The 54694-nt window shown below is 29.4% G+C and overlaps 2 protein-coding genes across 2 annotated transcripts; one reads left to right on the forward strand and one right to left on the reverse strand.

Annotated features, from left to right (window-relative positions):
• Positions 1 to 4557: 4557 nt before the first annotated feature.
• Positions 4558 to 32535, reverse strand: LOC111686679 (alanine--tRNA ligase, cytoplasmic). The gene is made up of 3 exons (XM_023449042.2): positions 32391 to 32535; positions 31208 to 32210; positions 4558 to 6603 (listed from the first exon to the last, which is right to left on the reverse strand). Exons 2-3 carry the CDS (start codon positions 32200 to 32202, stop codon positions 4701 to 4703), a joined length of 2898 nt encoding a protein of 965 aa, XP_023304810.2. The 5' UTR covers positions 32203 to 32210; positions 32391 to 32535; the 3' UTR covers positions 4558 to 4700.
• On the forward strand, positions 17252 to 20187 carry LOC111678636 (30S ribosomal protein S11). Its single transcript, XM_023440041.2, has 5 exons — positions 17252 to 17737; positions 17810 to 17940; positions 19153 to 19253; positions 19324 to 19388; positions 20045 to 20187. The coding sequence occupies exons 1-5, from the start codon at positions 17538 to 17540 to the stop codon at positions 20052 to 20054; spliced, it is 507 nt and encodes a 168-aa protein (XP_023295809.2). The 5' UTR covers positions 17252 to 17537; the 3' UTR covers positions 20055 to 20187.
• Positions 32536 to 54694: the final 22159 nt, after the last annotated feature.

The raw sequence follows: 54694 nt of genomic DNA on the forward strand, positions 1-54694 counted from the left end.
TAAATAATTATAAATATGTATGTATGTGTACATAATTTTTATTGTTTTTATAATTCAATAACAACTGTTATTCTTTAAATATTATAAAATTTGCTTATTGTTGTATAAACAGATTGTAAATAAAGAAATTGACAAAAAAATGTAAAATAAAATAATTTTTCTTTTTTATGTATATATGCAATATAAATGACTAGACTGTGAAAAAAAATCTTAAATTATTTAAAAAAGTGAAAAATTGTTTAAAAAAAATCCTCCCAAAACAACAACAATTAACTAATATCAAATAAAAACAAGTATGAATATAAATATATAAATAAAGGCATTTTTGTCAAAAGACGCTATATAAAAAACTTTTTGTAGAATTGTACCTTTAAGGGTTAATAAATAGGATCATAAATTTTTATTTTTCATAAAGAAACTTTTATGTTGAATTTTGGAGCTGCGAATTATGGCCCCAGGTAAAATGGTCCCAAAACATAAAACGAAATATGACCCCAACAAAGATATAGGAAACAAAAACACGAAATTTTTGTTTTTATATGTTTTTTGGGCGTATTTCAACATTTTTACATTTGGAGTAATACGGCATTTTGCAAAAAAATAAAAAAGACCCCAATGTTGTGAAATGAAGAAATACCCCCCAAAAAAAAACTTTTTATTCTTTGGGGCTAATTTTCATTATTAAATTTTGTAAAATAAGTGAAAAACATATAATAATTAGGGTTGATCTTTCATTATGACTATTTTTTATTATTTTTATAAAACATCAGAACATTATCGCGTGATATTTTAAACATAAAATACAACAAATATTATTACATAAAATATTTTTTTATTAAATCGGGCGATTTTATAAAAAAAATTATTTTATATAATAATATTTGTTGTATTATCATAAAATGTTAAAAATTACCAAACATTTTTTGAAAATACAACAAAAATTATTAAACATTAAATTTTATAAATATATTAGGATATATTTGAGGTGGGGTGTCATAATGTCCATTGACGTTATGACAAAACAAAAAGTTTCAGAGTGTCCATGGAAGTTATGGCAATTTTTAAAAGTGTTATAATGTCAATTGACATTGTATCACTTTTAAAACAGAACTGTAACTAAAAATTTGTAAAGAATTTAAGAAAGGTAAACTCTTACCCCCAAAGGAATTTATCCTAAATTTGGTGTATGTTGCATTTTAGTTTCCATTCAAAAAGTGTTCTGGATAGCCGGACTTCGGCCGGGCTCAGGGGTTTTAAACTATGGGGTATTTCAAATACCGGCTTCGCTAAATTAAGCCTTTTTTGATAAATAGACTCTTTGCAATCCATGGACTTTATGTTACATTGCTCATAAGCATTGTGACACTTTTGAAATTGTTATAACGTGCATGAACACTAGACTCAATTTAGTGAGTCATAACGCCTATGGAGATTATGACACTGGACTTCATTACACGCTACCTATATTTGAATTAAAATTAAATGGGGTGAAATTTCATTTACGTTTTTGGGGTGATTGTTCATTACGAAAAATTTACCCAATATTTGGGCCCACTTTTCATTTCAACCTTGGGGAGATTTCTCATTAATTTTGGGGTGATTTTTCTTAAAAATGTTAGGGTTATACTTCATAATGAATTTTGACCCCAACATTGAGGCAATTTTTCGTTTTATATTTTGGGCCATAATTTGCAGCACCTTGAATTTTACCTTAATTCCAAAGTATTTAAGCAATTTATTGATAAAAAACAAAATTTTCTAAATGAGGAGTATAGATCAAACATGGGCCGATTCTTGTTAAATTTGGGAAAATTATATATTTTTAAATAACTGTTAGTTTTGTTGAGTTTCATTGCGATACAAATAGTTACAAGTCAATTTCAGACGTTTAAGACATTTTTGAAAGGGGTTTTGTATGGGGGCTAGGGTCAAATAAGGGTCGATCATTACGAAAATCTGCAGTGTCATTTATACTTATATAAAACTTATTTGTGCCAATTTTTAGAGAGATAATAGTATATTTGACGTAATTATGGCATAGGCTTTTTATACCATAATTATCGGGAGGTACGGTTGTACGGGGGTAGGTGAAATAATGGACCGATATCAACCACTTTCAATAGGCTTCGTCCCTGTGCCGAAAACATGCTTGGTCTAAAAACGTGCGGCCTGCACGTTGCGCACAAGGTTTACATAAACAGCCAGCCGGACAGACGGACGGACATGTTTTAATCGACTTAAAAAATGATTCTGAATCGATCGGTATTGAACCAATATTTTTGTGTGTTACAAACATCAACACAGACGTATAATACCCTTGCCTACTCTATAGTACGAATAAAGTCACAATTTTTCTGTTCGATAGTACGAATAACGCATTTTTATGGGAATTTTGGTTTTATTTGCGTATGAATGAATTTTTTAATATGTTTTTATTTTATGATTTCGGTATCATTCACCTTTAGCTCAGTAATTTTGAAGTTTTTTGTATTTATTACAAATGTTTTGTGCAAAGAATAAAAAGTGGGACTATGACATTGTTTAACAACAATAACATTTCCTTCTCTTCACAGACGAGTTCTGCGTAAATTCAACACACTTGTGAGAACTCAATTTACTCACAATACTTCAAAACTTTTTCGCGAAAATACCGGGATAATAGGACTTGAACGACGTTTTTTCACAAACACATAACTATTTTTTAATTATACCCTACACCACTATAGTGGGGAGGGTATTATACGTTTGTGCTGATGTTTGTAACATACAAAAATATTGGTCCAATACCCACCTTAAAGTATACCGATCGATTCAGAATCATTTTTTGAGTCGATTAAGACATGTTCGTTCGTCCGTCTGGCTGGCTGTCCATGTAAACCTTGTGCGCAAGGTACAGGCCGCAATTATCAAGATAATTTGATGAAATTTGGACCAAGCATGTTTTTTGTCACAGGGACGAAGCCTATTGAAAATGGTTGAAATCGGTCCATTATTTCACTAGCCCCTATACAACCGTACCTCCCGATTTGAACTTTTTATGCCATAATTACGTCAAATATTCTATTATCTCTCTAAAAACTGGCACAAATAAGTTTTATATGAGTATAAATGACACTGCAGATTTTCTTAAGAATCGGCCCTTATTTCACCCTAGCCCCTATACAAACACCCCTTCAAAAAATGTCTTAAACGTCTAAAATTGACTTGTAACCATTTGTATCGCAATGAAACTCAACAAAATTAACTGTTATTTAAAAAGATATCCTTTTCCCAAATTTACCGAGGATCGGCCCATATTTGACCTATATAAAGACTCATTTAGAAATTTTTGCTTAATATTTGCTTAAATATTTTGGAATTATGGTAATATTCAACATAAAAGATTCTTTATAAAAAATAAAATTTTTTAAAATATACTCATGGTGTAGGGTATTATATGGTCGGTCATGCCCGACTATACTTTCCTTCTTGTTTTTTTACACAATTTTATCGCATTTAACAATCCGAAATATTTTTATTTTTCACAAACTAAAAAAATATTTTTTTAATTTTTTTGACAATTAATTTTTGTGTGTTTAAATTAAAATTGACAAAACAAAGTTGTATATTTTGGTATTGAAAATGAAAAAATTATTTAAAATAAACTTAGTTTTTTGCAAAAAAAGAGATTTTAAGTCCGAAAAATATATTTATTAAATGTTTACTGATTAGATGTGGGCAAAATAAATAAAAAAATCTGCAAATGTAGAAATTTTTATGTTATTTATTTTTCCTAAAACTTTTATGTACGATTTTATGCAAGTATGTATGTATGTTTGGAAAGTGTGGTGAAAGAGCTCCAATACTAATACAAAAATTCTACCAATGCATACTTAGAGTTAGGTACCGAATGACAACTCCTTTACGTACCAACTGACAAGCCCCAATTTCTTTATATTCTTTGGTTTTGTGTTTTTAAAAGTCCTATACACGCAATTTACTGCATGTATATTTACAAATCAACAATTATTTAGAGTAATTAATTTATTTTCATGTAATTTCGATGACCAAAGAGAAGAAATTAAATTTAATGATATCGCCAATGAGAACAATATTGAAAGCTCTGTTATTGAAATACTAACTTTACAAATATGGATAATCTTGCTTTATAAAACCGGCTGAGGCGAGTACAGTGGGAACGAATGAGTTAAAAAAACATAGCAACCATATTTTAAAATCAATTTGCGACAAGACACATAGCAGGAATCCACAAGAAAAAAAATGCCCAAATGTTAATTTCATAATTGTGGCTACATTCAATAAATTGCCCTTTATTTATTTCGTCGTTTATTTATGGCCATTTGATGACACTCTAGTTGTTAAATATTTTGCAGTTTATTGAAAATATGTAATGTAGATTATAACACATTATTTGTTGTTTTCCAACTAGTTTGTTATATTAATTTGTTTGGGAAAAGCTACAGCGAACGTGTAGCCAATCCGCATATTTTCTACCCAATATTAAATTTAAGGACTCTTAATACTAAATCTCAAATAAATACACATTTATTTATTTTATACATAGTATGTATATAAAAAGATGTTTAATAGCAAAATAATTATTAATAATAAATACAAGGAAAAACCAAATGCAAAATGAGTTTTTAATGATAATTATGTGGTTTAATTTTTTAGAAAAAAAAATTGAGTCTTAAGATTTTTTAATTATTTAGCTTTAAGCTAGCAAATTCGTTAGCCATTTTGAGAACTTCAGTAACATTTTCGTAGTTTGAGCCGGATGCTTGGGCTGATTCTGGTTTACCACCACCTTTGCCATTAATGGCAACCGAGATGTGTTGCACCCATTCGTTAGCTTTCAGACCTTTTTCGATAGCACTTTTAGGGACGGAAGTCAAACAGAAAATTTTTTTGGAATCTGCGTCTACTGAAACAAACATTGCAGACGTGTCAGGGTTTAAAGAACGAACTTGTTTAAGAGCGGCGTCTAGCGCCTTAGTATTATTATAAGCTTCAAGCAGCTCTACTATAATAGGTATGTTTGGATTGCTTATGCATAGTTCTTTAGCTTTTTCTACTACTGTTACTGCTACGGCATTTTTTAAAGCACGTTCTTTATCATCTAATTTCTTTTTAAGATTTTTAAGGCAATTTCTCATCTCATCTTTTTTAACATGAGAAATATTGGCATGAGCAATCTCTTCACTTAAGTCAACAATTTGTTTGACATAGAATTTAGAGTTTTTAGAATCATTTGTTATTTTTTCGCTAAGTTTCATTATTTCTTTTGCAAATAATTCTTCTTTTTTAATGGCTTTTAAAGCTTCGGGACCAGTTAGAGCAACGATGCGACGTATACCTTTAGCTATAGCTTCTTCACTACTTATGACAACATCCACAATATGACCCGAACGTCTGAGATGAGTACCACCGCAAAATTCAACCGATGTTTTTTCCCCCACATCAGAGTCAGGATTTTGTTCTAATTCTTCGACAGGTACACCAAATGATATTACTCGTACAGGATCTGGATAAACTTCATCGAAAACTGAACGGAGCCCTCTAATGCTTTTTGCCACAGACAGTTTAGATTCTTTTGCATATATAGGAACGTTTTTGTAAACTATATCTTTGAGAAGTTGTTCCGTTTTAGCGACTTGCTCTATAGTCATTCCCGATTTATAGTTAAAATCGAAGCGTAATTTTTCTGGAACTACAAGAGAGCCCTTTTGTTCAGTGTCCTTTCCTAAAACTTGTAATAAACAATGATTGAGTGCATGAGTTGCTGAATGATTCTTCATTGTTAATGAACGACGAACTGTATCAATGTGTAAATTTACTTCATCGCCAACGGAAAGATTACCCTCTACAACACCTATATGGAGAATATATCCTCCTCTATTGTAAACTCGATCTATAAGAAACTCATTTGCCTCATCATCGATTTTCACGAGTACGCCCTGATCAAATATTTGACCACCACTTTCCGCATAAAAATTGGTTTTATCTAAAACCAGACCAGCTTTTTGACCAGAAGCAATATTCTCAACAAATGTATTTTCATATCGTATCGCAACAATTTTTGCGCTACACGGAGCAAATATATATTCCGATTCTCTATGATCAGAAACGCTCTCGTACTTGTATTTAAATGAATCGTCTGTGACTGGAATTTGTTTTTCCTTGAGTTCCGAAATTGCATGTACGTCAAGGTTAATTTCATCAATTTTATTTGCGCTCTTTCCTTGTGAAAGAATATATGAATTGTGTTTAGATTTTTCGTATCCATCCATGTCGATTTTTAAACCTCTTTCTTCCGCCATTAGCTGAGTTAAATCAACAGGGAAACCATAGGTGTCGTACAAACGCCATGTCACATCTCCAGGAATTATATTGTTATCTCCTAATTTTGCAATAGTACGATTCAGCAAGTTGCGACCTCTAGTTAACGTCTTTAAAAATTGTTGTTCTTCTTCATTTATAACATCGATTATATGTTGAGGATCTTTTGCCACTTCAGGAAAAGCATCTCCCAATAACTTTACTACTGTATGTACGAGAGTTGCAAAAAATCCAGGTTTGGCATTGAGTTTTTCTGTGGCATATCTACAACAAAAATAAAAAAATACATGAGATCTGTTATTATTTGACAATTACCGATTAAAAAAAAAATACTTTTTAGTGTTTTTATTTTATTTTATTATTCCATCCATGTAATCATATAATAGTATACTGGCGAAACTAACATTTTCCGATCCTATAATCAAAATAATTTATGCCCCTATTATGATTTACAACTCAACTCTTCTTTAGATTAAATTTTGCTATTTGGTATTATCGATAGCTTAAAATTTAAAGTTGAAATTTATTACAACTTTTTTGGAAAAAAATACACCTTATCAAAAGCAGTTGTAACAAATTTTAAAATAAAACAAACTAACGTTTTTCTTATTTTCTTAAATTTCATTAATCACTTATTTTAAGCGAATTTAAAATATAAAGATGTTCAATACTTTTGTCATTTATGAAAAATACAAATTCATAAACATTTTACTTAATTTTATGACAAACACTTGAGTTGTAAACCATAATAGGGGCATTATTTATAATATAATTTAAAAACTCAATAGCTAACACTGTTGTTCAAAAGGTACCTACTAAATTAAAAATCTATTTTTTGGGGCGTTAGTTTTTGTGTGTTATTTATTAATGGGATTTTATATATGTACTAGTGAATAAAAATATAAACTATTTTTTTTTAAAGATATTTTATCTTAAAACATATTCTAAACACGTCTTTTTGTTAGTTTTTCTGCACTAATGGAAAATTAAAAAAAAGTTTGTAACATATTTTTTTAGATTAAAAGTTTCGCAAAAAATAATAAATATTAAAGTTAAGTGATAAGAAAAATTATTAAGTGCTAATATTCTCGCAATTTCGCTATGAAAATTTGAAGTTTTGTGAGTGCGTTTAGTTCTCACAAGTGTGTTTTATTTTCTCAGAGCTCGTTTGTCTAGATAAAAATGTTTGTTTGACAACCTCTTCAGGTTTCTTTGGAGATTCATAAAAGTACCCAATTTTCCTGAACAAAATTATTGACACACATATCAACTATCCTAAAAGTATATGGTCCTATTTTCTTTTGTGAAATCGCCATTTTTTCTACTTCCTAAAAAGAAAAGTTATCAAGTGTCAAAGTGAAATGATCAGTGTTCCCAAAATTTTCATAGAATTAACTTAATTTTTTAAAAATTTCCGAACACAAAGAGAATCCACAGAATCCCATAGTAAAATAATTCGTTTTATTGCATAAACAGGACATAGATTTTTAAGAAAAGCTAGATTATATTAGATATGATAAATATATTTCTTTCAAGAGTTTCAATGAAGCATTTTTATTTGAAAATGCAAAACATTTAACTGGACATTGATATTTAAACAGCTAAGTGTTTAGTAAGAGTGATACCGGAAATGCCCATCATACAGATGCATTTGAGGATAGGGTTTAGAATCAATGTTTCTGTAATAACAGTTCTGAGGGCAGTGCAATAGGCTAAGTACGATTGTAAAGTTGCTATTGGTATTTATATTATATTTGCATATTATTCTATATTCTAAAATGAGGTAACTGAACCAGTAGAAGAGTTTAGAAGATGCCGAATAATTTTTGGGAATAAGTGCAGTTCTCGGATGAACAATAGTTTAATACTTCTATCCGCACAAAGTCGCGGATATTTTTATTTACAAGCCTCGTTCTTCTTACATGACGATAACAACTGAAATCATGCGTCTCATATTGTACGTATAAGGCTTCCATCAAATGTTTCTCATGTTGTAAAGCATCCGACACAATCCTCAGATAGAAGATTTGTGGGAATAGTATGATAACCATGCAAAAAGCGGCCAAAAATTAAAAAAAAATTACTGAAGTAGACACATGTAGAAAAAGGGCAAAATATTTGAACAGTGCTAACAATTTTTTTTAATTTTCACCAATTTACACTTAATTTTTTTTAGATAGTTTCTATGTTTAGTCAGTTTTGTTCGTTAGTCTGTCTGTTTGTTCATTATTTAATTTTAAGATCAAATAATATAAAATACAGATTTATTTAGTTATACGTTTTATTATTAATAAAATTATTTCTTTATTAAACAAATGAATAAACAAAAATGATATTACCTTAATGATTTTTATTTCTGCACAAAAAAATAAAAATTAGAAAATAATTATTATTTTTTGCCAAAAAATAAAAATCAACAATTTAAAAAACATAGTGTATAAAAATATAGCTCAAAACAATAAAAATGATATCTTAAAAGTTGTTCTCCTACATTTTCTTATATCTCATTTTTTCTTTAAAAATTCAAAGATAATAATTACCAGGGAAACCAAAATATGCAAATGCATGTTTTTTGTGGTGCGTCGTATGGACTCATGATAAGATATTTACACGTTTCAGACCAATTTGAGAATTTTGGCATCGATTTGTTAGAGCATATTTTTGCATATTTTACCCATAAGAGCATAATTTTGCATGATTTGACTTTTTAGGATATTTAAGGCATATTTTCGAGTTTTTAGAGCATATTTTACTCTTTTAGTGCATATTTTGATGTTTTCGCTTTTTTTCGTTTTTATACATTTTTAATTTTCTTTTCAAAACTTTATTTAAAAAAAATCTATTTTTTATTTTTTTTTATTTCTATTTTTTATTTTTAACATAACGAAAAAATTCGTTATGTTATAGTTTTTTATTCAATAAAGCATTATATTTTAAATCGGACATAAAACCGATTACTTTTGATTTCATGAGACCAATCCATTTTTATAGTTTAAAAAACTAATTATTGGAATTTATGACAACACCGATTAAAATGTCAGTTTAAAAGCTATGAATACAATTGGAAGAAATGTTTCAAACATTGTCGTTTGAAATATGTTTTTTGGGAACCAAATGGATTTATGTTATTTATTGGTTATCTGAACGTAAAACAGAATTCTATTATACTAGTTATTCAAACTATGAGATGAAACATTTATAAAAATTGTTGTAGGATATAGAATATGACATTAAACATTTATTATTTCATTACAATTTCAGGCTTTTTGAGCTTTTCAATGTTAAAAAATAATAAAAAATTTTATTTTTGGAGCATATATTTTAAATTTTAAGAGCATATTTTGAGTTTTTTTACGGCATATTTAAAGCGCTTAAAACACTTTTTAGAGCATGTTTTCGGTTTCCCTGATAATTACGAACCCTGGTTTAAAGTGCCTTCTGTGCCAATAATTTAGTTTGTCAGTGTAATTCTAATTCTAAAACATTCAATTTATAATGAAACTTAATTTTTGTCCTATAACTGACGTATAATTTTTATACATACCCGTGTATATGGGTATTGATATACGAGATAAAAATAGAAAATCGGTCATAAATCGGAAAATGTATAGAAAGAAATCATATTACCTGGAGCTTGAAGTAATAAAATCAAAAGATCACCAATTTAAAATACGCCAAAGGCAGTATATTGAGAATATGCTAGTAAAGTTTAGTTTACAAGATGCAAAATCATCGAAATACCCACTTGAACCATCTTATGGGAAAACTGATTCCGAACTTCTTTTACGTAATGATGAATATCAAAGCTTACTGGGGTCGTTATTATATATTGCAGTCAATACTCGTCCTGATATTTGTGCAAGAAAGACGTGTAATCCAAACCAAGAAGATTGGAATGAACTCAAACGCGTTGCCAAATATTTGAAAGGTACAAAAAACTTATATTTAAACCTTAGTGAAAATGGTTCCGGTTCAAATTTACTTGTTGGCTATGCGGATGCCAACTGGGCAGAATGTAGAATCGACAGAAAATCCAATTCGGGATATATTTTCTTGCTAAATAATAGTGCAGTTAGTTGGGCTTGCAAGAAACAAACAACAGTATCATTATCAACAACGGAAGCAGAGTTTATTGCATTGTCTGAAGCAGCCAAGGAAGCTGTCTGGATTAGAAATATTTTAAATGATTTAAATTGCAAACAATCAAATCCTACTGTTATTTTTGAAGACAACAGAAGCTGCTTAAATCTTATTAAGGAAGAAAAACTGAGCAACAGATCAAAACATATCGACATAAAATTCCACTTCGTTAAAGATTATGTCGATAAGAAAATCATTGAATGCAAGTACTGTCCTTCAGAAGAAATGATTGCTGATATGTTAACAAAACCTCTATCAAATTTAAAACTGGAAAACTTAAGATGCAAAGCCAATATAAAGACATTCGCAATTGAGGAGGAGTGTTAAAAATATACTTATTGTTTTTTCTTTCACTTGCTCATTTTTAAATAATACTTGTTTATTTTTGTAGTATGTTTTGAATTTGTTTTTCTACAAAGAAAATTTTTATGTCTTTGTATAATTATTAATAGTTTTTTCATTCGATAATAAAATGTGTTTTTTGTGTTATAAAACAAAACAATTTGAATTCACAATTCTTAATAGATACATAGATCTCGAATAGATGACGAATTAAAAATTGTTCAATTTTTGAAAAATAATTATATTTAAAACATTTTAAGGTATTTTCAGACTACAATACTGAGTATTAATACTTGTCAAAAATGTTAGTACCATAATACAATTTTCTAGTCTAAAATTAAATTGTAATTTGATTTTCAAAAATATTACTGATTTTTATGGCATACGGTCGGTATTCATACATTTTTTAAAACAATTCAAAAACTTTTTATTTTCACACGTATTCGGTGTATATTTTATGAATACAATAAAAAACAAACAAAAAGTGTAAAATACATTAAAAATAAGAACGAAAAATGCATAAACAATTAAAAATTGGATAAAAAATATATTACAAATATTATAGTGTAAAACTAAAATGTATTTTTAGAATTGATTTTTTGAAAATCCGAATTATTTTCATAATATTTTTAATTTGAAGTGTGTTAATACTCAGTATGGTAGTCTGAAAATACCTTTATAAATACCTAAAAAAGATTAAAAAAAGAAATATACCTGGTATTTACCCAGTTTTTATATTATTATAATATGTGGTAAATACCGGGTAGAATCCCATCAATAAACAAACATAACACCATATTATGTTATAAATGTTTCTGACGAATGTCGACATATGTATGGAATACCATTTTGAAATATCGACTGAAAAACGACATGCCTTCGAAATACAAGTTATTTATTGCCTTGAGGTTATATCTGGGTCATCTGTTACTACACTTGCTAGGTCGAAACATATAGTAACCATGATTGTAAGATTTTTGTATAATGCGCCGAAATCATATGTATATCGGCTTATTTTATGATAGGTGCTGATTTTCATGTTTTTAAATTTATTTCTACTTCAAAGTTACTTATGTAGAATTTAATCGGGCTATTTGTGTTTACAAGTGAATTTTGATCTTCAAGTCATTTTCTGAAAGAGAGTTTGTATGTGGACTAGGGTCAAATGAGGCCCAATCATACAAAATTGGTAGTGGCGTTCTATAAAACTAAGTTTTGTCTATTTTTGTTGTCATAATTGAACATTAAACGTAATTATGAACCCAAAAGCACTTTTCGGGGTAACGGTTGCATGGGCGCTAGGTGAAACAGAGGACCGATTTAAACCATTTCAATAGCATTCGTCCTTGGACCAAAAAAAGAGTATGAACCAAATTTATCTTAAATATTGCTACTTGTAGCGTGCGCACAATGTTTAAATGGATATACAGACAGACGGACGAAAGAGGGAATCTCAAATAAATAAACTTTTAGTAAAATAATTCACAACATTTCCATACAAATTTTAAACATTTCAAGTTTTTGCTCATGAAAAGTTTAATTTTTGTTTCCAACTTTTAAATTTATTTTTGTGTTCTTGTTGATGAACACAAAAGTAAAAATAAAACTATAAATTTTAAAAATTTTTATGGAAATATTGTGCATTTCTACTAAAAGTTGGTTTAGTTGAGATTGTCCCATTCTGAATTAAAAACAAAACTAAAAATATTTTAAATAAAATATTGTCAAACTACAAGACATAGGCGTTAATTAGGGACTAAAACAATAAAAATCGGATAAGAAGTTTAGAAAATATAGGATGTCAAATTTAAAGCTTGTTGAAAAAATCATAAAAGTATGAATTTTGAACCTCGATAAAATCTGAACCGTAATGAATTTATACAAATTCCATATTAACATACAGGAAGAATGTGTGTAACGAATTTCAACGAAATCGGAAAGGGTCATGTTCAAAATCCTACTTTTTTGTTCGAAATTGTTTGAAATAACCCTATATTCGTTCAATTTCTATAGTTTAAAAAATAAAAAAATACAGTTAAAAAAAAAATTTTAAAAAAATGTATGTTGGTGCATGTAATTTTGGATTTTTTAATAGTTTTAATTTTGCTTTCTATAATTAGGATATTTTCTGAGAATCTCCTTCTGATCAATAATAAGTTGTCTGCCTTTCAAAAATTAGAAAGAAGGTAATTAAATGTCAATGTCAATTAAAATCATCTGTGAATATTCCCAACAAATTATTTAAAAATCAAACTATACACTCTGGCCCAGAAAAACAATTATTGGACCAAAAGTCCAATTCAGATGGAGAGGAAAAATCCATTCTTTATCTGGAGGCATTAAAGTTGTTTTATCATTGTGATCCGTCATTATGATTTTGAATTAATTATGACCTGATAAACATACTTTACCCAAATATTGTTTACTTTGTTGATGCTGAATACTTTTTTGGGTTTTAATTAGGATGCACCGCCTTATTGCCAGGTTATCACACGTTTGTCTAGAGAAAACCCCACCAAACGACCTTCATATAGAAAGTTGGGAACATCCGGACTTGATTTCATCAAAAGTATCAATGGTCTCCACCAGAAAAAAGTTCGAGAGTTTTAATTGTCTCCACCAGGTTATATCGTGAATATTTTATGGTCTCCACCAGTTAAAAACGTTGGAGTATTCTATGGTCTCCACCAATAAAACATAATCTCACTTTTGGTGATACGAAAGCACTGTCGAAAGCCAGGCAACAAACACAAGCCTGAACGCGTTTAAGAAATAATCGCGATGACGCGGATAAACGTGTCATTGAGTCTACCGTGCAACCGTCTGTTGCCGATTTCATTACGAAAATCGTATGGAAGATTGTATGTAAGCCATTTTATATTTTACTTTATGTCTAAAGAATAATATAATAATAAAAAAACAAATTGTTCTCCACCAATGTACAGTTTAGTCTCATAATTGATGTAACAATGTAAAATTTTAAAAGAAATTTAGAAATCCGTTAAACACTCTGATGAAGTATAAGAATTATTTCAGAAAATTTCTGAAAAAAACCCGGGGTTACAAGTAACACCTTATTAGCACATTTAGCGATTCAAAATTTAAAAATTGTATCTAAATAGTGAGAGTCACCTGTTATGCATTTGTATGGGAAATTTTATGTCTATTGACCCAACTAAAAAATCGATTTTGACGAAATTTGAACTAAGGTTAGTACTATTGTAGGTCAGACACAAATGTTCAGTTCTATCGGTCAAGAACTGCCGGACTTACATAAACAATTATACAATTTCCTTAAGGGCCTTCTTAGCCCCAGAATTGCCATTGTTATATCTATTAAAAAATGTTATTTTTTAATTCAAGAATTAAATATTTCCAATATTTGCTCCAAATAAATTTTTTTAGCGTTTAATAGATGTTCAAGTTCGATTTACACTTGTTTTGGTAACATATGCAAACATTTTATTAGCAACTTTGTTGGAAGATTCTAATGAGTAAACCGTTAACGTTTAACGTTACTTTGTCGCCAATTTACTTTTTGTAAATTAACATTTCTTTTCTGATCGTCGACATAAGCACTACGTGCACTTTGTTTTTATAAAGTATTCTACGAGGTAAAATATAAATATGTACATAGAGACCTACGTCTCATTAAACTTCCAAACATTTTGTTTTATTTTCATAAAATCTTGGGAAATTGTGATGGAGCTGAACAATATCCTTAAATTAGATTAATATTATGGTATTTTTCATGGTTTTCATTTTATGATTTTGAAGTTTTTTCCCTTTTTTGTTTGACTTAACAAGGCAGAGAATTGACAACTCTCCCTAATGATTCTACCATTCTATGGTTGTATGATTGTCTAAGCATTGTTTTAAGCAAAAAAAGGAAGAAAATTAAATAGCAAATATTGAAAAAAAATTCTTTACGGGGCAGTAACACCTACAAGTTTTGCTTTGAAGTTTTTCACACAAACTGATTGTCAAAAACCGTGCGACCGTCTGATTGTCAAAAACAATTTGAAATTGGTTCTGTGACATAGGCTTTATGTTAAAAGATGCCATTTTCATTATATTTATTAATTTTGTTCACAATATTGTTAATTTGAATAAATTTTTTTAATAATATTCAAATAAATACAACAAATTATTTTTTTTTTAAAGAACAAAAAATAAATTATCAAAAATTTATTTATTGATTGTAAAATTGAAACAGTAGATGGAAAAAAAATTGAAAAGCAAGTTTGTTTTAATTTTAAAAAGTGTTAGTGTATTGGTAAAAAAATTAAACTTGAAAGGCAAAACTTGATCGTGTAACGTCCAAGTTAGTTAAAAAGCATTTTTTCTTTACTTAACGGGGCAGTTACACCTACAAGTTTTGCTTTCAAGTTTTTCACACAAACTGATTGTCAAAAACAATTTGAAATTGCTTCTGTGACGTAAGCTGCAGGCAATTTTGGTTATATTTATTAATTTTATTCACAATATTGTTAATTTTGATTTTTTTTAATAAAATTCAAATAAATACAACAAATAATTTTTTTTAAGAACAAAAAATAAAACTTGATCGTGTAACGTCCAAGTAAAAAATATTTTCTTTTTCTTTACAATAAAAAATATTTTTTTTCTTTACTTGCCTTTCAAGTTTAATTTTTTACCAATACACTAACACTTTTTAAAATTGAAACAAACTTGCTTTTCATATTTTATAATTTTTTTTAAAAATTAAAAATTATTACAAGGTCATAAACCCTTGTATGACCAAAATGTCCTTTGACCCTCTCTAAGTACGGCAGTTCTGGACCGATAGAGCTAGAAATTTGTGTCTGGCCTATTATCCAATAGTACTAACCTTGGAGCAAATTTCATTAAATTCGTTGTTTAAGTACAAATCGTTTATTTGCGTTATTCTTCTCTTAGTGTAAATCCTAATGATTTGCTGCCATTAATTTGCATTTTTGTTGAAAAACAATAATAAAACTAACGAGTAAAACACTTACTGTATTTAATCATTGTTTGACTCCATATACTTAAAAATAAGTATGTACTTGTTTTGACACTTGTCATTCTTCTTGTTATTCATTTTTGTGTATTTTCACTGAACCACGAACCGGAAAATTTACATTCGAAACGAGGATTACACAAATTTGTTGGAAATTTGTTTAAGCCTTTACTTAAATATATATAAAGTCGTACATACAGTTAATCACAAAAATAGGTATACAGAAACACTGATAATTGGTTGTATTTAAAAATCATATTAGTTAAAAAAATAACAAAAAAGTAATAAGGAGTGAGATCGAAAAATTCTTAACATACATATATGTTTATAAAAAAGAAACCACTAAACTTACAGCTTTATTTTTTTTTATTTGATTCAAATTATTATTACACACAGCTGAATAAACCAAATACATTCACACACACACATGTACATCCTTTCCAATTCACAGTGTTGTTGAAAATAGTCAAAAAGTCGGAAAAAGTCAAAAATAGTCGAAAAAATCGGAAAAAATCGAAAATAGTCGACGAGTCTAAATAAGTGGAAAAGTCGACTATTTACAAAATACTAAAAGTCTTAAAGTCGACTTTTAACTAATTGAAAAAAGTCGAAAAATCGACTTTGCATAAAATGCAAAAAGTCGACTTTTAAATAAGTGCAAAAAGTCGACTTTTATCTGAATGCTAAAAGTCGAAAAGTCGACTTTTCGTTTCAACTATAGACCCTAACGCACATATTAACTTTACCATCTTTTAAAATATATGTTTTATGAAACATCAGTGTACACTTAATAAGGTAGCCTCGTCCGCACAGCTGATCATCAGCTTTTACAATCTTATCTGTCAAAATTCCTGTTTGTTTACATAGAAAAAAAATCGCAAAAGGTGTAAAAATTTTAAAAAGTGAAGAAAATTATGGTTTTAAAGGAGTTTTCTAGGTCAATCGTGATTAAATGTCTTTGTTATCCTTCTCTCTTGATAAAAAAAGAAAATCTTTAGCTCCGGCATACGTTCCAAATCAGTTTCAACTATTTTTAACACGACCAATCACTTTTCACAAAAAACACGTTTAATTCGGAAAATTGGTCTTCCCAATAGATATAGTTATGATTTTCAGACATTCCACGTTTAATTAATATAATATATTAATATTAATAGTTAAAAATTTAAATAATTGCTAAAAACTCATATTTTTATTGTGTTTATTTGTTGCTTTTTCATTCTACACACACAGCTTTTTTTGACAGATGGGATTATTCTACAATAACAAATCGCCTGTTGTTTTTGTATTGTTGTATTTGTTGTAGCGACGAGGCTACCTTATTAAGTGTACACTGATGAAACATCCTATAATCAGCTGTATTGTATATTTTTGTGACAGTGAAGGCAAATATTTTGTCATTAACAGAATTTTCGTCCCAAATCTGTGTGGTATAATTCATTATACGACACTCATTATGTTTGTATATTTTCTCATTTAACTGCAAGTCTTCTACATTTAAGTTGCTCTGCTGTTAAAAAAATATCTATTTGTAAATCCCAAAACTTATTGCTGGCATTGAAAACATCGAGAAGTTTTCTAACAAAAAATTTAATTTTCCCTTTAAAAATCCCTAATATGCCATCACTGGTGATGTAATTGAATTGTGTCGATATCGTGGGTATCTGTGGACATATATAAATTAGTTACCGTTTAAAATAACTTCTGAATAAATATGTCTCTGAAGACCATTTTATCCACGATAGTATTTAAAACAACCCGTAATGTTGTTCAAAATCAACGTTTTGCAGCTCTTCATACTAGTGTTATTCTGAAAAAGGCTGAAGATCGAAAGGAGATGTTAGCTTCAATGCCAGCTAAAGACGAAGGCACAGCCGGTGAAAAATCCATTGATATTGACACTTTATTGGGAAAGTAAGGAACTTTTTTAAAATATATGTATATAGTATATACGGTTTATATAACTATGATGATCATTCATTTTAGAAAGGAAAGGTTTTTCCCAGATGCCTGTACTTCTACACAGCTCTTCAATAGTTTGCCATTTAATGAGCTTCCTATAGCTCATGTACGTGTATCCCCCAACAATACCATCATATCATTCACTGATAGTAAAGGTAAGTATCCATTGGTTTTTAAATTACAAATTGAGCATAACTTATGGGTCATGGTCTGGGGGTGAAAAATTCCACTGATAACTTAAAGTACTAAGTTAGAGTATTAAAGCCCCCAACCGTTCGGCGTTGGTAGGTCAAACTTTTATAGAAAGTTGCGCTTTTTAACACTAACTTTATTAAAATTTTACAAATATTTTCAGAATTCACTTCAAAAACATATGTTTTGTTTAGCTATCTGCAGAACAACTTTGCAAGGAATATACCTATATTGCAGATTTCGAACCACAAATATTGATTTTTAATGGGTCATTCGACTCCATTTTGTAAACACTTGTTATGCAAAGATATAAATGTTTATTGGAGTAGGGCGACAGTGGTATCATTTAAAAGGTCTTTCGAAAGCGCATTAGTAAATGTAAAAATATCCAATATTTAATTGGAGATTTGATTATTGATTATTTTGACAAATTAGTCAAATTTTATTTAACTTCTATGTGATAAAATGAATTATTTTTTATATTCGCGTTTTTGTCCATTCTTTTACAGTCTCAAAATTTATATCAAACATATTTAATATAGGTATCAAACTTTTACATTTGTCATTGACATTTCTAAAACGTGCAATTATTTCAAATTAAAATATTTTCCCCCACTTTTTTATACCAAATGTGCAAAAAATCAAAAATTTTTTCTTTTTTATAAATCATATAGTTTAAAATTTAAAAAAAAACATGTTTTAAGTATATTCAAACTTTTTAAACATTACATTTCTCAATTAATTAGAAATTATTGGTAACTTTATAACCTGGTATTAACCAAGTAAACTGTCCATCATTTGAAACAAGTGATTACAAATAGTTGTTTTACATAATATTCTTCAAAGACTGAAATCGAAAATCATTAATTTAGTGGAAACAATGCCTAATACTCGTCATTGATATACTGATATTAACTATCTGTAATGTTATAAAATTTTATATGATTTCATTGTATGTTCTAGTCCTCATTTTAATTTTTTTTATATATTAAAGCCAAGACGGAAAAATATCTTGCATTTTAATATAACTGCACTAAATAACATTGTCGTTGAGGAAGAACATTGTTCTGAATCTTCAGATTCCAACAGTCACTAGGAATATATAATGTTTTACAAAAATAAGTCTAATTTTAAGTTGTTTTATAACAAAAACATAATTTTTATTTTAATATTAGGTGTTCCACGTCTAATTCGATCCTGTGGTATTGAAGGTTTTAAAAATACTCGAAAAGGCACTAATATTGCTGCTCAGGCTACAGCTATCAGTATAGGAAGTGTAAGTTGTTAAAACAAAGTACCATACTATGATGTTATTCACATATATTGTTTTATAATGTTGTTTATAGAAAGCTGTTGATTTGGGATGGAAAACTATTCGTGTTAAAGTTCGTGGTTTAGGACGGGAAGAATGGTAAGTTAAAAAAATTTAATGGAAACTCTAAAATGTGGTGTTCTGGAGTTTGCCCTTATACAAGTAGCCATGGAATATATTTACAACAAACATTAATGCGTTGATTATACATAAATCATGTTAGTTTAGAAATATATCTCATATACGGGAAGAATAATTTTAAACATTTTAATTAATTTAAATGTACATATAAATTTAATTTTAGGATCAGAAATACTCTAACAAAAATATTAATTATTTTATTTTTTATTGATGAATACTTTTTTAATATTTATCGTTTGACAGGTACGTATTAAAAAAATGATTTCTTTTGAGGTATCAATCACTCTTTAAATTTTTGTAGATAAAAAACATCTATCAAAAATAGACTTCAAATGTCGCCCTTAAAGTTTTTACTATCAAAGCATTTTTAGGATTTAAGAGAGGAATTTTATAAATTTTAATTTTATCCTCCGTTCAAGTATTTAAAAATTTCACATCTTTTCGATTACTATGGTTTATAATTTCAATACATATGTATGTATACACCACATATTAACGAAATAATTAAAATAATAATTTCCAACCTCGAAAAAATTTAATGAACTAGAAAAACATTTTTCTTAATTTACAAATAAAACATTAAACTGTAATTGTCAATATGTTTATTTTTTCAGTCTGCCATAAAAGGATTACAAATGAGCGGTTTAAATATTGTTTCAATAACTGATAACACACCTGTATCATGGAATCCCCCACGAGCACGTAAACAAAGAAGTTTGTAAATAAATAAATAGTCTACTATTATTATATACATAAATAAATGTTAAATAAAAAGTAAAATAATATGTACAAAACAAAAAAAAAAATATTATTCATGTAATTTCCATTTAGTATATGAATAGTAAGTGAAATACAAAAAAAAAAAACATGTTTATCCATTAATACAGTCCATCAAACATTGACGTCAGCGTAATTTTTTGGGAAATAGTCGTTCATTTGGGAACGATTTTTATTTTAATTTTACGAATGTGATTTAACATTTGAGAGGTATACATTTTTTACATGAACTAACCTAATAAAGCGAATGCACCACTGCACTGTGTCTAGTCATCAGATGTACAGGCGCAATGGTACATGATTAACTTTTTTGAATGTAAGTGATCAATAAACAGTCAAAAACAGACATTTGCTAAACGAAAAAAAAACTAAAATAATATTAACGCTTATGTTGTATTGTTCTTTTTACTGCCTTCATGGTAGAATATAATTTGTTTAATATACATTACAGTTGTAATTCATATTGGAACTCAATAAATTATAAACAACTATTTTCAGTTTCAAAAGTAGAATGAAAAATTTTAATTATAAAACGTAAAAACAATTATTTAAAATTCAAATGTTACTAAAAGTAAATTAACAAAGTTCTTTTGTTGATAAGCAAACAATTTGATCTAACATCCCCTCTCAACAAAATATATTTTTAATTAACATTTGAAATTTTGGTAGTGGTAAAGCTTTCGTCAGAAAATCTGCTAACTGTTGATCTGTAGGACAATATAGTACTTGAATAACACCAGTTTCATTAAGGCTTTTGATGTGATGATATTTTACGTCAATGTGTTTTGTTCTAGAACTAAATTTTGCAGATTCAATTATTTTGATGCAGCTCTGGTTATCTTCGTACATAGGAATGGGTGTAGAAACAGAAATTGACATATCTTCAAGCAATTGTTTGATCCATAGTAATTCTTGAGATGCAAACGAAGCTGCTATAAATTCTGCTTCAGTAGACGACAATGCAATTGTTGACTGCTTTTTAGATGTCCAAGAAATAGCATTTAAGCCCAATCTATATATATAAAATTCTAACGTTACTGACTGACTGACTGACTGACTGATTGACTGATTCATCATCGCACAGCCTAAACGGTTAAAGCTAAAGAGCTGAAATTTGGACAGGGGGTTGGTCTCCCACCAAATAGATCCACTAAGACGGGATTTTTGGAAATTCGAATGTTTAGGGGGTAAAAAAGGGTAAAAACGGGTAAAATCGGTAACCTCATATCTCCTAAACTAGAAAAGATACAAAAATAGTTTAAAGCTTATCGTCATTCATTTAAAAAATAAGCGGACAGGTGTCTGGTACTTTTTTCAATTTCGGCCCCTTTAGGGAATAAACGGGTAAAAACTGTATTTTGGTACTTTTTTTGCACCCCATGTATCTTTTAAACCAGTGAACATTCAAACAATATTTTTGACTCCTTCATAACTTGACGAAAAAATAAAAATATAAATTTAGTACTTTTTGGTTATTCGGATGTTTAAGGGGTGAAAATTGTACCTATTTTTGGTACTTTTTTCATAAAACATTGATTTTGGTTTATTAACTTATACATATAAATACGTAATAACGGGCTCCCACTACGATGTTGCAACATTTTGGAATAGAATTTTTATTTCGTTAATGAAATTAAGCATGTAGAGCCCGGAGTAAATGAGAATCTATAAAAGGAGACTTTTTGGTACATTTTCGTTCTTCAAAAGGTACTTTTTGGATTTTTGTATAATATTGAACCTAGAAACATGAAATTAAGCATGTAGAGCCCGGAGTAAATGAGAATATATAAAAGGAGACTTTTTGGTACTGTTTCGTTCTACAAAAGGTACTTTTTATGAGAATCTATAAAAGGGGACTGGTATTTTTGGTATTTTTTCGTTCTTCTAAAGTTACTTTTTGAATTTCCTATAATATTGAACCTAGAAACATGAAATTAAGTATGTAGAGGATATATTAAGTGAGAACCTATAAAAGGGGACTTTTGGTACTTTTTTCGTTCTACAAATGGTACTTTTTGGATTTTTGTATAATATTGAACCTAGAAACATGAAATTAAGCATGTAGAGCCCGGAGTAAATGAGAATCTATAAAAGGGGACTTTTTGGTACTTTTTCGTTCTTCAAAAGGTACTTTTTGAATTTCCTATAATATTGAACCTAGAAACATGAAATTAAGTATGTAGAGCCCGGAGTAAATGAGAATCTATAAAAGGGGACTTTTTGGTACTTTTTCGTTCTTCAAAAGGTACTTTTTTAATTTCCTATAATATTGAACATAGAAACATGAAATTAAGTATGTAGAGGATGGATTAAGTGAGAACCTATAAAAGGGGACTTTTGGTACTTTTTCGTTCTTCAAAAGGTACTTTTTGCATTTTTGTATAATATTAAACCTAGAAACGTGAAATTAAGCATATAGAGACCGGATTAAGTGAGGACCTATAAAAGGGGACTTTTTGGTACTTTTCCGTTCTTTAAAAGGTACATTTTGAATTTTCTGTAATATTGAACCTTAAAACATGAAATTAAGCGTTTAGAGCCTGGATTAAGTGAGAACCTATAAAGGGTACTTTTTCGTTCTTCAAAAGGTACTTTTTGTGTTTTTTATAATATTGATCCTGGAAACATGAAATTAAGCATGTGGAGCCCGGAGTTAATTAGAATCTTTAAAAGCAATCAGGGATTTGAGTAAATGAAAATTTAAAGTGGAATATTTTCTAGTACTTTTTGAATTTTCTATAATATTGAACTTAGGAACATGAAATTAAATAAAATAGGTCCTTTGGTACTTTTTCGTACTTCACTGGTACTGGTACTTTTAGAGCCTTCTAAAATATTGAATATATAAACATAAAATTAAACACGCAGTATCCCAATTGAACGAAAATTGAAAAAGCATACTCTGGTACTTTTATGTTCTTTTACTAATACTTTTCGAATTTTCTATAATATTGAACCTAAAAACATTAAATTGGACATGTGGCTTCCTGATTGTATAAAAATCTTTATGCGATTTTTTTTGGTTTCTGGTTGAAAATGAAACATGCGTCATCCTGATTTAATGAAAATGTATAAAAAGGCACTGTCTGGAACTTTTTCGTTCATCAACTGTTTTTTCTAATTTTCTGTAATATTGAGACTAGAATCATAAAATCAAACTTAAAGAGTTCTCTAAGAGGGGAATTTTTGATATTGCGGATATATATACGTTTACAATAATGATATTTATTTTATTCCATTACGATGAGGGTAGCGAAGCACACTGGGTATAGCTAGTTTAATATAAAAGTCATCTTATTTTAGACAATAACCAATTTTGAAACCGATATGTAGTGTAAGTTATTTCCAGGGTAACCATTTGACGATTATTGATAGTATTTAAAAGTGTGTAATGTAAGATTAAAATCATAAAACTTGTTTTAATTAATCGATACTAGTACAAACATTTAAAATAAATTTTAGGAAATCGCCATTTAATATCGAATATGAACGCTATAACTTTTAAAAAGTGGCAATGGATTGCAATTATAGTAAAGAAATAAATATTGTAGAAATTTATATATCGTCTTCTGGTGCATCATAATGAACAAACAAGGGATATTATTGAATACCCGATCCAAAACTCCTGGAATTTAAGTAGCAAAATGGCCCTGAATATTAAAAAAATGCTCTTAAAATAAATATTAAGGTCAATTACCAAAAATTTAAATTTAACAGAAATAAAAGTGAATTTTTTAGTAGTTATTATGTAAAATATATTTTTTATACAGTAATTATAATAAAACAGATCAATCTTTCCTAAATGTTAAAATCATGAAACCAAATGTATATTAAAATGATTTGTATACTTACTTTTGTGACGTAAATTTTGCACTTATTTAACTTCAGCTTAAATGAGAACTGAAATAACTAAAATAGTTTTTAACAAAATAAATGTACATAAGGAGTGAGATCGAAAAATTCTTAACACACGTTTTTCATTACATTTTTCAACCAAAGTATTATTTGATTTTTTTTTTTTGATCAAGTTACCTTTGAAAAACATGTAGTTATTACTTAGGTTACTTACTTATTATCTCAATATTCCTTAGAAAATATTCTAAACAAGATTCTAAGTAATTACCGCTTTTTAGCTCATCTTTAGATTAATGATCCGTACAATAATAGATCGATACATTAAGTATGATAATATCGAATTACTATATCAATGTATACATTATAGTATTTAGTTACCAAAATTTTCCTTTTACTTTGACGTAATGATTAGAAACGATATGCATACTACATACATATATTGAGAAAACTTTCGATTAGAAAATGTCTAAAATTTCTTAAAGTGTATTTTATTTTTTTTAAACATATATTACACCGTACAACAAATTTGGAAAATTGTTGCACACATGAGCAAGACCATATACGTTGGAAACTACATACTTGATATAGTTAAACTATATTTTTGGTTTTTTATTTTGTGATCGTTTCTTCTTCTTTTTAAAAGGACTTAAAAGTTTGAAAGGAAGAGTAAGTATAAGTATATTTAGCTTAAATTTGGTTTGGTGTAGTAGGTCAATATAGGTATCGATTAAAAGAGGAGAATAACAGTATTTTTTCAAATAAAATAGTTTTAAAATGTTAGAATAAAAAAACTAAAAAAATGTCCTTTTAAATTTTAATCCTTTAATATCCTTATTTTCTATAGTCAGTTTTTTAGAAAAAAAAATATGTTATATTTACAAATATGGAGCTACAGACTCCCAAATTTCATGTCCTTATCTTTATTCGTTCTTTGTAAAAAAATATTTTGTTTTGTTTAATTTCTTATTTATACCAATTACCTACTCCCATTATCTCAATGTCTGTTAATTTTTATACTAACGTTAAATTGACAGTTTTCAGACAAAATATCTACGAATTAAACATAACCGGTGGTTGAGATAACAGGCCTTAGTGATGAAAACATGCATGTTACGAATTCTAAAATTTACTTCAGGATAATATGATTATAAATATATTATAATATTATATAAATATAAATTATAATATTAATTATATTATAATTTATATTTATATAAACATTAATATCACGATGAAAAAATATATAAAAAACGTTTATATATGTAGACATAAATCTTTCCTCTTAATTTTATAATATACACTAGCTATACCCAGTGTGCTTCGCTACCCTCATCGTAATGGAATAAAATAAATATCATTATTGTAAATGTATATATATCTGCAATATCAAAAATTCCCCTTTTAGAGAACTCTTTAAGTTTGATTTTATGATTCTAGTCTCAATATTACAGAAAATTAGAAAAAACAGTTGATGAACGAAAAAGTTCCAGACAGTGCCTTTTTATACATTTTCATTAAATCAGGATGACGCATGTTTAATTTTCAACCAGAAACCAAAAAAATCGCATAAAGATTTTTATACAATCAGGCAGCTACATGTCCAATTTAATGTTTTTAGGTTCAATATTATAGAAAATTCGAAAAGTATTAGTAAAAGAACATAAAAGTACCAGAGTATGCTTTTTCAATTTTCGTTCAATTGGGATACTGCGTGTTTAATTTTATGTTTATATATTCAATATTTTAGAAGGCTCTAAAAGTACCAGTACCAGTGAAGTACGAAAAAGTACCAAAGGACCTATTTTATTTAATTTCATATTCCTAAGTTCAATATTATAGAAAATTCAAAAAGTACCAGAAAATATTCCAGTTTAAATTTTCATTTACTCAAGTCCCTGATTGCTTTTAAAGATTCTAATTAACTCCGGGCTCCACATGCTTAATTTCATGTTTCTAGGATCAATATTATAAAAAACACAAAAAGTACCTTTTGAAGAACGAAAAAGTACCCTTTATAGGTTCTCACTTAATCCAGGCTCTAAACGCTTAATTTCATGTTTCTAGGTTCAATATTATAGAAAATTCAAAATGTACCTTTTAAAGAACGGAAAAGTACCAAAAAGTCCCCTTTTATAGGTCCTCACTTAATCCGGTCTCTATAAGCTTAATTTCACGTTTCTAGGTTCAATATTATACAAAAATCCAAAAAGTACCTTTTGAAGAACGAAAAAGTACCAAAAGTCCCCTTTTATAGGTTCTCACTTAATCCATCCTCTACATACTTAATTTCATGTTTCTATGTTCAATATTATAGGAAATTAAAAAAGTACCTTTTGAAGAACGAAAAAGTACCAAAAAGTCCCCTTTTATAGATTCTCATTTACTCCGGGCTCTACATGCTTAATTTCATGTTTCTAGGTTATATTTTATAGAAAACTCAAAAAGTACCTTTTGTAGAACGAAACAGTACCAAAAAGTCTCATTTTATAGATTCTCATTTACTCCGGGCTCTACATGCTTAATTTCATGTTTCTAGGTTCAATATTATACAAAAATCCAAAAAGTACCTTTTGAAGAACGAAAAAGTACCAAAAGTCCCCTTTTATAGGTTCTCACTTAATCCATCCTCTACATACTTAATTTCATGTTTCTAGGTTCAATATTATAGGAAATTCAAAAAGTACCTTTTGAAGAACGAAAAAATACCAAAAAGTCCCCTTTTATAGATTCTCATTTACTCCGGGCTCTACATTCTTAATTTCATGTTTCTAAGTTCAATATTATAGGAAATTCAAAAAGTACCTTTTGAAGAACGAAAAAGTACCAAAAATTCCCCTTTATAGATTCTCATTTACTCCGGGGTCTACATGCTTAATTTCATTTTTCTAGGTTAAATTTTATAGAAAACTCAAAAAGTACCTTTTGTAGAACGAAAAAGTATCAAAAAGTCCGCTTTTACAGATTCTCATTTTCTACGTGCTCTACATGCTTAATTTCATGTTTCTAGGATCAATATTATAAAAAACACAAAAAGTACCTTTTGAAGACCGAAAAAGTACCAAAAAGTGCCCTTTTATAGTTTCTCACTTAATCCAGGCTCTAAACGATTAATTTCATGTTTCTAGGTTCAATATTATAGAAAATTCAAAATGTACCTTTTAAAGAACGGAAAAGTACCAAAAAGTCCCCTTTTATAGGTCCTCACTTAATCCGGGCTCTACATGCTTAATTTCACGTTTCTAGGTTTAATATTATACAAAAATCCAAAAAGTACTTTTTGAAGAAAGAAAAGGTTTCAAAAAGTCCCCTTTTATATGTTCTCACTTAATCCAGGCTCTACATACCTAATTTCATGTTTCTAGGTTCAATATTATAAAAAATTCAAAAAGTACCTTTTGATGAACGAAAAATCCCCTTTTATAGATTCTCATTTACTCCGGGCTCTACATGCTTAGTTTCATGTTTCTAGGTTAAATTTTATAGAAAACTCAAAAAGTATCTTTTGTAGAACGAAACAGTACCAAAAAGTCTCCTTTTATAGATTCTCATTTACTCTGGGCTCTACATGCTTAATTTCATGTTTCTAAGTTCAATATTATACAAAAATCCAAAAAGTACCTTTTGAAGAACGAAAAAGTACCAAAAGTCCCCTTTTATAGGTTCTCACTTAATCCATCCTCTACATACTTAATTTCATGTTTCTAGGTTCAATATTATAGGAAATTCAAAAAGTACCTTTTGAAGAACGAAAAAGTACCAAAAAGTCCCCTTTTATAGATTCTCATTTACTCCGGGCTCTACATGCTTAATTTCATTAACGAAATAAAAATTTTATTCCAAAATGTTGCAACATCGTAGTGGGAGCCCGTTATTACGTATTTTATATGTATAAGTTAATAAACCAAAATCAATGTTTTATGAAAAAAGTACCAAAAATAGGTACAATTTTCACGCCTTAAACATCCGAATAACCAAAAAGTACTAAATTTATATTTTTATTTTTTCGTCAAGTTATGAAGGAGTCAAAAATATTGTTTGAATGTTCACTGGTTTAAAAGATACATGGGGTGCAAAAAAAGTACCAAAATACAGTTTTTACCCGTTTATTCCCTAAAGGGGCCGAAATTGAAAAAAGTACCAGACACCTGTCCGCTTATTTTTGAAATGAACGACGATAAGCTTTAAACTATTTTTGTATCTTTTCTAGTTTAGGAGATATGAGGTTACCGATTTTACCCGTTTTTACCCTTTTTTACCCCCTAAACATTCGAATTTCCAAAAATCCCGTCTTAGTGGATCTATTTGGTGGGAGACCAACCCCTGTCCAAATTTCAGCTCTTTAGCTTTAACCGTTTAGGCTGTGCGATGATGAATCAGTCAATCAGTCAGTCAGTCAGTCAGTAACGTTAGAATTTTATATATATAGATTAGGCTTAATTAATGGTATGAATACGAATTGAACAATTTTGAACACGGATACGTCTTTATTTGTTGCTAGAGATGAAAAATGCTCGATCCATAAAATATGATTACTGTCTTGAGTATATCAAGGTATGATTAGTAGCATTTTTTATACTTTGGAAATCGGAGGATTCAAAAATCCTTATTTAAATTAAAAGAAATAAAAATTTTTAAGTATTTGTTGTAAGTCTTAAGATGGTCAAGTCCAAGCATATCATATTAATTTCTAAACAAGAACTCTTTTCAAAAGTTATAAATTGAACTTCTGTTTCATTTGGAAGGTCCAGGACCGTCAGATCCAAAGTCTGGGATCTAAAGTGGAAAAATTTTCTTAGAAGTGAGAAAGTGAGAAGCTTTTCAACTATTTATTTCCGAAATCAATCGGACCAAATTTCAAGATTTCGGATCTAAAAGCCGATTTTTTCAAGTTATTGTGTAAAAAATATTTCATTATAAAGTAATTATATTCAAACAGGTAAAATTTTCATAAATTTAGTATCATTAAACCAAATATATATTCAAATGATCTGTATACTTACTTTTGCACTTATTTAATAAATGTGTTACTTGTTGGTTTTTTGGGATTAACTGTATTTATGTATGTATGTATGTATGTATGTCTGTATGTATGTATGTATGTATGTATGTATGTATGTATGTATGTATGTATGTACGTATGTATGTATGTATGTATGTATGTATGTATGTATGTATGTATGTATGTATGTATGTATCAAAGTACCATGGATGTGTATGCTCATTGTTTGGTATTAATAGATTTTAAGATTAACGAACTTGAGACAAATTTAAATCCTAAGGCATCGCCATTAACGGAAAATATTTTGACTTTCGATAATATTAGTTATAATTTGCCTCTCCAACCTTCTTATTCCGACATGTTTAGTGGTGATTACCTTTCCTGGCCTACCTTTTTACCGCTTTAGAGTAGAAATACAAACCTGCGGATGCGGTTGCGTTTTCTGCTTCCGAGAGAATATGTAAATTAAATGGAATGCGGCCTACGGTTGCGGATTTGGTTTGATTTGGTTTGCGGATTTTTGTTTTTGTATTTCATAGTTTATTTATTCACCACATGGTTTTTGTTTATTAAAAGTAAATGTAAATGAGAGAAAATCCGTAAACAAATTAAAATAAATTTTAATTTGGTGCGGATTTCTTCAAGGATTTAAGTTGTCAAAACTCAATACAAAAAAATATCCGTGTCCGCAGCCGCAATATTGTATTTCTACCCTTATACATTAACAAAAGCGACTCAGTAATATAGAACGATTATATAGAATGCTATTTGGTAAAAATAACTGAAAAGAAGGCGAGAGAGATCGTATCGAAATGTCCGTTGATAAGGAAATGTATGAACATCCGCGCATGTTAGTAAAGAATCAATAGAAACTAACCATCGTTGTGCTATACTTCACTACACCCAGATATTTAGAAGAATTTAAGTAATTTGCTATTACCAGTGATCGCTTTTTTATGGTTGATGTTCGTATCTTATAAATATGAATTGCTTATCGGACAATATGCAGACTTGTTGTTTAACCCCTAAATTATCACTATTTTTATATCAATTTACACTAACCTTTTCTTAAATTCTATTTAATTCAGTAAGAGCCCTAAGTCTCAACATGGCTCAAACGGGTCCCTATTGACCCTATTAATAAAAACTGGAGTCCTTAATGGCCCACTGTAATTAAAACTTTATTGAGTCCTTAATGATTTAATCGTAGTTCTTAATGACTTATTCAAAAATAGAGTCCACGGGAATCCCTAATGGATCGACATTTATTTTATTACATCACCTAAGTGTTGCAAGGGAGTCGGCAATGTACAAATCGATTTTTACGGTATTTTTCTCTGAGTGTAAATTCTAATGATTTACTATCATTAGTTTACAAATTTAATGGACAAAAATAATCTACATTCATTGTTTAATACTACATAAATCTATGTTTTGTATTTTTCAGTATCAGTAACGTTACTTTTTATCTTAGATTAAATGAGTGTTATTGGGCAATTAAAGTTGTAAGTGAGAAAACACAATCAACAAAATCAATAAAATAAATATTTTAAGTAAATAGTAATTTTCTGATTTGTTTATGAGGCTTTTTGCTCAGTCCGGTTATTAAAATATCATAGTCTAAATCCACTTTAAAAATTTCGTATTATAAAATGTGATAAGTTTTCCACTGGAAAATTTACAAAAACAGGTGCTATCCCAATGGATATTGATGAGTATGAAGAATTGAACAAGTTGCATAATTTCAGAAGTAAATTTTCCATTTTAATATCCGAAAATCTTTAAAAATAATCAAGCTGTTTTTGGCCACAGTTCATGTAAGACATTTTTCTAACATGGATTACTAAAATACTAGTAATCAAACTTTGTTTGTAAAATGAGTCATATGTTACTTTTAATACTGTATAAACATAATACACATGTATATTATACGTCATCAGAAATGCATTTAAAGTTACACATACATATGTATGTACAAACATTTATATATATGTACATTTGTATTTGTATTGCTAATCTTAATAATTAAAGTGTTGACAAAAAATCAATCACTCCCCAAATAAGTGATATTCACTTGCCTTCGGCTTGCATCATGCGATGTGATATTTAAATAAAATTAACCTATGAATGTTAAACTTTCAATTACCTTACTGCTCTTCTTAGTATACGACGTAACACATAACCACGTCCAGTATTATCAGGAGTTCCACCATCAGCCAAAGCAATAGTTATGGTTCTAGCATGATCAGCCAAAACTCGATAAGCCATATCGATTCCGCCTACGTCTTCTTCGCCAATTCTACCTTTATAAGGTTGACAGCCAGTTCCTGATTGAATTGCTTCAAATAATGGCATAAAAATATCTGTGTCATAGTTTGAACGTTTGTCTTGTATAACGGAAACAAGTCGCTCAAATCCCATGCCGCAATCAATGTGTTTTTTGGGTAAGGGTTTTAAAGATCCATCTTGCTCTCGATTAAATTGTATAAAAACCAAATTCCAAATTTCAAGAACATCCGGGTCATCCATATTTACAAGTTCTGGAACGCTTCTTTCTCCAATGCGGTCGAAATGTAACTCAGAGCATGGACCACAAGGTCCAGTCTCACCCATTTCCCAAAAATTGTCCTTCATATTACCTGGAAGTACGTGTTCTGGTTTAAGACCAAGATCTAACCATAGCTGCTTGCATTCCAAATCAGGTTCTAGTCCACTTGATTCGTCACCTCCAAAGTATGTTACATAAAGACGATCTTTAGGAAGTCCCAAACGTTCAGTTAAAAACTCCCATGCCCAGGAACAAATTTCCTTTTTGAAATAATCTCCAAAGGACCAGTTTCCTAACATTTCGAAAAAAGTGTGATGGTACACATCTTTACCAACATCATCCAGATCGTTATGTTTTCCGCCGGCGCGAATACATTTTTGGGTATTGGCTACACGTTTCCATTTTGACATATCACTATTTGGGTCTGCAGTTCCCAAAAATATAGGTTTGAACTGATTCATGCCGGCATTCGCAAAAAGCAATGTCGGATCATCTAAAGGAATTGTACTCGAAGAATGGACATATATATGGCCTTTTTCCTTAAAAAAGTCCAAGTAACAATTACGAACTTCAGCAGCAGACATAGACTTCATGTTGGCAACTAGAAAGTGTAACATGACATGAATTATTATTATATATGCCACGCAAGAAAATTTTGAATACTACAATATATATTATATATAAAAGATAATGAACTTTTGGTATATACAATTTATATGTTATTTATTTATGTAGTAAACGAATATTTCTTAAATTATAAGCTGTATTTTCTAAGACTTACTTTTAAATTCTGTTGAACTTTTCACTTCACGTTTAAATTTTTGTACAAATGGAACAATTAATACAACCAAGGCATATTTACATAAGGTAGTTGTAGTTCAGTAACAACACTATTTTCTATGTATTAATATATGTTATTATGTTTAAGGGTTTGAGTGTGTGCTAGTGTTCTATAGTTGAAACGAAAAGTCGACTTTTCGACTTTTTGCAATTAGTTAAAAGTCGACTTTTCGACTCTGCATTTTATGAAAAGACGACTTTTCGACTTTTGCATTTTATGAAAAGTCGACTTTTCAACTTTTCGACTTTTTGCATTTAATTAAAAGTCGACTTTTCCGACTTTTTACGACTTTTCGACTTTTTCCGACTTTTTTCAACGTTTCGACTTTTTCCGACTTTTCGACTATTTTCGACTTTTTCCGACTTTTCGACTTTTTTCGACATTTCGACATTTCGACTTTTTCCGACTTTTCGACTTTTAATTCATTAATTTTTTAATTTTAATTTCCAAAGTGGCCAAAGTTAAAAATTTGTAATGTTGCCAGAAGCGTAAATTTATAATGTTGCCATTTATATATTATATTAATAATAATAATAATAATAATAATAATAATAATAATAATAATAATAATAATATATTATTATTATTATTATTATTTTTATTATTATTATTATTATTAATAATACAAAATTTTATTTATATTTTTTCTATTTGTTGCAATTTTTCGAGTTTTTCAGACTTTTTTCCCAATTCTTCCGACTTTTCGACTATTTTCGATATTTTTCGACTTTTCGACTATATTCGATTTTCCGACATTTCTAGTTTTTTCGACTTTTCTAGTTTTTTCGACTTTTCTAGTTTTTTCGACTTTTCTAGTTTTTTCGACTATTTTCGACTTTTTTCTACTTCTAGACTTTTTCGACTTTTCGACTATTTTCGATTTTTCGACTATTTTCGACTTTCTTCGACTTTTTTCAACTTTTCGAATATTTTCGACTTTTCCGACTATTTTCGACTTTTCGACTTTTTCCGACTTTTTACGACTTTTTTCGACTTTTTTCGACCTTTTTCGACTTTTTTCGACTTTTCGACTTTTTTCGACTTTTTCCGACTTTTCGACTCTTTCGGCTTTCCGACTTTTTTCGACTTTTATTTACAAAGTCGACTTTTCGACTTTTTTCATAGACGATAGTCGAGTTATCGAATTTTTTGGAACAAAATAGTCGACTTCGACTTTTTTCGACAAAAAGTCGATTGTTCGATTATTCGAAAGTCGATTTATAGAACCCTAGTGTGTGCCATTTACCTTACAAGCAGTGTTGCCACCAGAAAATTTAGAAACTACACTTGATCGACTCCTAAATTACACATTTAGCAAAATATTACACATGCTCTTATTTAATTTTTATTTAAACAAAAAAAATGAAACAAAAATAAATCATATACATATTTTTCTATACGAATATTAAAATAATTACAATTCATTTATAAACAAAATATAAAATTATATAATTATATCTATATATACATATCTCTATACATACATATATAGTTGGAACTGAGATCACTATTTCCAATTCTTTTTGATAATTGCTTGACTAGGTTCATAGTTTTCTTTACAGTTTCTTAAAATTCCTTCATTAGTAAAAAAATTATGCAATTGTTTCAGAAAACATTCTATTTCTTAAATCAGTTTTGCAATTTTTCAAATTACTAAAAATCAAATTCAACAAAAGCATTTGAAAAAGGTAATATTAAAATAAACTGAATTACTTTTTGTAGATTGGGAAACAAACATTCTTCTAAAGAATTTTTTAAATTTAAAAACTTTAGGCCAGTATACTTCTGGTTCTAGACTTGCATTAAGTTCAAATTTTTCAAAGTCTAATAGAGCATGCTGTCGCCATTCATTATCAAGTTGTTGTAAATCTGTGTCGAATGACGGATTTTTTTTTTTTTAAATAGGGATAATGTCTTTGGTTCAAAAGACTGAACAACTTTTGGATTACCAACATCTACAATAGAATAAATTTGATCACTAAAATCAAATCTTGATTTTATTTGACGAATTGCCTCCATGTAAAATTCTCTACAATCTTGAAGAATGATTGTTTTTTCTGATGCATATATCTGAGTTATTGATTCATATGCAGTAACTCCAATATTAATATCATTTATGTTTGAAAATAGGTTTTCATCTGATTCGTTGATTTGTCGCTTTTTGACTTCAAAACATCCATTTTTATATAATTTGAAGAACATATTTGCAATATATTAAAAACTTCACTTTTCATTTTATATAAAATTGGCTTTTCTGATTGAAAAAGGACATTAAAAGAAACTAGAATACCTAAAGCATATGACAATTATTTTAGATTTATTTAGCCAATCAGATTGGAATCTGAAGCCATTTCTTTCAGTCATCCCTAAAATATTATTTAACTAGATCTAAAAAACAACGGACTTGAAAAAATACCACTAGAAATTAGTTTGAGTTAAATTTGATTATTTAGAAATTTTCTTATTTCTTGTTCCGTTATTTTTGAATATAAAAATATGTATATGTACCATTTACATGTATGTATGTGAATCACTTTTTTTAACAACCGGCTTTCAAAAAATTTAAAAAAATCGCATATATTAGAAAAGGACGGACACTTTTTGCTTAACCCTTCAAACATTTAGAAGACAAAACTATTGCGCATCACCCCAGACGCCACGTCAGAAACACTTCTGGACGATTGTCAGACGAGAACGCACATTTTACAAAAACAAAATACATTGATTTCGAATTTTCGTCTTCTAGAAATACACTTTTAAGTTACTTCCGGATGATAGTTAGAAGAGTGCATCCATTTTGCTTAAACAAAAAAACATGACTGTTGAACTTTTTTCATCTGGAAGTATACGTTTTAGTGACTTCTGTATGAGAGTTGGGTGAGAACACACATTTTACAATAACAAAATATATTGTTTCCTAATTTGTATCTTCTTGATTTGTATGTTTATGTCACTTCTGGAATACAGTTTGAAGAATGTTCACATTAATGTTGTATTTTATTCATCTGGAAGTGTGGATTTTAGTCACTTCTGGACGATTATCAGACGAGAGCACACATTTTACAAAAACAAAATACATTGAGTTCTAGTTTTCGCCGTCTGAAAGTATAGTTTTATGTTACTTCCGGATGAAAGAAGGAAGAGTACAAAAACAAAAAAATATAAATACTCCATTTTTTAGCGTGAACGCGAAAAAAATAAATAATGCAGAAATTTTGCTAAGTTCAGTGATGTTTTGTGTTTTGTCCAGTCATGTTTAGTTTTAATTATTCATTGTTAAACTTAAATGAGTTATTGAATTTAATGTTCATAGAAAAATAGTGTAATTAATATAATGTGAATCTTAAGTAATAAAAAACAATATGACAGTGTAGTGTTAAAAGTCAACTGTTAATAAACATATAATAAGGTTTTGTTAATTGGCGAAGTTTATTAAATATATACCAAAAAGTAGTTATCTTCAAGGATTATATAAATTAAATTAAAAAGTAATTTGTCATATTTTACATTAAAATACTATTTAAGGAATAAGTTAACAACTCTAAACGGCTTCCATTTCCATTATTTTTAAACGAAGTCTAATATCTTAATTGGTTTAGGAGTTACAAGCATTTAATGACTTTTTCAAGTTGTACGTTTCGACTTTCATTTGATGAACATTGCATTTTTAACCTATTTAGATTTATTTGAGTTAAATCTTATCTTTCAATATTTTTAAACTATTAGCGCGTTTAGGTCCTGTTTCTAGATTACGTATGATCACTTTGAGCTAAAATTTTACTTGTATGTCATTATCGTAACAAAACAAAAGACATTAAAATTTTTACTTAAAGTATTCAAACGCTATCTGGAATCATTATATTGAAATTAATACTACTGTTTTATACATAAATTATTTTTTGACTTGGGTCACTCGACACGAAATTGCCCATATAAGATATTTAATATTGAAATCAGATATTTTTAAACCCACCTTTTTTAAAATAATACAATTTTATTAATTTTCATATAGCATTGGATTTAATTATTCTAATTATAGGTACTTTTTTAGTTATTAACACTAGGTCTTTCTATGACCTATCATATGATACTAATATTCTTAATATTGATCATGCCGTTCCCAAGATATTAAATCTAAGTAGATAGTTTTTGAACGTGTATAACTCCTTAATTAGAAGAGAGCAAAATAGTATTGCAGTATTAATGTTAGTGACTGTAAATAATTTTAAAAATAATCCATGGCTCGTAATTTCCAATCTTTATAGATGGTTTAATTCCAAGTTATTAAAAAAATGTTCATGAAAGATAATGTTTTTATTGATTAAAAACAATAAATTAATTAATTAAATTTCAATTATTTTATTTTTTAGAAAGTAGTAGCTAATATTGTATCCCCTATTAAAATACTTCTAACCGAATTAAAATATAAAAAAGGGATCTGGTAAGTTATATATGTTTTATTTCATCACGCGGTTCCATTAAAAATGTCGATTATTTGCAGAAAATGTAAAAAATGGATCTGACAGTTTAAACTTTGGTGGTAAATGTATTGGACATAAGAGAATCCTATTTTATTGCTTCCTAAAGTATAAGAGGTAATTTCAATAAATACAAAAGTATGTACATATATTCAATATTAATTATAACATTATTATACCCTCTACCACCATCAGTGGTGATAGAGGGTATATATCAGTTTGTCATTCCGTTTGTAACACTAAGAAATAGTATAAGTATATATATTCTTGATCCTTATGAAATTCTGAGTCGATCTAGATATGTCCGTCTGTCTGTATAAAACACGCTCACATTAAAACGAAGCAATGGAACCCCACAAATATTCATTGTTATCCTTAGCAGTATGGTATTGAAAATCAGCACCTCCCATACAAATGTACATATTCCCGGCAAATGGGTTTATTGTTAATTGTTTATTGTTAATAACTTCCGTTACAATATCGATATCTTAACAAATATTTACAAGTTAAAGTTTCATGTCAATACAATTCATACCAAGGAAAAAATTTTTCCATCGGTCCACAATTGGTCATAGCTCACATACAAGGTCCCCTCCCGAAAATCACATAAACGCGCATAACTCATTACTTAATTAAGATATCGATATTAAATTTGGTACAAGTGTTGCTTTTATATACAGAAATTTTACAATGAAAGATTTTTTTGATCGGTCCATATTTGGTCATAGCTCTCATACAAGGTCCCCTCCCGAAAATCGCTTAAACGCACATAACTCATTACTAAATTAAGATATCCATAGAAAATTTGGTACAAGTATTGCTCCTATATACAGAAATATAACCATGAATGTTTCTTTGGATCGGTCCATAATGGTCATAATTGGTCATATCACTTAAACGCACATAACTCATAACTAAATTAAGATATCGACATAAAATTTGGTACAAATATTGTTCTTATATACAGAAATATTATCGTGAAAGATTTTTTCGATCGGTCCATATTTGGTCATAGCTCCCATACAAGGTCCCCTCCCGAAAATCACTTAGACGCGCATAACTCATTACTACATTAAGATATCGATATTAAATTTGGTACTAGTATTGCTCTTATATACAGAAATAATACAATGAAAGATTTTTTTGATCGGTTCATATTTGGTCATCGCTCCCATGCAAGATCCCCCCTCGAAAATCACTTAGACGCACATAACTCATTACTAAATTAAGATATCTATATAAAATTTGGTACAAGTATTGCTCTTATATACAGAAATATTACAATAAAAGCCTTTTTTGGATCGGTCGATAATTGGTCATAGCTTCCATACAAGTTCCCCTCCCGAAAAACACTTATACGCTTATAACTCATTACATAATAATGATATCCATATAAAAATTTGGTAGAAGTATTGCTCATATACACAAAAATATTACTAAGAAATTTCTTTCCATCGGTCCATAACTGGTCATAGCTCCCATACAAGGTCCCTTTTATAAAAACACACATAGAAGGTTCCCTTCCGAAAATGAGAATGAGATATATAATTTCACTATAAAATTGTTTCACGACCGGTCCATACTTGGTCATAGCTCTCATACTATGTTCAGAAAATCACTTAGATTCACAATATTTATTACCAAGTAATGATATAGATACAGAATTTTAAAATTTTGTCTTTATCTATATAATTAATAGGCAAAGCGATTTTTGAGACCCCTTTTACTCTTACAGTATACATCCGATTTTGCACAAAAGTATATCATTTTAAATGTATTTCTTCGAAGATGTGCACAATTTATATATTAATGAGATCGGTCCAGATTTCTGGGAGCTATAACCATTTAAAATTGTTACTAACAAATAGAAACAAAAGTCACACGTACGTATGCTTGAACTAAATAACAAACAAAGCAAGAAACAAAACATAAAAAGTAAACAACATACAGTTGTTTACATAAAAAGTAAACAACATCCAGTGATGCCACATATAATCTTAAAAATATTAAAATTTTTATCTGTATTCATTTTACATATGCATACATATTTTTGTAATCGATTTAATTTCGATTAGGGAGGCAGAGTCCTTTTACGAAAATCTCTTATACGCACATTACTTATTACTTATAAAGCTATTGATACATTATTTAGCAAAATATTAGTTTTGTATACTTCTGTTTCTCCTATACTAGGACCAGCCCCTAAAAGCGCTTTGACCGTATTTAAAGAGCATAATCAAATTGTGTTGAACAAAATTTTGCGTAGAACAAAATTATATATGTATTTGTATTTTGAAAATCTCACACACATGCATACATGCAAATTACTAAATTTATAATTTTCAATAAATCTTGGAATTGTAAATATTTGATCAATTAGAAAAGTAATAACATAGAAGTAGCTGGTGGAGGGTATTTAAGATTCGACACAGCCGAATATAGCACTCTAACTTGTTTTTATTTATTTTGTTGAAGGATTAATGCGTTACAATTTGATGGATTGATCATAAAATTTATGAAGAATTACAAAAATATTTTAGAGTCCAACGTTTTACAATTTTTGGAAGTATACCAGTCAGCAGTTGGAATGTTAATACAGATTTCCTGAAAATTATCTTATTATAAGGTAATTATTCTAAATTTTTGATACATATGTACATTAGACCGACTCACTCTGTATGGAAAGCAAAAGCGTGTTTTTGTTACCCCTCCCAAAATGTTCCTTGCTTTGTTTTATGATGATTCCCGAAATATTTTAAATCTAGGGATGACGGTTCGTGAGCTGGACCAAATTAATAAAAGGTATTTTGGAATTATTTTTTTTTAATTTTTTTTTTTTTTTAACAAAATATCCAATACGGGCTATCGTTTAAAAGATATTTTAAAGCCGCGTCCAATGATGTATTAATCATAAATAACCGTCTGCTTATAATTGTCATATTCCAAAATATTTATAATTGTTAGGTTTTTCACTAAGAAAAATAAAATGTATGCACAATTTTGCTAATTTTGGGCACCACTAGACTTGGCTTCAAAAAACCTTTCAACTGATACCACATACCATATATATTGTTTAAGAAATGCAGTATAATTTAAAACAAAATAACTAAAAAGGGACTTTTTTGTAACCGGTTCAGCTCACGAACGGCCATCGAGAGACCAGAAATATTTTGGGAACCATTATAAAACATAACAAAGATTTTTTGAAGCTGGTTTAAAATATTTAATTTAACATGAAGAATCGTGTTCCCATACGATATTTTCTTTAAAACTGTCCAGCTCACGAATGGACAATAATTAACCAAAAATATTTTGGGTAACAAAATTGGTGAGTATACAAATAGAAGAAGAGAAAACTCATCTTCTGGAAGACGAGAATACTCATCTTCTAGAAGAAGAGAAAACTCATCTTCTAGAAGACGAGAATACTCTTTTTCTAGAAGAAGAGAAAACTCTTCTTCTAGAAGAAGAGAAAACTCATATTCTAGAAGATAAGATAGAAACACTTCTAGATGATACTAAGTAGTCACTTCAAGAAGTGACTTCCTAGTTACATCTAGAAGAGTCTTTGGCAATACCTTACTTCCAAGAGTCTTCTAGAAGTTTCTTCTGCGGGTCTTCCAGAAGTATCTTACACGTTACTCTTAGACGTTCCCCAGCTCGGCATTAGTTCTACCCGACTGTTGACAAGAATTCTTATACTTCCGCAACATCACTGGCGAGCTTTTAGCACGTTTGGAAGTTTCACACGGGTAACTACCGCAGTAGAAAATGTTTGCAGGGAAGTGTTTCAAAGGGAAAATAACAAAATTTTGCGTATATTTCTATGTATGTGTGTGGATCGTTTTGTTTTAATAAAAAACACCGACTTATTATTCAAACAAGTGTGCAAACTGTTGCATATGCAAGAAAATAACATATATGTACGTGTTGTAAAGCGAAAATAAATGACAATCAAAACCAGTGTTTGAAAGAACAAATTTGATATAAAATAAGTGATACTTATCTAAATACAATGAGATTTTTAATTACACATAATTTACACATGAGATCAATTACACATGGGCTACACATGAAAATAAAAATTACACACAATATGTGTAATTACACATGAAGTGGTAACACTGCTTACAAGATCAGTGACAATCATATGAGTGAATATACCAAGGCGAATTCATATAAAGTGGTGATCAAGGCGAATTCATATAAGGTGGTGTTAATCAATCAGCTGATAATTTTTTTCTTAATTCGCCTGGTTTTCCTAGCTGTCAAAGTTTGTTATTGCTTACATTTTTATATTTAAAAATTTCCGTTAAACAGAGAAAAACTTCGTTAATATTTTGAATAATTTATGTAAGAAATCTGAAAATACCAAACATCTCGTAAAGAAATATCATTTTATTTAAATAATGGCATAATTGGTATGTATACAAATATGTTATTTAAAAGAAATATTTTTTCTATTAAATGTTAACATATTACAAAATATTGTTTTATATTTTATATAAAAATTGTGTAGATAACGTGATTAACTAAAAAAAATCTCTTCCGGAACACTTAATATTAAGAAACGCATACGAAGTATTTACCCGGCTGGCGGCAAATGACTTCTACGTTATGGCTTAATTTTGAAATCTATTAAATGTTAACAAATTAAACAATATTGTTTTATATATACACAATGTTGATAAAAAGATTAACTGAAAAAAGTCTGTTCCGGAACGCTTTATATAACAAAACCCATATGAGGTATTTACCCGTCCCGCGGCTGCACCATTATGGAAAATATTGAAAATTACTCCGCCGGAGTAGAATTATACATTCGCAACAAGTATTCATTCCTTCGTAATATAATATTTTTCATGAATATGTACTTTTTTTGTTTATTTTTCACAAAAAATGAAGTTTTACTTAACTTAAGGCACTTACTTAAATTTTGCAAATTAAGCTGCCGGAATAGAATTTTACGATGGAAACAAACATTATTCAATTCAGAATATATTTTCCTCACAAATTTTAATACCTTAATCTTTATTTTTAATATAAAATAAACATTTTACAAAAATTTTTCATCAAATGAATTCTCCGTACATATGGTTTTTGACATTTACGAAAACCAAAAGCAAAAACAAAATACATGGGAAATGTTGTTGTTGCAGAACTGCCACCACCTTATCTGAATTCGCCTTGGTGGTGATATTCAAATAGCTGATTTGAATTTTTTTCTTAATTCGCCTGGTTTATGTAGCTGTCGAAGTTTGTTATTTTTATATTTTTATACCCATCACCTTCGTGAGAAGGGTATATATAAGTTTGTCATTCCGTTTGTAATTTCTACAATATAATTTTCCGACCCTATAAAGTATATATCAAAGTAAATTAATAATGTAGCGACACGAGTTGTTGTACAACAAACGTCTACAAAAACCACAGGCAATTTGTTTTTGTTCGAAATACTCACTTGTCAAAATTTGTTTACAAAAATGAACCAATAATTAATGGAAAATATGGCATTATTGTTGTACTTTCCAAAAATATGTTGTTATTTATATTAAAAGTCACAGAGTTTTCTTTATTTTTTAAAAATTAGAACATTTTTAAAAATATTATACAATTAAAATACACTTTTTCACATTAAATACAACAAATTACTCAGAAATTTGTACAAAAGCAAGCGTTAAAATGAAAACAAATATGGCAACATAAACATTTTTGACAAGTAAGTCCACAAATAGCAAGTTTAAAAAAAATAGTCAGCTATTCAAATGAGTCTACTTTATAAAATTACTTTGGTATATATATTCCGAGTCCTTGTAGATAGCGGCGTCGATTAAGCTATGTCCGTCTGTCTGTCTGTCCGTCTGTCTGTGTGTTTGTTGAAATCAGTTTTTAGAGGACCCCAGATATCGGCGAGATCCGAATATACAATAATTCTATTAGACATGCTTTTGAAAAGATCGCTATTTAAAATCAGCAAAATCAGTCGGTAAATAACAGAGATATGAGCAAAAATCCGAGACAACCTCTGAAAATTTCATCAAAAAATGTTATATTTTTTCATGCGTTGTTAAAAAAGCAACAACAACACTGTATATTAGAAAAAGACGAACACGTGTGTGTATAGATGTATTTGGTTTTATTCAGCTGTGTATTTTTTGTATGCTTGGGTGCTGTTGGCGTCATTGCGTTGTTATTTTTCTTTTTCTGTGTTTTTCGTTATGTATGTTTAGATGTCTGTTGGTTTAGATGCCTTGTTTATTTTGTTTTTTACAAAATGTCCGTTAAACGGAGAAAAACGTATTTAATATCTTGAAGTATTTATGTAAAAAATATGAAAATACCAATCATCTCGTAAACAAATATCATTTTATTTTAATAATGGCATAATTGGTATGTATACAAATATGTTATTTAATAAAAATATTTTTTTATATTAAATGTTAACATATTACACAATATTTTTTCATATTTTATATTAAAATTGTGTAGAAAACGTGATTGACTAAAAAAATCTCTTCCGCATATGAAATACGCATATGAAGTATTTATCCGGCTGGCGGCAGCTGACTTCTACGTCTATATACAAATATTTAACAAATTTTCATTCATTCGTTATATAATATTGTCATGAATATTTACTTTTTTATGTTTATTTTTTACAAAAAAATTAAGTTTTGCTAAACTTCAGGCACTCATTTAAATTTTGCATATTAAGCTGCCGGAATAGTATTTTTCATTTGAAACAAACATTATTAAATTCAGAATATTTTTTTTCCTCACAAATTTTAATATCTTTATCTTTATTTTTTTATATAATAAAAACATTTTACAAAAATTTTTCATCAAATGAATTCGCCGTACCTATAGTTTTTGACATCTAAGTAAACTAAATGCAAAAACAAAATACATGTAAAATGTTGTTGTTGCAGAACTGACACCACCTTATCTGAATTCGCCTTGGATGGTTTCTATAATATCGTAGAACAAAGATTCTTTCAGTTTCTTAAGTGCAATATGAAAAGTGTTATGGAAACATTTGCGTACGTGTGATTTTTCATCTCCCTCAAAATTATAAATTCTCTTGATTTTAAAACATATATTTGAACTGCTCACTCTTTTGTTGTTTACTAACAAATGATGATGGAAATGTTAGTCACGATGAACTAATGAGTCTTGATGGATATATCTATCACAGTTGATCGATCATATTTGATGATTATATTGTTGTTGCTGTTGATGACTATATCCGTCCAATATGACGGCACATATTAAATCAAAAGTAGACATAAAAAAATCAAAAGTAGATATCTTTTGTTACCATTGATTGAGCAAAATCCGGTGTGTTAATTTTCTCCTCAACTTTCTGCAACTCTGATGATATGTAAATTAAATTATAAAAAAATGGTTATATAAATTATAAAAAAAAATTAAATATCGCTTTCACTTAATTAGATACAAGAAAGGTTTATACCTTAAATAAAAGCTTATTCATTGGCTATTAACATATAGAAATTTATAATTGAATTATATAGAAATTTTTTCCGATTTCTTTTAGATGAAAAAAAGTCATTGGAAAGGTATTTTTATAAATAAATAAAGTATAAATTTTTATTGTAAACAAAATAGATTTCTAGATATACACAAAAAATTAAACTTTGGAGCCTCGACCACTCAAAAGTAGGCATGGCCGACAAAAAATTGTATATCTTTTATCGTCACAAAACGCACTAGGTATTTTTTTTTTTTTTTTTTTGAGAAATGTCACTAAAACCGACTTGTTTCAAATTGACAGTCGTGTGACTCTCTTCATTTTTATCCTTAACATTATTGCAGTCATCCTTGGTTCCTTTTCACCCGTACTTGAAATTCTAAGGTCAAACTTACCAGTATATCATGATTCACATGATTACCTCTTTCCTTTTTATCCTTGTATTGTCAAACATTTGAATATGTTTTCAGATTTCAATCTTAATAAAATACATTGATTTATTTAAACTACAAAAATAAATTTCTAACAACAATAATTAACAACAGAATTATAATATTTCAAACAATTGAGTAATAACCAATTTACATATACACGAAACACCTACTCTTTTTGAAATTTAGAAAAAGTGTGTGATATGAAAAACTAGAAGAAAAAATGGGATATTTATTACAATTTTATTTATAATAAAAAATACATATTTAAATATAACTTTACCTTTTATTTTAGATTAACTTTTCATTCATGTTTTTCAATTTATAAAAATTTTGTCGACATTTAAATTTTTTTGTTTCTTTTCTTCAAGGCGAAATAAGATAAGGTAATGGCAGTTCTACAGCAACAACAACATTTTACATGTATTTTGTTTTTGTATTTGGTTTACGTAGATGTCAAAAACCATAAGTACGTCGAATTCATTTGATGAAAAATTTTTGTAAAAAGTTTATATTTTATTAAAAAAAAAAATATTAAAATTTTTGAGGAAAATATTTTCTGAATTGAATAATGTTTGTTTCAAACGAATTCTATTCTGGCAGATTAATGAATAATGAAGTTAAGTAAAATTTAATTTTTTTGTGAAAAATAAACATAAAAAAGTACATATTCATCAAAATATTATATTACTAATGAATGAATATTTGTTGCGAATGGATAATTCTACTCCGGCGAAGTAATTTTCAATATTTGGCCATAATGTAGCAGTCGCCGGACGGATAAATACCTCATACGGGTTTTGTTATATAAAGCGTTCCAGAACAGACTTTTTTAGTTAATTTTTTATCTACATAGTGTATATATAACAATATTGTTTAACTTGTTGACATTTAATAGATTTCAAAATGAAGCCATAACGTAGAAGTCAACAGCCGCCAGCCGGGTAAATACTTCATATGCGTTTCTTAATATTATGTGTTCCTAGAGACCAGGAAGGTTCTTCTGAGACCAGTCGTCTGCGCAAAATCTTATCATCTACTCCTCCTGTCCCAAGTTTCATTCAGAAACCTTGTAGCAGTTGGACGACCAGCAGCCAGGAAACCTTAGAAGTTTTCATGGCCACTCACTTTCCAGGCTTCAATCTCCGGAAAACGGGACTGACATGCAGTTTACAGATCTCCCAGCTGATACAGGAATATCCATAAATGAAGATAAGATCAACTGGGCGATAAACAGCTTCGACCCCTACAAATCACCGGGTCCTGACGGTATAATACCTGCGGATTTGCAACACAATGATGTCCATCTTATGCCTTGGCTAACGCGGATATATGATGCCTGTTTAAAATGGTCTTATATACCCGAACCCTGGACCAAGTGCACAGTGGTCTTCATTCCGAAAGGAGGAAAGACCTCTCATACGAAGCCAAAGGATTTTAGACCAATTAGTCTATCCTTCTTTCTTCTCAAAATTTTGGAAAGAATAATTGATCTGCATCTCTGAATACAAATCAAACCTGACCATCTATCAGCATCTCAACATGCCTACTTGAAGGGAAAATCTGTTGAGACTGCATTACACTCGCTAGTTTGTCACATTGAAAAGACAATAGCGCAAGGGGAATATACACTTGTTGCCTTCTTGGACATCGAGGGGGCCTTCAACAATGTTAACCCTGGGTCGATAATAACGGCCTTAACTGGCCTGGGTATAAACCAACCAATAACAGCTTTCATCAAGAGATTACTGACTCAACGAATCATTATCTCCGAAATGGAAACAGCAAATGTCACAAAAGTGGCAAATCGCGGTACTCCACAAGGTGGAGTTCTATCTCCACTCCTGTGGAACCTAGCGTTGAACCCACTTCTCATAGATCTTAGATCTATATGATTTAAGGTAATTGCATATGCAGACGACGTGTCTGAAGTAGTATCTGGCAAATATCTGCATACTTTATCGCAAAGGATGGAGATTGCACTCAAGACACTCAGTACGTGGAGCAACGTCAGTGGCCTTGGTGTAAATCCATCGAAAACGGAACTTGTTCTCTTCACTAAGAAGTACAAGATACCCTCCTTCACTCTCCCACGACTGAATGGGATAGAATTGAAGTTATCGGATAGTGCTAAATATCTGGGAGTAATCCTAGATTCAAAACTATCATGGCGTTCGAACACTCAATCTAGAGTATCAAAAGCGGCTGCGGCCTTATACTCGTGTAAAAGAGCAATTGGCAAATCATGGGACATAAACCCCAAGAATACCAAATGGCTCTTCGACATGGTAGTCAAGCCCATACTATTGTACGGTGCACTTGTATGGTGGAAGTCTGTACAAAAGGACTCACACCGCAAATATTTTGATGGAATCCTTCACCACCCCATCAATGGGATGGTTACCTATTGATCTAATGGCCCAAGAGGTTGCCCTCAACGCGGCTATTAGGCTCAATACAATTGGTATGTGGCACATGATTCAGTCAGGTCACTCAACCATTCTCAATTGTCTAGGAGAGATTCCTGACAATATTGACTATTGCATCGCCAAACCGTCTTTTGAAACCGTCTCTTTTCGGTGAATATCCGACACGATCCAAATGTGATGGAAACAATCCTCCATGACGGATCGTATAAGGTTTTCACTGATGGCTCAAAATCAAATCATGGTGTTGGTGGTGGCTTTTACATAGCACATTCGGAAACGGAAGTATCATTCAAGCTTCCTGACCAATGTAGCGTCCTTCAAGCTGAACTATCAGCCATTAAACGGGCTGCAAACTGGCTCAGGTTTTATCGAATATACGGTGCTAATATTCGAATTTATACCGACAGCCAGGCAGCCCTTAAGGTTCTAAGTGGTGTCTACACGACGTCAAACTTAGTCCTAGAATGCCGGACATCCCTTAACGAGATGGCGAAACATTCCACAATAGGACTGTATTGGAGTCCAGGACATCAGCAAATTCCTGGTAATACCATCGCGGACTCTCTTGCCAAGTTAGGCTCCTCACTTGCAAGAGAGCATACCGACCCTTTTGTCGGTATACCGCTTTCAACCTGCAAACGCTCGATACGTGAAAAACTATATGAGCTTGCGCAATGCAGATGGTCGACTGAAGCCACCTGTAGACAGGCAAGGTTCATGTGGCCATCTTACGACCCACAAAGATCCCAAGCCCTTTTCTACATTCCGAGAGTTAATCTACGGAACTTAACGGCAGTGGTAACTGGCCACTGGCCTTTCGGACTCCATGCAAGAAGACTGAACTTACCCAGTAACGACTTCTGCAGGAGCTGCCAGGATGAAGAGGAAGAAGAGAGTATAACTCACTTCCTCTGTCATTGTCCTGCCCTAGCTGATCAAAGAATGGGTCTGCTAGGTAGCTATTTTCTGCACGACCTAGCGGATCTATCGGAGGTTGATATCCGAAAGATAGACTCCTATATTCGTGCGACAAACTGGTTCGGTGGAGACCAGAGTGATTAGGTTGAAGTGTACTAATACGCCGACCGTTCCCTCTCGTTTCAGGTATCACAAAGGGATCAGAATACTGGACCTAAGTGTGTCCCCATTGATGACATCGCGAGGACGACCTGCCTACCTAACCTACACAATTTTAATATAAAAATAAAAAAATATTGTGTAATATGTTAACATTTAATAGAATTTTTTTTTAATAACATATTTGTATACATAAAACTTATGCCATTATTTAAATAAAATGATATTTGTTTACGAGATGGTATTTTCATACTTTTTACCAAAGTATAACAAGTAGTCCGACTCTTTGACAGCACCTTAAAAACATTTTCTATTGCGGAAGTTACCCGTGTGAAACTTCCAAACGTGCTAAAAGCTCGCAAGCGATGTTGCGGAAGTATAAGAATTCTTGTCGCCAGTCGGGAAGAACTGATGCCGAGCTGGGGAACGCCCAAGAGTAACTTGGAAGATACTTCTGGAAGGCCCGCAGAAGAAACTTCTAGATGACTCTTGGAAGTAAGGTACTGCCAAAGACTCTTCTAGATGTGACTAGGAAGTCACTTCTTGAAGTGACTACCTAGCATCCTCTAGAAGTGTTCCTATCTTATCTTCTTGAAGATGAGTTTTCTCTTCTTCTAGAAGAAGAGTATTCTCTTCTTCTTGAAGATGAGTATTCTCTTCTTCTAGAAGAGAAGCATTCTCGTCTTCTAGAAGATGAGTATTCTCGTCTTCTAGAAGATGAGTTTTCTCTTCATCTATTTGTTTACTCACCAAAATAAAATCTATAAAGATAAATCTAAATAAAATGAAATTTTATAGTTTTTATTGAATTAATTGAAATTAAAATAGTAGAAAATATAACTGATTTAACAACTAATCGAAAAAAGTAATATATGTACATTAGACCGACTCACAAAAAATGGTGCTTGAGTTACCCCCCTCATAATATTCGCTGTTATGTAATATGATGTTACTCAAAATATTTTCGGTTAATTATTGTCCATTCGTAAGCTGGACAGTTTTAAAGAAAATATCGTATGGGAACACGATTCTTCATGTTAAATTCAATATTTTATCCAGCTTCAAAAAATCTTTGTTATGTTTTATAAAGGTTCCCAAAATATTTCTAGTCTATCGATGGCCGTTCGTGAGCTGAACCGGTTACAAAAAAGTCCCTTTTTAGTTATTTTGTTTTAAATTATACAGCATTTCTTAAACAATATATACAGTATGTGGTATCATTTGAAAGGTTTTTTGAAGCCAAGTCTAGTGGTGCGCAAAATTTGCAAAATTGTGCATATATTTCATTTTTCTTAGTAAAAACCTAACAATTTTAAATATTTTGGAATGTGACAATTGTAAGCAAACGGTTATTTATGATTAATGCATCATTGGACGCGACTTTAAAATATCTTTTAAACGATACCCCGTATTGGATATTTTGTTTCAAAACAAACAAAAATTTATAAAAAATAATTCCAAAATACCTTTTTTTAATTTGGTCCAGCGGTCACTTAAAATATTTTAGGAATCATCATAAATCAAAGCAAGGTAAATTTTGGGAGGGGTAACAAAAACACGTTTTTGCTTTCCATACAGAGTGAGTCGGTCTAATGTACATATGTATCAAAAATTTAGAATTATTACCTTATAATAAGATAATTTTCAGGGAATCTGTATTAATATTCCAACTGCTGACTGGTATACTTCCAAAAATTGTAAAACGTTGGGCTCTAAAATATTTTTGTAGTTCTTCATCAATTTTATGATTTATCCATCAAATTGTAAGAGTTATATTATGGAACGCATTAATCCTTCAACGAAATAAACCAAAATAATCTTATAATTAATATTGAATATACATACTTTTGTATTTATTGAAATTACCAGTTATACTTTAGGAAGCAATAAAAATAGGATTCTCTCATGACCAATACATTTACCACCAAAGTTTAAACGGTCAGATCCATTTTTTACATTTTCTGCAAATAATCGACATTTTTAATGGAACCACGTGATGAAATAAGACATATATAACTTACCAGATCCCTTTTTTATATTTTAATTCGGTTAGAAGTATTTTAATAAGGGGTACATTATTAACTACTGCTTTCTAAAAAATAAAATAATTAAAAATTAATAAATTTATTTATTTATTGTTTTGAATCAATAAAAACATTACCTTTCATGAACATTTTTTCAATAACTTGGAATTAAACCGTCTATAAAGATCTGAAATTACTAAGTCATGGATTATTTTTTAAATTATTTACAGTCACTAACGATAGAAACACCTTAACGACCCTAAACGGGATATTGCTTTTGACACTAATATTGCAATACTATTTTTTGTTTGCTCTCTTCTAATGCTTAGGTTCAATATCTTGGGAACAGCATGCTAAATATTAAGAATATTAGTATCATATGATAGGTCATAGAAAGACCTGGTGTTAATAACTAAAAAAGTACCTATAATTAGAATAATTAAATCCAAAGCTATAAATATAAAAACATTTTTAATTAAACATATTAGACTTTTTTAAAAATAATGAAAATGGAAGCCGTTAAGAGTTGTTAACACATTCCTAAAATAGTATTTTAATATGACAACTTACTTTTTAATTTTATTTATTTATGTTTTTGTAAAATGTGTGCTCTCGTCTGACAATTGTACAGAAGTGACTACAATCCACACTTCCAGATGAATAAAATACAACATTAATGTGAACACTCTTCAAACTGTTTTCCAGAAGTGACATAAACATACAAATCAAGAAGATACAAATTAGGAAACAATGTATTTTGTTATTGTAAAATGTGTGTTCTCACCCAACTTTCATACAGAAGTCACTAAAACGTATACTTCCAGATGAAAAAAATTCAACAGACATGGTTTTTTGTTTAAGCAAAATGGATGCACTCTTCTAACTATCATCCGGAAGTAACTTAAAAGTATATTTCTAGAAGACAAAAATTCGAATTCAATGTATTTTGTTTTTGTAAAATGTGCGTTCTCGTCTGACAATCGTCCAGAAGTGTTTCTGACGTGGCGTCTGGGGTGATGCGCAATAGTTTTCTCTTTTAAATGTTTGAAGGGCAGTACCTAACTCTACCCTACAAACATTTTCTATTGCGGAAGTTACCCGTGTGAAACTTCCATTCTCGTCTTCTAGAAGATGAGTTTTCTCTTCTTCTACTTGTATACTCACCAAAATAAAATCTATAAAAATAAATCTAAATACATAAAATGAAATTTTATAGTTTTCATTGAATTAATTGAAATTAAAATAGTAGAAAATATAATTGATTTAACAATCTAATCTAAAAAAGTAATATATGTACATTAGACCGACTCACAAAAAATGGTGCTTGAGTTACCCCCCTTATAATATTCGCTGTTATGCAATATGATGTTACCCAAAATATTTTCGGTTAATTATTGTCCATTCGTAAGCTGGACAGTTTTAAAGAAAATATCATATGGGAACACGATTCTTCATGTTAAATTCAATATTTTATCCAGCTTCAAAAAATCTTTGTTATGTTTTATAAAGGTTCCCAAAATATTTCTAGTCTATCGATGGCCGTTCGTGAGCTGAACCGGTTACAAAAAAGTCACTTTTTAGTTATTTTGTTTTAAACTATACAGCATTTCTTAAACAATAAGTATATAAGCCAAGTTATTGGTGCGCAAAATTTGCAAAATTGTGCATATATTTCATTTTTCATAATAAAAACCTAACAATTTTAAATATTTTGGAATATGACAATTATAAGCAAACGGTTATTTATGATTAATACATCATTGGACGCGACTTTAAAATACCTTTTAAACGATACCCCGTATTGGATATTTTGTTTCAAAACAAACAAAAATTTAAAAAAAAAAATAATTCCAAAATACCTTTTTTTAATTTGGTCCAGCGGTCACTTAAAATATTTTGGGAAACAAAGCAAGGTAAATTTTGGGAGGGGTAACAAAAACACGTTTTTGCTTTCCATACAGAGTGAGTCGGTCTAATGTACATATGTATCAAAAATTTAGAATTATTACCTTATAATAAGATAATTTTCAGGGAATATGTATTAATATTCCAACTGCTGACTGGTATACTTCCAAAAATTTAAAACGTTGGACTCTAAAATATTTTTGTAGTTCTTCATCAATTTTATGATTAATCATAAAATCAAATTGAAAGAGTTATATTATGGAACGCATTAATCCTTCAACGAAATAAACCAAAATAATCTTATATATTGAATATACATACTTTTGTATTTATTGAAATTACCAGTTATACTTTAGGAAGCAATAAAAATAGGATTCTCTCATGTCCAATACATTTAGCACCAAAGTTTAAACAGTTAGATCCTTTTTTTACATTTTCTGCAAATAATCGACATTTTTAATGGAACCACGTGATGAAATAAGACATATATAACTTACCAGATCGCTTATTTATATTTTAATTCGGTTAGAAGTATTTTAATAGGGGGTACAATATTAGCTACTGCTTTCTAAAAAATAAAATAAATTAAAATTAATAAATTCATTTATTTATTGTTCTGAATCAATAAAAACTTTACCTTTCATGAACATTTTTTCAATAACTTGGAATTAAACCGTCTATAAAGATCTGAAATTACTAAGTCATGGATTATTTTTTAAATTATTTACAGTCACTAACGATAGAAACACCTTAACGACCCTAAACGGGATATTGCTTTTGACACTAATATTGCAATACTGTTTTTTGTTTGCTCTCTTCTAATACTTGGGAACGGCATGCTAAATATTAAGAATATTGGTATCATATGATAGGTCATAGAAAGACCTGTTGTTAATAACTAAAAAAGTACCTATAATTAGAATAATTAAATCCAAAGCTATATGAAAATTAATAAAATTTTATTTATTTAAAAAAGGTGTTTTCAATATTAAATATCTTACATGGGCAAGTCAAAAAATAATTGATATATAAAACAGTAGTATTAATTTCAATACAGTGATTCCAGACCTAAACGCGCAAATAGTTTTAAAAATATTTAAAGTTAAGATTTAACTCAAATAAATCTAGATATGTTAAAAATGCAATGTTCATCAAATGAAAGCCGAAATATACAACATTTATGAAAACATTTTTAATTAAACATATCAAACTTTTTTAAAAAAAATTGAAATGGAACCCGTTAAGAGTTGTTAACATATTCCTAAAATAGTATTTTAATATGACAACTTACTTTTTAATTTTATTTATATAATCCTTCTTTATACTTTTTGGTATTAAGAAAACATTCTTAAATGTTTATAACAGTTGATTTTTAACACAACACTTTCATTTTGTTTTTTATTACTTAAGATTCACAATATTTTAATTACACTATTTTTCTATGAACATTAAATTCAATAACTGTTTTAAGTTTTACGATGAATAATTAAAACTGAACATGACTGAACAAAACACAAAACATCACTGAACTTAGCAAAATTTCTGCATTATTTATTTATTTTTTTCACGCTAAAAAATGGAGTATTTATATTTTTTTGTTTTTGTACTCTTCTTACTATCATCCGGAAATAACCTAAAAGTATACTTCCAGACGGCGAAAACTAGAAATCAATGTATTTTGTTTTTGTAAAATGTGTGCTCTCGTCTGACAATTGTACAGAAGTGACTACAATCCACACTTCCAGATGAATAAAATACAACAATAATGTGAACACTCTTCAAACTGTCTTCCAGAAGTGACATAAACATACAAATCAAGAAGATACAAATTAGGAACAATGTATTTTCTTATTGTAAAATGTGGGTTCTCACCCAACTTTCATACAGAAGTCACTAAAACGTATACTTCCAGATGAAAAAAATTCAACAGACATGGTTTTTTATTTAAGCAAAATGGATGCACTCTTCTAACTATCATCCGGAAGTAACTTAAAAGTTTATTTCTAGAAGACGAAAATTCGAATTCAATGTATTTTGTTTTTGTAAAATGTGCGTTCTCGTCTGACAATCGTCCAGAAGTGTTTCTGACGTGGCGTCTGGGGTGATGCGCAATAGTTTTCTCTTTTAAATGTTTGAAGGGTAAGCACCCTACAAACATTTTCTATTGCGGAAGTTACCCGTGTGAAACTTCCAAACGTGCTAAAAGCTCGCCAGCGATGTTGCGGAAGTATAAGAATTCTTGTCACCATTCGGGAAGACCTGATGCCGAGCTGGGGAACGTCTAAGAGTAACTTGGAAGATACTTCTGGAAGACCCGCAGAAGAAACTTCTAGATGACTCTTGGAAATAAGGTATTGCCAAAGACTCTTCTAGATGTGACTAGGAAGTCACTTCTTGAAGTGACTACCTAG

Source organism: Lucilia cuprina, chromosome 2 (genome assembly GCF_022045245.1).
Source record: "Lucilia cuprina isolate Lc7/37 chromosome 2, ASM2204524v1, whole genome shotgun sequence".
NCBI lineage: Eukaryota > Metazoa > Arthropoda > Insecta > Diptera > Calliphoridae > Lucilia > Lucilia cuprina.

What these genes read in the sequence shown, in the direction of transcription:
- LOC111678636 (XM_023440041.2), top strand. Translation starts at nt 17,538, where the DNA reads ATGTCTCTGAAGACCATTTTATCCACGATAGTATTTAAAACAACCCGT. An exon ending in ATTGACACTTTATTGGGAAA is followed by an intron (nt 17,738 to 17,809) that starts GTAAGGAACTTT and finishes CATTCATTTTAG; the next exon opens with AAAGGAAAGGTTTTTCCCAG. An exon ending in CAGCTATCAGTATAGGAAGT is followed by an intron (nt 19,254 to 19,323) that starts GTAAGTTGTTAA and finishes TGTTGTTTATAG; the next exon opens with AAAGCTGTTGATTTGGGATG.
- LOC111686679 (XM_023449042.2), bottom strand. Translation starts at nt 32,202, where the DNA reads ATGAAGTCTATGTCTGCTGCTGAAGTTCGTAATTGTTACTTGGACTTT. An exon ending in ATACTAAGAAGAGCAGTAAG is followed by an intron (nt 6,604 to 31,207) that starts GTAATTGAAAGT and finishes TTTTTGTTGTAG; the next exon opens with ATATGCCACAGAAAAACTCA.